The 72089-nt window shown below is 46.7% G+C and overlaps 1 long non-coding RNA gene across 1 annotated transcript; it reads right to left on the bottom strand.

The window, feature by feature from the left end:
- Positions 1–747: 747 nt before the first annotated feature.
- On the bottom strand, positions 748–54389 carry LOC135057037 (uncharacterized). The gene is made up of 4 exons (XR_010244120.1): positions 53976–54389; positions 24387–24430; positions 17881–17913; positions 748–1026 (listed from the first exon to the last, which is right to left on the bottom strand). It is a non-coding gene; the product is annotated as an uncharacterized LOC135057037 (long non-coding RNA).
- Positions 54390–72089: the final 17700 nt, after the last annotated feature.

The following is a 72089-nucleotide window of genomic DNA, read 5'->3' on the forward strand; positions in this document are numbered from 1 at the left end:
TTCTGTCACTATTTCACCCCCCCTCTGTATGCTGGTCCAGCCATTGTTTCACCCTCCTACCACTATGTGTTCTGTCACTATTTCAACCCCTCCGCATTTGTGTACTGTCCCAGCCTGTGTGTCACCCCCCGTGTTCTGCCACTATTTGCATTCACTGTACAATTGTTGCAGCCACACGCTCCTTTCAACCCCTTTCCTGATACCTTTGGTGCACGGAAGTACAAAATACGTGTGTGTGTGTGTGTGGTGGTGTTGGTTGGGGGGGGCATAGAGATATCAGTGTACCGGTCCCCAGGATTTCTGTTGCCGGCCCTGGCTATACACCAAGTAAGGACTTTGTAGCGCCCTTTGCATAAAGTTGCAGATAGGTGACCACTCTGCTAGATGGAGATACCGAACTATGAGCCATCATCAGGGAGCGGCGGCCTCCACTTAGTCTATGCGTCAGGCATGGTACTGCGCTGATATCACTCATCAGATTGGTACCATGCCCTCTCATCACCTCCAGACAACCAACCAGAAATGTCAATGATTACTTAAACCGCTTTCATTTATCAGTGCATCTGATTGGTCGAGTGCTACCTGCAGATTCCCTGTAATACAGAGGCAGCTCCGTCAGTTCTACCTCATCCACGTGTAACCCTTTATTTTGTTCCACGTTTTGTAGGTACTATTACACCATCCGTTGCTCCCACACTTGTCATTGGATTATTAGCGTGACTCCAGTTATATAGTACAGACGCCAGACAGCAATGATCCCACCTTTATTAGAATATGGAGAGAGCATACATGATATGGCAGCATGCATGTATATCTGTGTCATGGCGTGTGTGTCCTGTGCTGGGCACGCTCAGGGACATTCTCCCACACGTATGCAGAGTTTAGTTTTACTGTCACGAACAAAATCCTTCTTGCATTGACATTGTCCGGGTCCGATGCAAGCTTGAACACACATGGGGTTTTTGATCTCACAGGTAGGTTCACAGCCTGGACATGTCGTGTACTCCTCGTTTCCAGGACAAGACTCTAAATGAAAATAAGAAAAAATGAGTAAGTCACATGGCCTCTGGAGACCATGGGCCTAATTCAGACCTGGTCGCAGCAGCAAATTTGTTAGAAAATGGGCAAAACCATGTGCACTGCAGGGGGGCAGATGTAACATGTGCAGAGAGAGTTAGATTTGGGTGGGGTGTGTTCAAACTGAAATCTAAATTGCATTGTAAAAATAAAGCAGCCAGTATTTACCCTGCACAGAAACATAATAAACCCACCCAAATCTAACTTTCTCTGCACCTGTTACATCTGCCCCACCTGCAGTGCACATGGGTTTGCCCATTTGCTAATAAATTTGCTGCTCCGATCAGGTCTGAATTAGGCCTACGATTGCTTATGGTCGTAGTGCCCTCTTACTGCGCCAAGCTCCACAGACCTAACCCACAGCCGTCAGCGCTTCAGAGAGACACTTTTTACACATAAGTGTAATGATGAGGGCTGTTCTGAATCTACTTATTTTTTGAGTGATATTAGTTAAGTAAATAGAGTGCACCCCCTCCCCATCTGCTGCTTCATATGCAGGCTTGGACTGGGTACAGGGGAAACCACCGGTGGGCCCCACTGCCTGGGGGCCCACCTTCTGCTCTAAGGATCAGGTTCCAGACTGTGCACTTGAATTATACATCATACATATGTCACCTTATACTGGACTATGGTGTATTTTCTACAGTGCATTGCTGTTATTAATCTGGTACATAATCATGCATGCAGCAGCTGAATGTACTGTATATATTTATGAAGGGGTCCTGACGTTGCACTCTCTAATAGTTAGTCAAACCAATGAGGTGGCAGGCCACACCCCCTCTGTGGACAGGCCACACCCCTAAACATGGGCCCCTACCACTACATCCCCCCCTGGTGGGCCCTACATGCCCCAGTCCGACACTGTCTATATGCCCCTTTATATGCCACCAGAGCCTCCTCATGCCCCCTTGTATGGCATCAGATTACCCGACTGGCCCTTTATATGGCAGACAGAGCCCCCCTAACAGTGTTTAAATAGCAATAGCTGGATGAGAAAAGACAATGGATCACAGAGCTGATGGGACAGACAATGGATCACAGAGCTGATGGGACAGACAATGGATCACAGAGCTGATGGGACAGACAATGGATCACAGAGCTGATGGGACAGACAATGGATCACAGAGCTGATGGGACAGACAATGGATCACAGAGCTGATGGGACAGACAATGGATCACAGAGCTGATGGGACAGACAATGGATCACAGAGCTGATGGGACAGACAATTTGATAGGTTAAAAAATAAGAATTTACTTACCGATAATTCTATTTCTCATAGTCCGTAGTGGATGCTGGGACTCCGTCAGGACCATGGGGGGATAGCGGGCTCCGCAGGAGACAGGGCACATCTAAATAAAGCTTTTAGGATCACATGGTGCGTACTGGCTCCTCCCCCTATGACCCTCCTCAAAGCCTCAGTTAGGTACTGTGCCCGGACGAGCGTACACAATAAGGAAGGATCTTGAATCCCGGGTAAGACTCATACCAGCCACACCAATCACACCGTACAACTTGTGATCTGAACCCAGTTAACAGTATGATAACAAAAAACGAAGTAGCCTCTGAAAAGATGGCTCACAACAATAGTAATAACCCGATTTTTGTAACAATAACTATGTACAAGCATTGCAGACAATCCGCACTTGGGATGGGCGCCCAGCATCCACTACGGACTATGAGAAATAGAATTATCGGTAAGTAAATTCTTATTTTCTCTAACGTCCTAGTGGATGCTGGGACTCCGTCAGGACCATGGGGATTATACCAAAGCTCCCAAACGGGCGGGAGAGTGCGGATGACTCTGCAGCACCGAATGAGAGAACTCCAGGTCCTCCTTAGCCAGAGTATCAAATTTGTAAAATTTTACAAACGTGTTCTCCCCTGACCACGTAGCTGCTCGGCAAAGTTGTAATGCCGAGACCCCTCGGGCAGCCGCCCAAGATGAGCCCACTTTCCTTGTGGAGTGGGCCTTTACAGATTTAGGCTGTGGCAGGCCTGCCACAGAATGTGCAAGTTGGATTGTGCTACAGATCCAACGTGCAATCGTCTGTTCAGACGCAGGAGCACCCATCTTGTTGGGTGCATACAATATAAACAACGAGTCAGATTTTCTGACTTCAGCTGTCCTTGAAATATATATTTTTAATGCTCTGACAACGTCCAGTAACTTGGAGTCCTCCAAGTCGCTAGTAGCCGCAGGCACCACAATAGGCTGGTTCAAGTGAAAAGCCGAAACCACCTTAGGGAGAAAATGAGGACGTGTCCGCAGTTCTGCCCTGTCCGAATGGAAAATCAGATATGGGCTTTTGTACGATAAAGCCGCCAACTCTGAAACTCTCCTGGCTGAAGCCAGGGCCAATAGCATGGTTACCTTCCATGTAAGGTATTTTAAATCTACCGATTTTAGAGGCTCAAACCAATGAGATTTGAGAAAATTCAAAACTACGTTCAAATCCCACGGTGCCACTGGAGGCACCATTGGGGGTTGTATATGTAGTACACCTTTGACAAAAGTTTGTACTTCAGGCACTGACGCCAATTCCTTCTGGAAGAAGATTGATAAGGCCGAAATTTGAACTTTAATGGACCCCAATTTTAGGCCCATAGACAATCCTGCTTGCAGGAAATGTAAGAATCGACCCAATTGAAATTCTTCCGTTGGGGCCTTCTTGGCCTCACACCACGCAACATATTTTCGCCAAATGCGGTGATAATGTTGTACAGTCACTTCCTTTCTAGCCTTAATCAAGGTAGGAATAACTTCCTCTGGAATGCCCTTTTCTTTTAGAATCCGGCGTTCAACCGCCATGCCGTCAAACGCAGACGCGGTAAGTCTTGGAACATACAAGGTCCCTGCTGAAGCAGATCCCTTCTTAGAGGTAGAGGCCACGGATCCTCCGTGAGCATCTCTTGAAGTTCCGGATACCAAGTTCTTCTTGGCCAGTCCGGAGCCACTAGTATTGTTCTTACTCCCCTTTTCCGTATAATTCTCAGTACCTTTGGTATGAGAGGCAGAGGAGGGAACACATACACTGACTGGTACACCCACGGTGTTACCAGAGCGTCCACAGCTATTGCCTGAGGGTCTCTTGACCTGGCGCAATATCTGTCCAATTTTTTGTTGAGGCGAGACGCCATCATGTCCACCTTTGGTTTTTCCCAACGGTTCACAATCATGTGGAAGACTTCTGGATGAAGTCCCCACTCTCCCGGGTGAAGGTCGTGTCTGCTGAGGAAGTCTGCTTCCCAGTTGTCCACTCCCGGGATGAACACTGCTGACAGTGCTATGACATGATTTTCCGCCCAGCGCAGAATCCTTGCAGCTTCTGTCATTGCTCTTCTGCTTCTCGTGCCGCCTTGTCGGTTTACGTGGGCGACTGCCGTGATGTTGTCCAACTGGATCAACACCGGCTGACCCTGAAGCAGCGGCTTTGCCAGGCTTAGAGCATTGTAGATCGCTCTTAGCTCCAGTATATTTATGTGAAGGGACGTCTCCAGGTTTGACCACACGCCCTGGAAGTTTCTTCCCTGTGTGACTGCTCCCCAGCCTCGTAGGCTGGCATCCGTAGTCACCAGGACCCAGTCCTGTATGCAGAATCTGCGGCCCTCTAACAGATGGGCACTCTGCAACCACCACAGGAGAGACAACCTTGTTCTTGGTGACAGTGTTATCCGCTGATGCATGTGCAGATGCGATCCGGACCATTTGTCCAGCAGATCCCACTGAAATGTTCGTGCATGGAATCTGCCGAATGGAATTGCTTCGTAAGAAGCCACCATCTTTCCCAGTACTCGTGCATTGATGTACTGACACAGTTCCTGGTTTTAGGAGGTTCCTGACAAGTTCGGATAACTCCCTTGCTTTCTCCTCCGGGAGAAACACCTTTTTCTGAACCGTGTCCAGAATCATTCCCAGGAACAGCAGACGTGTTGTCGGGGTCAATTGAGATTTTGGAAGATTCAGAATCCACCCGTGTTGCTGAAGCACTACCTGGGTTAGTGCTACACCGACTTCCAGCTGTTCTCTGGACTTTGCCCTTATCAGGAGATCGTCCAAGTAAGGGATAATTAATACGCCTTTTCTTCGTAGAAGAACCATCATTTCGGTCATTACCTTGGTAAAGACCCGAGGAGCCGTGGACAAACCAAACGGCAGCGTCTGAAACTGATAATGACAGTCTTGTATCACGAACCTGAGATACCCTTGGTGTGAGGGGTAAATTGGGACATGCAGATAAGCATCTTTTATGTCCAGGGACACCATGAAGTCCCCTTCTTCCAGATTCGCTATAACTGCTCTGAGTGACTCCATCTTGAACTTGAATTTCTGCATGTACAGATTCAAGGATTTTAGGTTTAGAATAGGTCTTACCGAACCGTCCGGCTTCGGTACCACCAATAGTGTGGAATAATACCCCTTTCCCTGTTGTAGGAGGGGTACCTTGACTATCACCTGCTGAGAATACAGCTTGTGAATGGCTTCCAATACCGACGTCCTTTCTGAGGGAGACGTTGGTAAAGCAGACTTTAGGAACCGGCGAGGGGGAGACCTTTCGAACTCCAACATGTAACCCTGAGATACTATCTGCAGGATCCACGGGTCCACCTGTGAGCGAGCCCACTGATTGCTGAAAATCTTCAGTCGACCCCCCACCGCTCCTGAGTCCGCTTGTAAAGCCCCAGCGTCATGCTGATGGCTTTGTAGAAACCGGGGCGGGCTTCTGGTCCTGGGCAGGGGCTGCTTGCTGCCCTCTCTTACCCTTTTCTCTGCCTCGCGGCAGATAAGACTGTCCTTTTGCTCGCTTGTTTTTATAGGAGCGAAAGGACTGCGGCTGAAAAGACGGTGTCTTTTTCTGTTGGGAGGGGGTCTGAGGTAAAAAAGTGGATTTGCCGGCAGTTGCCGTGGCCACCAGGTCCGAAAGACCTACCCCAAATAATTCCTCTCCTTTATATGGCAATACTTCCATATGCCTTTTGGAATCCGCATCACCTGACCACTGTCGCGTCCATAAACTTCTTCTGGCAGATATGGACATCGCACTTACTCTTGATGCTAGAGTACAAACATCCCTCTGAGCATCTCGCATATAAAGAAACGCATCCTTTAATTGCTCTAGAGTCAATAAAATACTGTCCCTATCCAGGGTATCAATATTTTCAGTCAGGGAATCCAACCACACTACCCCAGCACTGCACATCCAGGCTGAGGCTATTGCCGGTCGCAGTATAACACCAGTATGTGTGTATATACTCTTCAGTGTAGTTTCCAGCCTCCTATCTGCTGGATCCTTGAGGGCGGCCGTATCAGGAGACGGCAACGCCACTTGCTTTGATAAACGTGTGAGCGCCTTATCCACCCTAGGGGGTGTTTCCCAGCGCGCCCTAACCTCTGGTGGGAAAGGGTATAATGCCAATAACTTCTTGGAAATTAGCAGTTTTCTATCGGGGTTAACCCACGCTTCATCACACACGTCATTCAATTCCTCTGATTCTGGAAAAGCTACAGGTAGTTTTTTCACCCCCCACATAATACCCCTTTTTGAGGTACCAGCAGTATCAGAGATCTGCAAAGCCTCCTTCATTGCCGTGATCATATAACGTGTGGCCCTATTGGAAAATACGTTTGTTTCTTCACCGTCGACACTAGATTCATCTGTGTCGGTACCCGTGTCGACTGACTGAGGTAAGGGACGTTTTACAGCCCCTGACGGTGTCTGAGACGCCTGAGCCGGTACTAACTGGTTTTCCGGCCGTCTCATTTCGTCAACTGACTTTTGTAATGTGCTAACATTATCACGTAATTCCATCACTAAAGCCATCCATTCCGGTGTCGACTCCCTAGGGGGTGACATCACCATTACCGGCAATTGCTCTGCCTCCACACCAACATCGTCGTCATACATGTCGACACACACGTACCGACACACAGCAGCCACACAGGGAATGCTCTAATCGAAGACAGGACCCTCTTAGCCCTTTGAGGAGACAGAGGGAGAGTTTGCCAGCACACACCAAAAGCGCTATAAATGTATATAAACAACCCTAGAAGGTGTTGTTTTTGTTATCAGCGCTTTTAATATATAAATATCGCCAAATTATGCCCCCCTTCTCTTTGTTACCCTGTTTCTGTAGTGCAGTGCAGGGGAGAGTCCTGGGAGCCTTCCTCACCAGCGGAGCTGAGCAGGAAAATGGCGCTGAGTGCTGAGGAGAATAAGCTCCGCCCCCTTTTCGGCGGGCTTTCCTCCCGGTTTTTAAGAAAACTGGCCTGGGTTAAATACATACATATAGCCTTAATGGCTATATGTGATGTATTTTTCGCCACTAAAGGTATTTTATATTGCTGCCCAGGGCGCCCCCAGCAGCGCCCTGCACCCTCCGTGACTGATCAGTGAGAAGTGTAACAACAATGGCGCACAGCTGCAGTGCTGTGCGCTACCTTCATGAAGACTGAGGAGTCTTCTGCCGCCTGCTTTCCGGACCTCCGATCTTCAGCATCTGTAAGGGGGGTCGGCGGCGCGGCTCCGGGACGAACCCCAGGATGACCTGTGTTCCGACTCCCTCTGGAGCTAAGTGTCCAGTAGCCTAAGACTCCAATCCATCCTGCACGCAGGTGAGTTGGAAATCTCTCCCCTAAGTCCCTCAATGCAGTGTGTCAGATTTGGTTTTGACTGTCCCCGGAGGGGGCGCTAGTGGGTCAGTGGAGGTGGATGGGAGAAAACGAGGAGGCTGGATTATGTTTCTGCGCATGAGCGCAATGATATTTATTAACAGATGATTCACAGAACGGCAGCAGAAAAACAATAATAAATGCAAATGTCAATTTGTACAGCGTAACAGCTGAAAGTCTATGGAAACAGAATGAGTAATGACTGAAGAAATGATAACCGGGAATGATGATAACAGATGAATGATAACTTGTGAGAATATTCTGGTATGGGAACCAGTGCAGGTTTAAAACATGGAACTTAGCAGAGATGATGTTGTTATGGCAAACCTGGTAGCAGAAGCAGGAGTCTGACAATGTCCACAGTGCAGGTGGTGAAGCACTGACAGCAAGCAAGCTGTATCACAGGTGGAGAGCTGGAACACACCTGGAGTCAGTCTCTACTGCTAGGCTGAAGCACACAAGATGGTGATGAGTGTGAAGCCTGTAGATGAATGCAGGTATTGCTGGGACTTGAAGTTCCACGGAGCTGTGTGAAGTAACCAGGAGTACCGAGTCTCAGGTAGAAGCCAGGAACAAGGAACAGCAGGTAGGTTATCCAAGTACACGGAGGAAACAGGAACCAGATCCTTTCACATGAGTCGCAGGAGTGACACAAAGTCCAGGATGCCTGCAGACTGATCCTGCAGCTTCTTATATACCCCTGGTTATACAGTCATTGGTGGAGTGAGGGAAAAGTGGGTGCGGCCAAGCACCGGATTGGCCGCTGTATGCTGACTGTTGGAAGCTGTCATGGCGGCGCCCATGCCGCGGCCTAGCGGGAACGCGGCGTGCTACACGCCTGCTGTCACAGGAGCGCTCCCAGGCCCATGATGGCGTCCGATGGCAGGGACGTGGACGACAGGTGACCGCAGGGAGCCAGGACGGAGTCCGCAGCGGCGGACAGATGTCAGCTTGGTGAGTCGATTCCTGACAGTACCCCCCCCTTTAAGGGTGGGCACTGAACACCCACGTGGCTTGGAAGGATGAGTGTTATGGAAGACACGGACCAACCTTGGAGCATGGACATCCAACGAATTTACCCAACTTCTCTCCTCTGGGCCATAACCGGACCAATCGACAAGGTATTGAAGACGACCATACCGGCAACGGGAATCCAGAATCTTGCCAATCTCGAACTCCACGCCCCGCTGAGTTCGAATTTTGGGGCCAACTGGAAGAGCTCTTTGAAAGCGGTTCAGGACTAAAGGTCTGAGGAGAGAAACATGAAAAGCATTAGGTATTCGAAGAGAAGGTGGTAACTTCAGTTTGTAGGCCACAGGGTTGATGACTTTTTCGACAGGAAAGGGACCAATGAAACGTGGTGCAAATTTCATAGACGGGACCCTAAGACGGAGGTTACGGGTTGACAGCCAAACCTTGTCCCCAGGTTTCAGGCTAGGAACCGCGCGTCTTTTGCGGTCAGCAAAGTATTTATACCGGCTGGAGGCCTTCTTGAGAGAAATGTGAATCTTCCTCCAGATTGAAGAAAACTGAGTCAGAGCAGTAGTGGCAGCAGGAACATCCATATGAGGGAGTTCTTGGAAGTCTGGAACACGAGGATGCTGCCCATATACTGCAAAGAATGGTGTTGTCCCAGTAGCAGTGTGGTAGCGGAAGTTGTGGGCAAACTCGGCCCATGGGAGCAGATCGAACCAGTCATCCTGAGAAGATGAAACATACAATCTTAAAAACGTCTCTAGTTCTTGATTTACCCTCTCTGTCTGCCCATTCGTCTGAGGGTGGTAAGATGACGAAAACTTCAGCTTGACCTGCATGGCAGAACAGAGAGCCCTCCAAAACCTCGCTACAAACTGTACACCTCGGTCGGATATTATTTTAGAGGGTAGACCGTGTAAGCGGAAAATCTCCCGTAGGAAGATTTGGGCAAGTTTCGGGGCAGAAGGGAGACCCTGGAGAGGAACAAAATGGGCCATCTTGGTAAATCTGTCCACTACGACCCAGATGGTATTGTATCCTTGAGAAGGAGGAAGGTCGGTGATAAAGTCCATGGACAGGTGTGACCAGGGACGACTTGGAACAGACAATGGTTGTAACTGACCTGCTGGAGACTGACGAGGAGTCTTGTGCTGCACACACTTAGGACAGGATGCCACGAAATCCTTGATGTCAGCCTTCATCTTTGGCCACCAGTATGTCTCAGAGAGGAACTTGAAGGTCTTTAGGACACCGGGATGACCAGTGAACTTGGATTGATGGGCCCAAGACAGCAACTTGGGACGGAGTTCTGGGGAAACAAAAGTCTTACCAGGAGGAGGAGCTGGGGAGACTTGAGATGCAGCAAATACCACTGGACTCAGGATGGAATGTGGAACTGAGTCAGGCGTTTCCTCTTCGGATTCCATAGATCGGGATAAAGCGTCTGCTTTAACATTCTGCGAACCTGGGCGGAAATGAAGCTTAAAGTTAAAACGTGAGAAAAACATAGCCCACCTGGACTGGCGAGGATTAAGGCACTGAGCTGCCTTTAGATATAGCAGGTTTTTATGATCCGTGTAGATATTGAACGGATGTTTGGCCCCTTCCAGGAGATACCTCCATTCCTCGAGGGCCAGCTTAATCGCCAGTAGTTCTTGATCTCCAACGGAGTAGTTAGCTTCTGCAGGGAGGAATTTACGAGAATAAAATCCACAGGGGTGGATTTTCCCATCGGTTCCCTTCTGGGAGAGAACAGCTCCAACTCCAACTGTAGAGGCATCCACCTCCAACTCGAACGGTCTGTTTACATCTGGCTGGGACAGAACTGGAGCAGACATAAAGGCCAGCTTGATCTTCTGGAAAGCTGCTAAAGCTTCTTCTGACCAGTTGGAATGGTTTGCCCCTTTCCGAGTCAGGTTGGTTATAGGAGCGATGAGAGTGGAGAATCCCCGAATAAATTTCCTATAGTAGTTGGCAAATCCCAGGAACCGCTGAATAGACTTGAGAGAATTTGGAATGGACCAATTGGCAATGGCTTCCAACTTTGTCGGGTCCATCTGGAGATCCGATCCGGAAATTATATAACCCAGGAAGGGTATAGAGGGAACTTCAAAGGTACATTTGGATAGTTTACCGTAGAGCCGGTTCTCACGAAGACGTCGGAGGACTTCACGGACTTGTAGACGATGAGATGGAAGGTCTTGAGAGAAGATGAGGATATCATCCAGATAAACAACGAGGTATTTATACAGAACGTCACGGAAGATTTCGTTCACAAAGTGTTGGAACACTGCTGGGGCATTACTCAACCCGAATGGCATTACCAGGTACTCGTAATGACCATCTCGAGTGTTAAAAGCTGTCTTCCATTCGTCACCACTCCTGATTCTGATGAGATTGTAGGCACCGCGGAGATCTAACTTGGTGAAGATGCGGGCTCCTTTAACTCTGTCAAATAATTCGGTAATGAGTGGTAATGGATAACTATTTTTAATGGTAATGTCATTGAGGCCCCGGTAGTCAATGCATGGACGCAGTCCTCCATCCTTCTTTTTAACAAAGAAGAAGCCTGCACCAGCGGGTGATGATGAAGGACGGATGAATCCCTTCTGTAAATTCTCCCTGATATAATCGCTCATCGCCTCAGTTTCAGGAACAGATAGTGGGTAGGTACGCCCCCTAGGTGGCTTCTTGCCAGGAAGGAGATCGATGGGACAATCCCATTCTCTATGGGGCGGCAGGACATCCGCGGCCTTCTCACTGAAGACATCAGAGAAATCTTGATAAGCCGCAGGGAGACTTGACTGTGTCTTTACTTCAGTAGACTTTATTGGACAAACTTGGGCTAAACAGGACTGATGGCAATGTGAACCCCATGAGGTAAGCTGTAACGTTGACCAGTCAAACTGTGGATTATGTAGCTGGAGCCAGGGCATGCCCAAAACGATCTCCTGGGTGGCTTGAGGAATGACCAAGAACTTGATTAATTCAGAGTGTAGGAACCCAACTCCTAAAACCACTGGTGCAGTTTGGTGAGAAATATTCCCCTTGGAGATTCGGCTACCATCCACGGCGGTAATGTAGACTGGGTAAGAAAGTTCACATACAGGCAAGCAAAATTTATTTACCGCAGCTTGGGTGATGAAATTTCCTGCAGCTCCACAGTCCACTAATGCTGATGCGGACTGGAGCCCAACTGAAGTCTCTAACGTCACAGGAAGGATAAGGTCTTGATTAGAAGGAGCTTGTCTAGAAGATCCCAACTTGACTCCTCCTTTACAAGTCAGGATCTGGCGTTTCCCGAACGCACTGTGCAGGAGTTAATCTGATGACCTGCAGCCGCACAATACAGACAAAGTCTCTCACGAAGTCTTCTTGACCGCTCTTCAGGAGTTAGGCGGGACCTATTTATTTGCATAGGCTCGTCAGAAGAAGGAGACTGGAACTGTACGGAAGGTATCATCCTTGATCTGCGTGGCTCACTCCGAGCACGTTCATTATTGCGTTCGCGGATGCGAGAGTCCAACTTGATGCACAAGGAGATTAATTCAGACAATGGTACAGGAAGATCGCGGGTCGCCAGTTCGTCTTTGATCCGGTCAGAGAGTCCATGCCAGAAGGCTGCTACCAGGGCCTGATTGTTCCACTGAATCTCTGCAGCCAACGTCTGGAACTGAATGACATATTGTCCCATACTACGGGTACCTTGACGAAGTTGGATTAGGTCAGCAGAAGCTGATGTTGCACGACCAGGCTCGTCAAAGATCCGTCTGAAGGTTGACACGAATTCAGTGTAGTTGTTAATCAGAGGGTCAGCACGTTCCCACAGAGGAGACACCCAGCTCAGAGCAGATCCAGAAAGTAAAGAGATGATGTAGGCAACCTTGGATCTTGGCGTGGGGAAATTATGTGACAACAACTCAAACTGGATTTCACATTGGTTGAGAAACCCGCGACATAACTTTGGACTGCCATCATACTTGCTTGGCACGGGCAGGTGCAGACGTGACACTGGAGCTGATGCAGCCGGCATAGAGGAACTCCCAGTACTGGCAGGTGCTGGAGTAACAGGAACTGTAGAAGTGTGTACACTAGGCAGGGATTGCTGTAGTGTATCTATCCGGGAGGACATCCCTTGCAGGAACTGGAACATCTGCTGCTGCGCAGCCTCTTGACCATCCAGACGGGAGACCAGATTTTGCAAGGCCTCTGACCCCACACTCCGTCCACCATCCGAGTCCATCGATCCTGGACTTACTGTCAGATTTGGTTTTGACTGTGTCCCCGGAGGGGGCGCTAGTGGGTCAGTGGAGGTGGATGGGAGAAAACGAGGAGGCTGGATTATGTTTCTGCGCATGAGCGCAATGATATTTATTAACAGATGATTCACAGAACGGCAGCAGAAAAACAATAATAAATGCAAATGTCAATTTGTACAGCGTAACAGCTGAAAGTCTATGGAAACAGAATGAGTAACGACTGAAGAAATGATAACCGGGAATGATGATAACAGATGAATGATAACTTGTGAGAATATTCTGGTATGGGAACCAGTGCAGGTTTAAAACATGGAACTTAGCAGAGATGATGTTGTTATGGCAAACCTGGTAGCAGAAGCAGGAGTCTGACAATGTCCACAGTGCAGGTGATGAAGCACTGACAGCAAGCAAGCTGTATCACAGGTGGAGAGATGGAACACACCTGGAGTCAGTCTCTACTGCTAGGCTGAAGCACACAAGATGGTGATGAGTGTGAAGCCTGTAGATGAATGCAGGTATTGCTGGGACTTGAAGTTCCACGGAGCTGTGTGAAGTAACCAGGAGTACTGAGTCTCAGGTAGAAGCCAGGAACAAGGAACAGCAGGTAGGTTATCCAAGTACACGGAGGAAACAGGAACCAGATCCTTTCACATGAGTCGCAGGAGTGACACAAAGTCCAGGATGCCTGCAGACTGATCCTGCAGCTTCTTATATACCCCTGGTTATACAGTCATTGGTGGAGTGAGGGAAAAGTGGGTGCGGCCAAGCACCGGATTGGCCGCTGTATGCTGACTGTTGGAAGCTGTCATGGCGGCGCCCATGCCGCGGCCTAGCGGGAACGCGGCGTGCTACACGCCTGCTGTCACAGGAGCGCTCCCAGGCCCATGATGGCGTCCGATGGCAGGGACGTGGACGACAGGTGACCGCAGGGAGCCAGGACGGAGTCCGCAGCGGCGGACAGATGTCAGCTTGGTGAGTCGATTCCTGACACAGTGATCCTGTTGCCAGCAGGACTCACTGAGATTTAAACCTAAAAAAACTTTGTCTAAGCAGCTCTTTAGGAGAGCCACCTAGAATTGCACCCTTCTCGGACGGGCACAAAAACCTAACTGAGGCTTGGAGGAGGGTCATAGGGGGAGGAGCCAGTACGCACCATGTGATCCTAAAAGCTTTATTTAGATGTGCCCTGTCTCCTGCGGAGCCCGCTATCCCCCCATGGTCCTGACGGAGTCCCAGCATCCACTAGGACGTTAGAGAAAATATATATATAGTTATATTCAATAGCAGGTGGAAGGCGGCACTCCAAGGTCTTAGAAAACACTGGAAAAGATAAACTGCAGTTTATGGTGTTCAGCACCTATCTTTTCCAGTGTTTTCTAAGACCTAGGCGTGCCGCCTTCCACCTGCTATTTCTATACGTTGCAAGACGTATTTTAGGAGGGCAACCAGGCATTTACCATATGTTTGTGAAGGAGTGCCAGCTTTTTTTCAATTACAGTATTTGCTGGCGTATAAGACTACTTTTTTGCCCTGAAAATCATGCCTCCAAGTGGGGGGGTCGTCTTATACGCCGGGTGCACTTCAGTTGGGATAGACATAGCTGCCATAGTGGCCTTCCGATACTCGCCCGGTGCCCATAGTGGCCTCCTGATGCCCGCCCACCTCATTCTACATACCATCCAGTATCGCGCGGAATCCAGTGCGGCCGCGGCGGGTCACTAGTGCCAATTACAGGGAGATGCAGGGACTGGCCGGAGGCGCTGCGGTCGCGTTGTGGCCGTACAATGGTGACAATGACAGGTACTGTAATGGCACTAATACTAATGGCACTCATGTGAAACCGGTACCAATAAATGCACACAGGGGTATACTTTTATACATTTTACAACTTTCTCCTCGCCCCCTCCCCCCTTCTTATGCATACCTTGATAAATACTCCCTATCCAAATCTCTTATCAGGTCATAATGGGGGTCATTCCGAGTTCGCCCGGTAAATTTCTTCGCATTGCAGCGATTTTCTGCTTAGTGCGCAACGTCCGCACTGAGACTGCGCCAAGTAAATTTGCTATGCAGTTAGTAATTTTACTCACGGCTTTTTCATCGCTCCGGTGATCGTAATGTGATTGACAGGAAATGGGTGTTACTGGGCGGAAACAGGCCGTTTTATGGGCGTGTGGGAAAAAACGCTACCGTTTCCGGAAAAAACGCAGGAGTGGCTGGAGAAACGGGGGAGTGTCTGGGCGAACGCTGGGTGTGTTTGTGACGTCAAACCAGGAACGACAAGCACTGAACTGATCGCAGATGCTGAGTAAGTCTGAAGCTACTCAGAAACTGCTAAGAGGTGTGTAATCGCAATATTGCGAATACGTCATTCGCAATTTTAAGACGCTAAGATTCACTCCCAGTAGGCGGCGGCTTAGCGTGAGTAAATCTGCTAAAATCAGCTTGCGAGCGATCAACTCGGAATGAGGGCCAATATACAGTATGTCACAAATCTGATGTTCTTTTACGTTTTATTTGGTGTGTGGAAGGGGGTAGTCTTATACGGCGAGTATATAACAAACTCTATATTTTGATTGGAAATGTTGGGGGTCGTCTTATACGCCCAGTCATCTTATACGCCGGCAAATACGGTAGTTATATTCATTAATATGTACTAGACACTTCAAGAAGATTCCAGATATGTTGGTAGGTATAGAAACTGCTGTTTAAAAACAGACATTTCAGAGTAGCATAAAAAAATACAGACAATAACATTGTAAAAGTAATTCAATCTAAAACGGTATAATTACACAAATAGCAGAGCAGTTAGACACCTGTAATAGAGGATTCCTGCAGTGAGTGTGGAATAATTAGTAATCAAGAATCTCCAGCAGATTGGATTGTTAATATTTTTCAACTCAGTCTGATTAATAATTAGCAAATGACAGTCCCGGTGATATTGCTGGTTATAACGGATTATTAATGTTATATGGTAAGTGGCTGTGCGAAAATATGCAAATGTCGCAGCTGCCAGGATTTGTATTGATATGCCCACTAGTCGTGTACAGTACAAGCTCCAATTCATCAGCAGTGTGCATGTAACAGTGAGTACGACTGTACCTGCTATCTATCAATAAACCAACACCACTGGTTAAGTAACTGGGCTGTTCATAGTTTGAGCCATCTGTTGGTGTGTGCAATATCAACACCTGCACACACACACACACAGTGTCGGACTGGGGCATAAAGGGCCCACCTGGGAGGAGATGCATTTTTAGGGGCCCATATTTAGGGGCGTGGCCAAACTTCACAGTCTTGGCTAACTATTAAAGAGTGTATGGACTGCTAGTGCATGCATTATAATGTACCAGATTAATAACAGAAATGCACTGTAGAGAATACACCAGAGTCCTGTGCAATATAAGGTAATACAGGTTGAGTATCCCATATCCAAATATTCCGAAATACGGACTTTTTTGAGTGAGAGTGAGATAGTGAAACCTTTGTTTTTTGATGTCTCAATGTACACAAACTTTGTTTAATACACAAAAAGTTATTAGTAATACTGTATTAAATGACCTTCAGCCTGTGTGTATAAGGTGTATATGAAACATAAATGAATTGTGTGAATGTAGACACACTTTGTTTAATGCAAAAAGTTATAAAAAATATTGGCTAAAATGACCTTTAGGCAATGTGTATAAGGGCCCTCATTCCGAGTTGATCGGTCGCAAGGCGATTTTAGCAGAGTTACACACGCTAAGCCTACGCCTACTGGGAGTGAATCTTAGCATCTTAAAATTGCGACCGAAGTATTCGCAATATTGCGATCACAAACTACTTAGCAGTTTTAGAGTAGCTCCACACTTACTCTGCCTGTGCGATCAGTTCAGTGCTTGTCGTTCCTGGTTTGACGTCATAAACACACCCAGCGTTCGCTCAGACACTCCCCCGTTTCTCCGGCCACTCCTGCGTTTTTTCCGGAAACTGTAGCGTTTTCATCCACACGCCCATAAAACGCCGTGTTTCCGCCCAGTAACACCCATTTCCTGTCAATCACACTACGATCGCCGGAGCGAAGAAAAAGCCGTGAGTAAAAATCCTATCTTCTTAGCAAAATTACTTGGCGCAGTCGCAGTGCGAACATTGCGCATGCGCACTAAGCGGAATTTCACTGCGATGCGATGAAAAAGAACGAGCGAACGACTCGGAATGAGGGCCAAGGTGTATATGCAACATAAATGCATCCTGAGCTTAGACTTGGGTTCTATCACCATGATATCTCATTATGGTATGCAATTATTCCAAAATACGGAAAAATCCCATATCCAAAATACCTCTGGTCCCAAGCATTTTGGATAAGGGATACTCAACCTGTATATGTATAATCTGTGCAATTATTACTGTAAGGCTATCTCTAGTGATTCACACAATTCTGTGAAAGGAGCAGGTAGGCTGCAGTTTTTTTTATAACCCACGGGATGCCATTCCGATCACCAGCGCCTCCTTCAATCCCTACATTCTACGTCAGAAATGGTAGCATGCCCTTTCTGATGGTTGTAGTATAACTTATTGACACTATTCAGGTCAACATGAGAATGTCAACAGCATCGGACTGCCCAAGTACAGCATGTCGGCTTGCACAGCATGTGACCATGTCGATAATCATTAGACCCACCCAGATGACACGTCAACATGATGAACTTGTTAAATAGAAACATGTTTTTCTTGTTTGTTTGGGAATTATAAATTAATTATCTGCTTACTTTCAGAATATTATACAAAGGCACATTGAACATTAGCAACATCTGGAAAAAATTGCGGGTAAATGAAAAGAGACGCAGGGGACAGTCATTACATTTTTAGTGTAAAATATAATACATTATTTATATTATAATAGAAAAGACAATATTACAGACCTGATTTCCCTTCCACCAAAGCCAAGCACAGAACTAAAGGGTAAAATAATAATAATAATATGTTAATATTCTATAAACAGAATAAAACAATATAAATGGAAATGTAATAATTCACATCTGCAGGAACTAAGACAACGTATGGGTCTCAATCCTACTGAAATAATATTATGTGTTGGCTTTATCCTGGAAAATGTGGGTTACATTTACACAGGCTCAAGGAGAAAAATAAGAATTTACTTACCGATAATTCTATTTCTCGTAGTCCGTAGTGGATGCTGGGAACTCCGTAAGGACCATGGGGAATAGCGGCTCCGCAGGAGACTGGGCACAAAAGTAAAGCTTTAGGACTACCTGGTGTGCACTGGCTCCTCCCCCTATGACCCTCCTCCAAGCCTCAGTTAGGATACTGTGCCCGGACGAGCGTACACAATAAGGAAGGATTTATGAATCCCGGGTAAGACTCATACCAGCCACACCAATCACACCGTACAACTTGTGATCTGAACCCAGTTAACAGCATGATAACAGAGGAGCCTCTGGATAGATGGCTCAAAACAACAATAACCCGATTTAGTTAACAATAACTATGTACAAGTATTGCAGACAAACCGCACTTGGGATGGGCGCCCAGCATCCACTACGGACTACGAATAATAGAATTATCGGTAAGTAAATTCTTATTTTCTCTGACGTCCTAGTGGATGCTGGGAACTCCGTAAGGACCATGGGGATTATACCAAAGCTCCCAAACGGGCGGGAGAGTGCGGATGACTCTGCAGCACCGAATGAGAGAACTCCAGGTCCTCCTCAGCCAGGGTATCAAATTTGTAGAATTTAGCAAACGTGTTTGCCCCTGACCAAGTAGCTGCTCGGCAAAGTTGTAAAGCCGAGACCCCTCGGGCAGCCGCCCAAGATGAGCCCACCTTCCTTGTGGAATGGGCTTTTACAGATTTTGGCTGTGGCAGGCCTGCCACAGAATGTGCAAGCTGAATTGTATTACAAATCCAACGAGCAATAGTCAGCTTAGAAGCAGCAGCACCCAGCTTGTTGGGTGCATACATGATAAACAGCGAGTCAGATTTTCTGACTCCAGCCGTCCTGGAAACATATATTTTCAGGGCCCTGACTACGTCCAACAACTTGGAGTCCTCCAAGTCACTAGTAGCCGCAGGTACCACAATAGGTTGGTTCAGATGAAACGCTGAAACCACCTTAGGGAGAAAATGAGGACGAGTCCTCAATTCCGCCCTGACTGAATGGAAGTTCAGATAAGGGCTTTTACAGGATAAAGCCGCCAATTCTGACACGCGCCTGGCCGAGGCCAGGGCCAACAGCATGACCACTTTCCATGTGAGATATTTTAACTCCACAGATTCAAGTGGTTCAAACCAATGTGACTTTAGGAACCCCAAAACTACATTGAGATCCCAAGGTGCCACTGGAGGCACAAAAGGAGGCTGTATATGCAGTACCCCTTTTACAAACGTCTGAACTTCAGGAACTGAAGCTAGTTCTTTCTGGAAGAAAATTAACAGGGCCGAAATTTGAACCTTAATGGACCCCAATTTTAGGCCCATAGACACTCCTGTTTGCAGGAAATGCAGGAATCGACCTAGTTAAAATTCCTCCATCGGGGCCTTACTGGCCTCGCACTGCGCAACATATTTTCGCCAAATGCGGTGATAATGCTTTGCGGTTACATCCTTCCTGGCTTTGATCAGGGTAGGGATGAATTCATCCGGAATGCCTTTTTCCTTCAGGATCCGGCGTTCAACCGTCCTGCCGTCAAACGCAGCCGCGGTAAGTCTTGGAATAGACAGGGTCCTTGCTGGAGCAGGTCCCTTCTTAGAGGTAGAGGCCACGGGTCCTCCGTGAGCATCTCTTGAAATTCCGGGTACCAAGACCTTCTTGGCCAATCCGGAACCACGAGTATAGTTCTTACTCCCCTCCGTCTTATAATTCTCAGTACTTTTGGTATGAGAGGAAGAGGAGGGAACACCTACACTGACTGGTACACCCACGGTGTTACCAGAGCGTCCACAGCTATTGCCTGAGGGTCCCTTGACCTTGCGCAATACCTGTCCAATTTTTTGTTTAGGCGGGACGCCATCATGTCCACCTTTGGTTTTTCCCAACGGTTTACAATCATGTGAAAGACTTCTGGGTGAAGTCCCCACTCTCCCGGGTGGAGGTCGTGCCTGCTGAGGAAGTCTGCTTCCCAGTTGTCCACTCCCGGAATGAACACTGCTGACAATGCTATCACATAATTTTCCGCCCAGCGAAAAATCCTTGCAGCTTCTGCCATTGCCCTCCTGCTTCTTGTGCCGCCCTGTCTGTTTACGTGGGCGACTGCCGTGATGTTGTCCGACTGGATCAGCACCGGCTGACCTTGAAACAGAGGTCTTGCTTGGCTTAGGGCATTGTAAATGGCCCTTAGCTCCAAGATATTTATGTGAAGTGATGTCTCCAGGCTTGACCACAAGCCCTGGAAATTTCTTTCCTGTGTGACTGCTCCCCAGCCTCGCAGGCTGGCATCCGTGGTCACCAGGACCCAGTCCTGAATGCCGAATCTGCGACCCTCTAGAAGATGAGCACTCTGCAACCACCACAGGAGAGACACCCTTGTCTTTGGTGACAGGGTTATCTGCTGATGCATCTGAAGATGCAATCCGGACCATTTGTCCAGCAGGTCCCACTGGAAAGTTCTTGCGTGGAATCTGCCAAATGGAATTGCTTCGTAGGAAGCCACCATTTTTCCCAGGACCCTTGTGCACTGATGCACTGACACTTGGCCTGGTTTTAGGAGGTTTCTGACTAGTTCGGATAACTCCCTGGCTTTCTCCTCCGGGAGAAACACCTTTTTCTGGACTGTGTCCAGGATCATCCCTAGGAATAGAAGACGTGTCGTCGGGATCAGCTGCGATTTTGGAATATTGAGAATCCAACCGTGCTGCCGCAACACTACTTGAGATAGTGCTACCCCGACTACCAACTGTTCCCTGGATCTTGCCCTTATCAGGAGATCGTCCAAGTAAGGGATAACTAAAATTCCCTTCCTTCGAAGGAGTATCATCATTTCGGCCATTACTTTGGTAAAGACCCGGGGTGCCGTGGACAAACCAAACGGCAGCGTGGAATAATACCCCTTTCCCTGTTGTAGGAGGGGTACCTTGATTATCACCTGCTGGGAATACAGCTTGTGAATGGCTTCCAATACCGCCTCCCTGTCGGAGGGAGACGTCGGTAAAGCAGACTTTAGGAAACGGCGAAGGGGAGACGTCTCGAATTCCAATTTGTACCCCTGAGATACCACCTGAAGGATCCAGGGGTCCACCTGTGAGTGAGCCCACTGCACGCTGAAATTTTTGAGACGGGCCCCCACCGTGCCTGAGTCCGCTTGTAAAGCCCCAGCATCATGCTGAGGACTTGGCAGAAATGAGAGAGGGCTTCTGTTCCTGGGAACTGGCTGTTTGCTGCAGCCTTTTTCCTCTCCCTCTGCCACGGGGCAGAAATGAGGAGCCTTTTGCCCGCTTGCCCTTATGGGGCCGAAAGGACTGCGCCTGATAATACGGCGTCTTCTTATGTTGAGAGGCTACCTGGGGTAAAAATGTGGATTTCCCAGCCGTTGCCGTGGCCACCAGGTCTGTTAGACCTACCCCAAATAACTCCTCCCTTTTATAAGGCGATACTTCCATATGCCTTTTGGAATCAGCATCACCTGACCACTGTCTTGTCCATAACCCTCTTCTGGCAGAAATGGACAGAGCACTTACTCTTGATGCCAGTCGGCAAATATACCTCTGTGCATCACGCATATATAGAAATGCATCTTTTAAATGCTCTATAGTCAGTAATATACTGTCCCTATCTAGGGTATCAATATTGTCAGTCAGGGAATCCGACCAAGCCACCCCAGCACTGCACATCCAGGCTTAGGCGATTGCTGGTCGCAGTATCACACCCGTGTGAGTATATATACATTTTAGGATATTTTCCTGCTTTCTGTCAGCAGGTTCCTTAAGGGCGGCTGTATCCGGGGACGGTAGTGCCACCTGTTTAGACAAACGTGTGAGCACTTTATTCACCCTAAGGGGTGTTTCCCAACATGCCCCATCCTCTGGCGGGAAGGGGTATGATGCTAATAACTTTTTAGGAATTAACAGTTTTTATCGGGGGAAACCCACGCATCATCACACACTTCATTTAATTCCTCAGATGCAGGAAAAACTACAGGCAGTTTTTTCTCACCCAACATAATACCTTTTTAGTGGTACTGGTATTATCAGAAATATGAAAAACATTTTCCATAGCCTCAATCATGTAACTTGTGGCCCTACTGGAAGTCACATTCGTCTCTTAATCGTCAACACTGGAGTCAGTATCCGTGTCGGCGTCTGTATCTGCCATCTGAGGTAATGGGCGTTTTAGAGCCCCTGATGGCTTTTGAGACACCTGGACAGGCACAGGCTGAGTAGCCGGCTGTCTCATGTCATCAATCTTTTGTAAAGAGCTGACACTGTCACGTAATTCCTTCCATAAGCTCAGCCACTCAGGTGTCGACTCCCTAGGGGGTGACATCTCCATTACAGGCAATTGCTCCGCCTCCACACCATTTTCCTCCTCATACATGTCGACACAATCGTACCGACACACAGCACACACACAGGGAATGCTCTGATAGAGGACAGGACCCCACTAGCCCTTTGGGGAGACAGAGGGAGAGTATGCCAGCACACACCAGAGCGCTATATATATATATACAGGGATAACCTTATAGAAGTGTTTTTCCCCTTATAGCTGCTGTTTTATTAATACTGCGCCTAATTAGTGCCCCCTCTCTTTTTTAACCCCTTTCTGTAGTGTAGTAACTGCAGGGGAGAGCCAGGGAGCTTCCCTCCAACGGAGCTGTGAGAGAAAATGGCGCCAGTGTGCTGAGGAGATAGGCTCCGCCTCTTTTTCGTGGACTTCTCTCCTGCATTTTTATGGATTCTGGCAGGGGTTAAAATACATCCATATAGCCCTGGGGGTTATATGTGATGTATGTTTGCCAGCCAAGGTGTTTTTATTGCTGCTCAGGGCGCCCAGCGCCCTGCACCCATCAGTGACCGGAGTGTGAGGTGTGTATGAGGAGCAATGGCGCACAGCTGCAGTGCTGTGCGCTACCTTGGTGAAGACTGATGTCTTCTGCCGCCGATTTTCCAGACCTCTTCTTGCTTCTGGCTTTGTAAGGGGGCCAGCGGCGCGGCTCTGGGACCGGACTCCGAGGCTGGGCCTGTGTTCGGTCCCTCTGGAGCTAATGGTGTCCAGTAGCCAAGAATCCCAAGCTGGCTGCAAGCAGGCAGGTTCGCTTCTTCTCCCCTTAGTCCCTCGATGCAGTGAGCCTGTTGCCAGCAGGTCTCACTGAAAATAAAAAACCTAAAACTAAACTTTCACTAAGAAGCTCAGGAGAGCCCCTAGTGTGCACCCTTCTCGGCCGGGCACAAAAATCTAACTGAGGCTTGGAGGAGGGTCATAGGGGGAGGAGCCAGTGCACACCATGTAGTCCTAAAGCTTTACTTTTGTGCCCAGTCTCCTGCGGAGCCGCTATTCCCCATGGTCCTTACGGAGTTCCCAGCATCCACTAGGACGTCAGAGAAATGTATTATTTCCATATCGTCCGCCCTAAATGTGGTTTGTAAAAATATTTAGGCACAAAATAAACTGATTAACGTAAAATCCAGTGTATTGGCTACTTAGAAAATATCATGAAAAAATCTTTAATAGAATATATTGCTGGCAATATCATAACTCAGCATTGATCAACTGCGTTCGGCCTGGGGTCTCCCAGCCCGAATGACTCAGTTCTAGTAGGCAAATTTTGTCCGATCACTCAACATGTTTAGTCAAAATCGTAACCAAATACTGATGGACATGGCATACTTTTTAAGCCAATACATGCGCAGATTTTCCGCCAGGAAAAGAAAACTACGTGATTGGTTTGCAAAATTGCAGTGTATGGAGACCTTGCTGGTTCCTTGAGTAAACTGACCAGTGGTAACACCTAGAGCAGGCACGTCAAAACTGCGGCCCTACAGCTGGTGTGAAACTACATATCCCAGCATGCCCTGACACAGTTTTCCTGTCAGAGAAAGCTAAAGCTGTGTCAGGGCATGCTGGGATGTATAGTTTCTCAACAGCTGGAGAACCGTGCCTGACCTAGAGAAAGCTTTGTAATTCAGAAAGGCCTTATGTGGATAATTCTTTCTGCCTGCAGATATTTTCATGTGTGGATAGCCTGAAATGTGCAACTGCTGCATTGTCCATTGTGTGCATTATAAGTCATTTCCACCTTACATTATTGTACTTGTCACCCGTTGCAGTATAACATATGGAATGCACCATATTAACATTCCTTTATGTGAGAGGATGCAATGTTGCTTTCTTACAGAATTCAATAAGACCACATCAGTGGGTCACACACTGTGGAGCCTTACAATATACTACTGATTACTGTAACAAGAACTCACCTACGCCCACCAACACAAACAGCGTCTTCATTTTCTCCTCGTCGCTGAAAGTAAATTAGGCTGTGAGTGTTATTTGGTAATCAGTGAAAAAGAGAAATATACAGATAAAAGGACAATTGAAGAGACAGTGACAGAGGGACCGGGGTAAGAGGAAAGTAGAGTGATAGAGAGAGTGACGGAGGGACCAGGGTAAGAGGAAAGTAGAGTGATAGAGAGAGTGACAGAGGGACCGGGGTAAGAGGAAAGTAGCGTGATAGAGAGAGTGACAGAGGGACCGGAGTAAGAGGAAAGTAGAGTGATAGAGAGAGTGACAGAGGGACCGGGGTAAGAGGAAAGTAGAGTGATAGAGAGAGTGACAGAGGGACCGGGGTAAGAGGAAAGTAGCGTGATAGAGAGAGTGACAGAGGGACCGGAGTAAGAGGAAAGTAGAGTGATAGAGAGAGTGACAGAGGAACCAGGGTAAGAGGAAAGTAGAGTGATAGAGACAGTGACAGAGGGACCGGGGTAAGAGGAAAGTAGAGTGATAGAGAGAGTGACGGAGGGACCAGGGTAAGAGGAAAGTAGAGTGATAGAGAGAGTGACAGAGGGACCGGGGTAAGAGGAAAGTAGCGTGATAGAGAGAGTGACAGAGGGACCGGAGTAAGAGGAAAGTAGAGTGATAGAGAGAGTGACAGAGGGACCGGGGTAAGAGGAAAGTAGAGTGATAGAGAGAGTGACAGAGGGACCGGGGTAAGAGGAAAGTAGCGTGATAGAGAGAGTGACCGAGGGACCGGAGTAAGAGGAAAGTAGAGTGATAGAGAGAGTGACAGAGGGACCGGGGTAAGAGGAAAGTAGAGTGATAGAGAGAGTGACAGAGGGACCGGGGTAAGAGGAAAGTAGAGTGGTAGAGAGAGTGACAGAGGGACCGGAGTAAGAGGAAAGTAGAGTGACAGAGAGAGTGACAGAGGGACCAGGGTAAGAGGAAAGTAGAGTGATAGAGAGAGTGACAGAGGGACCAGGGTAAGTGGAAAGTAGAGTGATAGAGAGAGTGACAGAGGGACCGGAGTAAGAGGAAAGTAGAGTGATAGAGAGAGTGACGGAGGGACCAGGGTAAGAGGAAAGTAGAGTGACAGAGAGAGTGACAGAGGGACCAGGGTAAGAGGAAAGTAGAGTGATAGAGAGTGACAGAAGGACCAGGGTAAGAGGAAAGTAGAGTGACAGAGAGAGTGACAGAGGGACCAGGGTAAGAGGAAAGTAGAGTGATAGAGAGAGTGACAGAGGGACCGGGGTAAGAGGAAAGTAGAGTGATAGAGAGAGTGACAGAGGGACCGGGGTAAGAGGAAAGTAGAGTGATAGAGAGAGTGACAGAGGGACCGGGGTAAGAGGAAAGTAGAGTGATAGAGAGAGTGACAGAAGGACCAGGGTAAGAGGAAAGTAGAGTGATAGAGAGAGTGACAGAGGGACCGGAGTAAGAGGAAAGTAGAGTGATAGAGAGAGTGACAGAAGAACCAGGGTAAGAGGAAAGTAGAGTGATAGAGTGACAGAGGGACCAGGGTAAGAGGAAAGTAGAGTGATAGAGAGAGTGACAGAGGGACCAGGGTAAGAGGAAAGTAGAGTGCTAGAGAGAGTGACAGCGGGACCGGGGTAAGAGGAAAGTAGAGTGATAGAGAGAGTGACAGAAGGACCAGGGTAAGAGGAAAGTAGAGTGCTAGAGAGAGTGACAGAGGGACCAGGGTAAGTGGAAAGTAGAGTGATAGAGAGAGTGACAGAGGGACCGGAGTAAGAGGAAAGTAGAGTGATAGAGAGAGTGACGGAGGGACCAGGGTAAGAGGAAAGTAGAGTGACAGAGAGAGTGACAGAGGGACCAGGGTAAGAGGAAAGTAGAGTGATAGAGAGTGACAGAAGGACCAGGGTAAGAGGAAAGTAGAGTGACAGAGAGAGTGACAGAGGGACCAGGGTAAGAGGAAAGTAGAGTGATAGAGAGAGTGACAGAGGGACCGGGGTAAGAGGAAAGTAGAGTGATAGAGAGAGTGACAGAGGGACCGGGGTAAGAGGAAAGTAGAGTGATAGAGAGAGTGACAGAGGGACCGGGGTAAGAGGAAAGTAGAGTGATAGAGAGAGTGACAGAAGGACCAGGGTAAGAGGAAAGTAGAGTGATAGAGAGAGTGACAGAGGGACCGGAGTAAGAGGAAAGTAGAGTGATAGAGAGAGTGACAGAAGAACCAGGGTAAGAGGAAAGTAGAGTGATAGAGTGACAGAGGGACCAGGGTAAGAGGAAAGTAGAGTGATAGAGAGAGTGACAGAGGGACCAGGGTAAGAGGAAAGTAGAGTGCTAGAGAGAGTGACAGCGGGACCGGGGTAAGAGGAAAGTAGAGTGATAGAGAGAGTGACAGAAGGACCAGGGTAAGAGGAAAGTAGAGTGCTAGAGAGAGTGACAGAGGGACCGGGGTAAGAGAAAAGTAGAGTGATAGAGAGAGTGACAGAAGGACCAGGGTAAGAGGAAAGTAGAGTGATAGAGTGACAGAGGGACCGGAGTAAGAGGAAAGTAGAGTGATAGAGAGAGTGACAGAGGGACCGGGGTAAGAGGAAAGTAGAGTGGTAGAGAGAGTGACAGAGGGACCGGGGTAAGAGGAAAGTAGAGTGATAGAGAGAGTGACAGAGGGACCGGGATAAGAGGAAAGTAGAGTGATAAAGAGAGTGACAGAGGGACCGGAGTAAGAGGAAAGTAGAGTGATAGAGAGAGTGACAGAGGGACCGGGGTAAGAGGAAAGTAGAGTGATAGAGAGAGTGACAGAGGGACCGGGGTAAGAGGAAAGTAGAGTGGTAGAGTGACAGAGGGACCGGAGTAAGAGGAAAGTAGAGTGACAGAGAGAGTGACAGAGGGACCGGGGTAAGAGGAAAGTAGAGTGATAGAGAGAGTGACAGAGGGACCAGGGTAAGTGGAAAGTAGAGTGATAGAGAGAGTGACAGAGGGACCGGAGTAAGAGGAAAGTAGAGTGACAGAGAGAGTGACAGAGGGACCAGGGTAAGAGGAAAGTAGAGTGATAGAGAGAGTGACAGAGGGACCGGAGTAAGAGGAAAGTAGAGTGATAGAGAGAGTGACGGAGGGACCAGGGTAAGAGGAAAGTAGAGTGATAGAGAGAGTGACAGACGGACCAGGGTAAGAGGAAAGTAGAGTGATAAAGAGAGTGACAGAGGGACCGGGGTAAGAGGAAAGTAGAGTGGTAGAGAGAGTGACAGAGGGACCGGGGTAAGAGGAAAGTAGAGTGATAGAGAGAGTGACAGAAGGACCAGGGTAAGAGGAAAGTAGAGTGATAGAGAGAGTGACAGAGGGACCGGAGTAAGAGGAAAGTAGAGTGATAGAGAGAGTGACAGAAGAACCAGGGTAAGAGGAAAGTAGAGTGACAGAGGGACCAGGGTAAGAGGAAAGTAGAGTGATAGAGAGAGTGACAGAGGGACCAGGGTAAGAGGAAAGTAGAGTGATAGAGTGACAGAGGGACCAGGGTAAGAGGAAAGTAGAGTGATAGAGAGAGTGACAGAGGGACCAGGGTAAGAGGAAAGTAGAGTGCTAGAGAGAGTGACAGCGGGACCGGGGTAAGAGGAAAGTAGAGTGATAGAGAGAGTGACAGAAGGACCAGGGTAAGAGGAAAGTAGAGTGCTAGAGAGAGTGACAGAGGGACCAGGGTAAGTGGAAAGTAGAGTGATAGAGAGAGTGACAGAGGGACCGGAGTAAGAGGAAAGTAGAGTGATAGAGAGAGTGACGGAGGGACCAGGGTAAGAGGAAAGTAGAGTGACAGAGAGAGTGACAGAGGGACCAGGGTAAGAGGAAAGTAGAGTGATAGAGAGTGACAGAAGGACCAGGGTAAGAGGAAAGTAGAGTGACAGAGAGAGTGACAGAGGGACCAGGGTAAGAGGAAAGTAGAGTGATAGAGAGAGTGACAGAGGGACCGGGGTAAGAGGAAAGTAGAGTGATAGAGAGAGTGACAGAGGGACCGGGGTAAGAGGAAAGTAGAGTGATAGAGAGAGTGACAGAGGGACCGGGGTAAGAGGAAAGTAGAGTGATAGAGAGAGTGACAGAAGGACCAGGGTAAGAGGAAAGTAGAGTGATAGAGAGAGTGACAGAGGGACCGGAGTAAGAGGAAAGTAGAGTGATAGAGAGAGTGACAGAAGAACCAGGGTAAGAGGAAAGTAGAGTGACAGAGGGACCAGGGTAAGAGGAAAGTAGAGTGATAGAGAGAGTGACAGAGGGACCAGGGTAAGAGGAAAGTAGAGTGCTAGAGAGAGTGACAGCGGGACCGGGGTAAGAGGAAAGTAGAGTGATAGAGAGAGTGACAGAAGGACCAGGGTAAGAGGAAAGTAGAGTGCTAGAGAGAGTGACAGAGGGACCGGGGTAAGAGGAAAGTAGAGTGATAGAGAGAGTGACAGAAGGACCAGGGTAAGAGGAAAGTAGAGTGATAGAGTGACAGAGGGACCGGAGTAAGAGGAAAGTAGAGTGATAGAGAGAGTGACAGAGGGACCGGGGTAAGAGGAAAGTAGAGTGGTAGAGAGAGTGACAGAGGGACCGGGGTAAGAGGAAAGTAGAGTGATAGAGAGAGTGACAGAGGGACCGGGATAAGAGGAAAGTAGAGTGATAAAGAGAGTGACAGAGGGACCGGAGTAAGAGGAAAGTAGAGTGATAGAGAGAGTGACAGAGGGACCGGGGTAAGAGGAAAGTAGAGTGATAGAGAGAGTGACAGAGGGACCGGGGTAAGAGGAAAGTAGAGTGGTAGAGTGACAGAGGGACCGGAGTAAGAGGAAAGTAGAGTGACAGAGTGACAGAGGGACCGGGGTAAGAGGAAAGTAGAGTGATAGAGAGAGTGACAGAGGGACCAGGGTAAGTGGAAAGTAGAGTGATAGAGAGAGTGACAGAGGGACCGGAGTAAGAGGAAAGTAGAGTGACAGAGAGAGTGACAGAGGGACCAGGGTAAGAGGAAAGTAGAGTGATAGAGAGAGTGACAGAGGGACCGGAGTAAGAGGAAAGTAGAGTGATAGAGAGAGTGACGGAGGGACCAGGGTAAGAGGAAAGTAGAGTGATAGAGAGAGTGACAGACGGACCAGGGTAAGAGGAAAGTAGAGTGATAAAGAGAGTGACAGAGGGACCGGGGTAAGAGGAAAGTAGAGTGGTAGAGAGAGTGACAGAGGGACCGGGGTAAGAGGAAAGTAGAGTGATAGAGAGAGTGACAGAGGAACCAGGGTAAGAGGAAAGTAGAGTGATAGAGAAAGTGACGGAGGGACCAGGGTAAGAGGAAAGTAGAGTGATAGAGAGAGTGACAGAGGAACCAGGGTAAGAGGAAAGTAGAGTGATAGAGAAAGTGACAGAAGGACCAGGGTAATAGGAAAGTAGAGTGATAGAGAGAGTGACAGAGGGACCGGGGTAAGAGGAAAGTAGAGTGATAGAGAGAGTGACAGGGGGACCGGGGTAAGAGGAAAGTAGAGTGATAGAGAGAGTGACAGAGGGACCAGGGTAAGAGGAAAGTAGAGTGATAGAGAAAGTGACGGAGGGACCAGGGTAAGAGGAAAGTAGAGTGATAGAGAGAGTGACAGGGGGACCGGGGTAAGAGGAAAGTAGAGTGATAGAGAGAGTGACAGGGGGACCGGGGTAAGAGGAAAGTAGAGTGATAGAGAGAGTGACAGAGGGACCGGGGTAAGAGGAAAGTAGAGTGATAGAGAAAGTGACAGAAGGACCAGGGTAATAGGAAAGTAGAGTGATAGAGAGAGTGACAGAGGGACCGGGGTAAGAGGAAAGTAGAGTGATAGAGAGAGTGACAGAGGAACCAGGGTAAGAGGAAAGTAGAGTGATAGAGAGAGTGACAGGGGGACCGGGGTAAGAGGAAAGTAGAGTGATAGAGAAAGTGACGGAGGAACCAGGGTAAGAGGAAAGTAGAGTGATAGAGAGAGTGACAGACGGACCAGGGTAAGAGGAAAGTAGAGTGATAAAGAGAGTGACAGAGGGACCGGGGTAAGAGGAAAGTAGAGTGGTAGAGAGAGTGACAGAGGGACCGGGGTAAGAGGAAAGTAGAGTGATAGAGGGAGTGACAGAGGGACCAGGGTAAGAGGAAAGTAGAGTGATAGAGAGAGTGACAGAGGGACCGGGGTAAGAGGAAAGTAGAGTGATAGAGAGAGTGACAGAGGGACCGGGGTAAGAGGAAAGTAGAGTGATAGAGAGAGTGACAGAGGGACCGGGGTAAGAGGAAAGTAGAGTGATAGAGAGAGTGACAGGGGGACCGGGGTAAGAGGAAAGTAGAGTGATAGAGAGAGTGACAGAGGGACCAGGGTAAGAGGAAAGTAGAGTGATAGAGAGAGTGACAGAGGGACCAGGGTAAGAGGAAAGTAGAGTGATAGAGAAAGTGACAGAAGGACCAGGGTAATAGGAAAGTAGAGTGATAGAGAGAGTGACAGAGGGACCGGGGTAAGAGGAAAGTAGAGTGATAGAGAGAGTGACAGAGGGACCGGGGTAAGAGGAAAGTAGAGTGATAGAGAGAGTGACAGAGGGACCGGGGTAAGAGGAAAGTAGAGTGATAGAGAGAGTGACAGAGGGACCGGGGTAAGAGGAAAGTAGAGTGATAGAGAGAGTGACAGAGGGACCGGGGTAAGAGGAAAGTAGAGTGATAGAGAGAGTGACAGAGGGACCGGGGTAAGAGGAAAGTAGAGTGATAGAGAGAGTGACAGAGGGACCGGGGTAAGAGGAAAGTAGAGTGATAGAGAGAGTGACAGAGGGACCGGGGTAATAGGAAAGTAGAGTGATAGAGAGAGTGACAGAGGGACCGGGGTAAGAGGAAAGTAGAGTGATTGAGAGAGTGACAGAGGGACCGGGGTAAGAGGATAGTACAGTGATAGAGAGAGTGACAGGGGGACCGGGGTAAGAGGAAAGTAGAGTGATAGAGAGAGTGACAGAGGGACCAGGGTAAGAGGAAAGTAGAGTGATAGAGAGAGTGACAGGGGGACCGGGGTAATAGGAAAGTAGAGTGATAGAGAGAGTGACAGAGGAACCAGGGTAAGAGGAAAGTAGAGTGATAGAGAAAGTGACGGAGGGACCAGGGTAAGAGGAAAGTAGAGTGATAGAGAGAGTGACAGAGGAACCAGGGTAAGAGGAAAGTAGAGTGATAGAGTGACAGGGGGACCGGGGTAAGTGGAAAGTAGAGTGATAGAGAGAGTGACAGAGGAACCAGGGTAAGAGGAAAGTAGAGTGATAGAGAGAGTGACGGAGGGACCAGGGTAAGAGGAAAGTAGAGTGATAGAGAGAGTGACAGAGGAACCAGGGTAAGAGGAAAGTAGAGTGATAGAGAGAGTGACAGAGGGACCAGGGTAAGAGGAAAGTAGAGTGACAGAGAGACCGGGGTAAGAGGAAAGTAGAGTGATAGAGAGAGTGACAGAGGGACCGGGGTAATAGGAAAGTAGAGGGACCAGGGTAAGAGGAAAGTAGAGTGACAGAGAGACCGGGGTAATAGGAAAGTAGAGTGATAGAGAGAGTGACAGAAGGACCAGGGTAAGAGGAAAGTAGAGTGATTTAGAGAGTGACAGAGGGACCGGGGTAAGAGGAAAGTAGAGTGATAGAGAGAGTGACAGAGGGACCAGGGTAATAGGAAAGTAGAGTGATAGAGAGAGTGACAGAGGGACCAGGGTAATAGGAAAGTAGAGTGATAGAGAGAGTGACAGACAGAGAGTGAGAGAGGTGGATGTAATGTACCTATAAGTCCTCAGTAAAATACGTCTGCCAGTGGCACTGACTGCAGTCGTTCTTAGCTCAGGATGTAGGGTGTTTATATATGAACGGAGAATGTAATTTTTTCTTATGTAATGTTTAATTCTAATTTGTAATTACCTTTTTAATTGTTGGTTTTATTGTAGCTATTGCCCAAGTTATATTTAAAGTTACTATACATAGGGTTTCACAATAAGTAAGTTCACAATTAGAATAATTTTCCCGGATTGCTAAACTAATAATAACCATTATTGTATGTGTCATAATATATAGGGTAAATTGCGCTGACCGAGCGTTTTTCGGCTGTCAGGAAAGAACAGTGTATTCATTATTATTATCTTTTATTTATAAAGTCACACAGGGGTCACTTAGCTGCACATAGGGGGGGCACACTTTACTCACATTCTATCATGCTCTTTTTGCCTTTTTTTTATTAAAATGCGTCTTAATTGCATTACTATGTGGGTATGCATGCACAAGCAGCTTCTGCTGATTAAAAAGATATGTAGCATGCCTATATTCTGTGTGTGACTGTATCTGCATATAAAATGCTACATTACAGTGATTTCCAGGAATACACTGTAATTAAGCATTTTGTATGCAGATACAGCCGCAGTCACACACAGAACATAGGCATGCCGCATATCTTTTTAATCAGCAGAAGCTGCTTGTGCTCTGATAATGTCAAATATTACCTTTAAACATAAGCTATATTATTGTTACGGACTAAGTACGCTATTTGCGCACTGAGTACCGTACGGGTACGCACTTAGCGTAACAGACGCTAGGCCGTGGGCGCGACACACGAGCGACACGTACTCTCACGGACTCACGCTTTGTATCGAGCACGCTATAGGCGTCCCGAGTACTGTAACGCTACGCTATTGGCGTAGCGGATGCTGCGCCGTGAGAGTGAGACGCGAGCAGCGCAGACGCTCCCAGAATGATACACAGTAAACCTTATTAACAACACACAGTAAGGATATGCTTATACTATAAACCTTAGTAATCGAATACTACAATGATGTAACGCTTATTAAGCTTGATAATGTGTAAGCTGTTTGAGCGATTGAGATGCTAAGAAAACCCTTTGTAGTAACTAGTGAATACGCAAGACCTTGTTTGGTTTTAAAAACCACTCCGGCTCTAACACCTTCGTGGATGCTTTGGAGTAAAAAGGGGAAAAACAGTACAGGTTATACACTACAAACTAACATAGAAATCTAAACAGAATAACAAAGATTAATATGAACAATAGCGAAGCGATCGCAAACACGAGCTAACAGAATGAGAACAAATGGCAAACACAATGGATAACAAAATGGCTACAGAGAATAATACATACGTGGGGATGATTCGCAAGTGCGTCCTGGATCCAGCCCTCAGCATTCAATGAGAAAGCCTTTCAGTGAGAGTGAGTGACTGGCCCAGCCATGGTGGTCTTTATATACACAGCATACAGTCACAATACAATGGTCCCTATAATCTCATTGTTCATTGGACACTGGAATGTGTCTCTGCATTATAACAAAAGGTCATAGGTGGGTTTGAACAGGTGGAATGTGTCTTTCTCCAACTGCTCAGGTGGGAGGTATCCTCAGGATTCCTGCCGCATGGATAATGAACAGCAAATACAGTAAATGTCTATAAACTACTTTTGTACATAACTATACGCAGGAGCGAGCGATCTTTTCCTAACCAACACCGAAATGTTACCATTTGTCACGATCCGGGTATCTGGACGCCATTTCTTACCTATCAGATGCCTCCTAAGGCTGGCTCAGCGCTCCAGGACCGGATCCCATCTGTTATCCTGATGTGCACATTCCCGCATCCTCTCCTGTCTCTCTGGACGCAGTCACAGTAACGCCTTATACATCTGGCATGGCGTCTCCCGCGGCCTCCGCCGCCGTCCCTGAGCTTCTGCATTCAGAGTGGCGATTACGTCAGCCGCGGCCTCCGCTGTGTCCGCGTGGTCGGATGTGCATCTGTCAGCCTGGCGTCTCCGGTGGCCGGCGCCGCCATTACTGTTTTCCAGACCACATGGATTACAATCCAAACTTCTCTCCAAGTGTCTGCATGGGCGCAGCCATCTTGGATTCTGTCAGCTGATCATTCCTACCAATCCGTTGTCAGTATTATTAATTTGCATAATTGCCTAGCCAATGCCTTCCTTGCTGCAGGTATAAATAGGTTGTGCCTGAGCAAGGAAGGCGTCAGTGCTTTGGTTGTCAAACCTAGTTCCAGTTTGTCTCTCTCCTGTGATTGTCTTCCAGGTTCCAGCTCCTGTATCCAGACTTCTGCTATAGAGACCCGCACCAGCATTCCATCTGCGGTGTAGCCTGACTCTCCGATCCATTCTGGACTCACCTGTTTCCAGCTACAACATCACCTGCTTCCAGCAGTGTACAGCTTCTCTTAAAGGGCCGGTGTCCTTTCTGCAGTTTACCACTCTCCACCGGTATTATTATTTCTCCGCTCTCAAATTCTACATTTCATCTATATTGCATCGCTCTCAAGCTTTATTTATTATTTAACTGGTTCCAGCCAGTATCCACTCCGTGCCAACACCTGTCTGGTTCTAACCAGTACCCACAGCAGCATTTTATCTACAGCAGTCCAGCTTTCCCTGGAACACCAGCTGGTACGACCCTGGGCTTTCCTCATTGCTACAGTTGAGCCTGGTAAGGACTTTCCAACTTGCAGATAATAAGAACTGTCTCATACCACCAGAGCTCTGTGGCCCCTGCCACCCTGTAGTACCCAGGAACTGTATTATTATTTCTCTGCTGATTTTTATGTTTCTTTTTACTGCTACTGTGATGCATGGAGTTTGTCATAAATAAATATCATTGACTTTTACTCAAGTTGTCGTGGTCACGCCTTCGGGCGGTTTCTCTTCATGTTACTTACATGTCCAGGGGTCTGATACAACCTCCCAGGTTTCGGTACATCTCAGCCCCTACAACTGAGGCTGCCTTCCGTCAGCTCAGGCCCTCAGTTGTGACAGTAAGCACTGACCAGATGAATCCAGCCGGAGACCAGGATCAAGCGGCCAGGCCGATGCAAGAACTGGCAGCCCGACTTGAACATCAGGAGGCTGCACAGGGCCACATCATCCGCTGTCTCCAGGATCTCTCTACTCGGCTGGATGGGATTCAGACAACTCTCCGTGGATCAGGCGCATCTGGGGCTTCAACCACAGTGACTCCAACTATAACCCCACCCACCTTACCCGTTTCTGCTCCACGTCTTCATCTTCCAACGCCAGCAAAATTTGACGGATCTCCAAGATTCTGCAGGGGATTTCTCAACCAGTGTGAGATTCAGTTTGAGCTACAACCTGGCAATTTTCCCAGTGACCGTACAAAAATTGCCTACATCATCTCTCTTCTCAGTGGCTCAGCCCTTGACTGGGCATCACCGTTATGGGAGAGGTCCGACACCCTGCTATCTTCTTACACTGCATTCGTGTCAACATTCAGGCGCATCTTCGACGAGCCAGGCCGGGTAACTTCAGCTTCGTCTGAGATTCTCCGTTTACGCCAGGGATCACGTACTGTAGGACAATATCTTATACAGTTCCAGATCCTGGCATCTGAACTGGCATGGAACGACGAGGCCCTGTATGCTGCATTCTGGCATGGTTTATCCGAGCGTATTAAAGATGAGTTAGCTACCAGAGACTTACCCTCCAAGTTAGATGAGCTAATCTCACTTTGTACGAAAGTTGACTTACGTTTCAGAGAGAGAGCAACTGAGCGTGGAAGATCATCTGCTCCAAAATCTTCTGCTCCTCCTCCTCGCCAACTGTCACCAACTAAAGATGAACCCATGCAAATTGGCCGTTCCCGTTTAACTCCTGCTGAGCGCCGAAGACGTCTCTCTGAGTCTCTCTGTCTGTATTGTGAAGCTCCGTCTCACACTATTAATGCCTGTCCCAAACGTCCGGGAAACTCCAAATCCTAGCTCGCCAAGGAGAGGGCCGGCTAGGAGTAATGATCTCCTCTCCATCTCCTCAAGATTGTAATCTCCCAGTCTCGCTTCAAGTTGCTCAACGTTATCAGAACGTCATTGCCCTCCTGGATTCCGGAGCAGCTGGGAACTTTATTACCGAAGCCTATGTTAAACGGTGGTCCCTACTCACCGAGAGACTTCCTTCCTCCTTTTCCTTAACTGCCGTGGATGGCAGTAAAATTTTTGATACAGTTATTGCTCTAAGGACTCTACCAGTTCGTCTGAGAGTGGGAGTTCTTCATTCCGAACTTATTTCACTTTTAGTGATTCCAAGAGCCACACATCCTGTGGTCCTGGGCCTTCCATGGCTCCGTCTTCACAATCCTACAATTGATTGGACGACTACGCAAATCCTGGCATGGGGTTCCTCCTGTGCTGAGACATGTTTGTTTAAAGTGTTGCCTGTCTGTTCTTCCTCCCCCAGGTCGTCTGATGTTCCACCTCCTCCATATCAAGATTTCACGGATGTGTTCAGTAAGGCTTCTGCTGATATCCTTCCTCCTCATAGAGAATGGGACTGCCCGATTGATCTCGTTCCAGGGAAGGTTCCACCTCGAGGCCGAACTTATCCGTTGTCTCTGCCCGAGACGCATTCTATGGAGGAATACATTAAAGAGAACCTAGCAAAGGGGTTCATTCGACCTTCTTCTTTTCCAGCCGGCGCAGGCTTCTTTTTTGTAAAAAAGAAAGATGGTGGTCTGCGGCCGTGCATCGACTACAGAGGTTTGAACGACATTACCATCAAGAACCGCTATCCTTTACCCCTGATTACTGAGCTCTTTGACAGAGTTAGCGGAGCTACCATCTTTACAAAGCTGGACTTGAGAGGTGCATACAATCTCATCCGGATCCGTGAGGGTGACGAGTGGAAGACCGCATTTAATACCTGTGACGGACATTATGAGTACCTCGTCATGCCCTTCGGATTGAGCAATGCTCCAGCTGTCTTCCAGCATTTCGTCAATGAGATCTTCAGAGACATTCTATACCGTCATGTCGTGGTCTATCTAGATGATATCCTCATTTTTGCCAACAATTTAGAGGAACATCGTTTTTGGGTAAAGGAGGTTCTGTCCCGTCTCCGTGTCAACCATCTCTATTGCAAATTAGAGAAATGCGTCTTTGAAGTCAAGTCCATTCCGTTTCTAGGGTACATTGTGTCCGGTTCCGGACTAGAGATGGATCCTGAGAAACTACAAGCAATCCAGAATTGGCCGGTACCCTTAACCCTCAAAGGGGTCCAGAGGTTCTTAGGGTTCGCCAATTATTACCGAAAGTTTATACGAGACTTTTCCACCATTGTGGCGCCTATTACTGCTTTCACCAAGAAGGGTGCTAACCCGTCCAAGTGGTCTGAAGAAGCCATGCAAGCTTTTAATCTTTTAAAACAGAGGTTCATCTCTGCACCTGTCCTGAAACAGCCTGACATCGACTCTCCTTTCATCTTAGAGGTGGATGCCTCCTCCGTTGGAGTAGGAGCGGTGTTATCTCAGAGGGCTAAAGATGGCCATTTACATCCTTGCAGTTTCTTCTCACGGAAGTTCTCCCCAGCGGAACGCAACTATGCCATTGGCGACCAGGAGTTGCTAGCCATCAAGCTCGCTCTAGAGGAGTGGAGATATCTGTTGGAGGGAGCTTCTCATTCAATCACCATCCTTACAGACCACAAGAACCTTCTATATCTGAAAGGCGCACAATGTCTCAACCCTCGTCAGGCCAGATGGGCTCTTTTCTTTTCCAGGTTCGACTTTAAACTCCAGTTCTGTCCGGGCTCTCAGAATCGCAAGGCCGATGCCCTTTCCCGCTCATGGGAGCAAGAAAATGAGTCAGAGTCTTCAGACAAGCATCCTATTATTAATCCGTTGGCATTCTCCACGGTAGGGATGGACTCTACGCCCCTATCAGGGAAAAGTTTTGTGAAGCCGACACTAAGGAAGAAGCTCATGCATTGGGCCCATGCTTCCCGCTTTGCCGGACATACAGGTATCCAAAAAACCCTGGAGTTTATCTCTAGGTCCTATTGGTGGCCAACTCTGAAAAAGGACGTTTTGGAGTTTATTGCATCTTGCCCAAAGTGTGCTCAACATAAAGTATCCCGCCAGTCGCCTGCGGGGCAACTGGTTCCACTATCTGTTCCCCGTCGACCATGGACCCATTTGTCGATGGATTTTATTACAGATTTGCCCATGTGCAACAAGTTTAATACCATCTGGGTGGTAGTTGACCGGTTCACCAAGATGGCACACTTCATTCCTCTCACCGGTCTTCCGTCAGCTTCCAAGTTGGCTCAAGTATTCATACAAGAGATCTTTCGACTCCACGGTCTTCCAGAAGAAATTATCTCAGATCGAGGAGTTCAATTCACAGCCAAATTCTGGCGAAGTTTATGTCAAGTCCTCCAAGTCAAGCTAAAGTTTTCCACGGCTTACCATCCTCAGACCAATGGTCAAACTGAGAGGGTGAATCAGGACTTGGAGTCCTTCCTCCGCATCTATGTGTCCTCCTCTCAAGATGACTGGGTTCAATTACTTCCCTGGGCCGAGTTCTGTCATAACAACCAGTATCATTCTTCATCTTCTTCAACACCATTCTTCACCAACTTTGGATTCCACCCTAAAGTCCCTGAGTTCCAATCGCTTCCAGCAACTTCTGTTCCCGCAGTGGATATCACCTTGCATCAGTTTGCCAATATCTGGAAGAGCGTACGATCAGCTCTGCTCAAGGCATCGTTCAGGTACAAGAAGTTTGCTGATAAGAAGCGTCGAGCAGTTCCTGCTCTCAAGGTGGGTGATCGGGTATGGTTATCCACGAAGAATTTGAGGTTAAGAGTTCCCAGTATGAAGTTTGCACCTCGCTACATCGGTCCTTTTAAAATTGATCAAGTCATCAATCCTGTTGCTTACAGACTCCAGTTGCCTCCCTTCTTAAAAATACCCAGGACATTCCATGTTTCCCTGTTGAAACCGCTAATTTTGAATCGGTTTCATTCCTCACTTCCTCCAACTCCGAAAGTCCAAACTCAACGAGGCGTTGAGTATGAAGTAGCCAAGATCCTGGACTCACGTCACCGTTACGGTCAACTTCAGTATCTTATTGACTGGAAGGGTTATGGCCCTGAGGAACGTTCATGGACCAATGCTTCTGATGTCCATGCTCCTGCCTTGGTCCGGAGATTCCATTCCAAGTTTCCTCAAAAGCCAAAGAAGTGTCCTGGGGCCACTCCTAAAGGGGGGGGGGGGGGTGCTGTCACGATCCGGGTATCTGGACGCCATTTCTTACCTATCAGATGCCTCCTAAGGCTGGCTCAGCGCTCCAGGACCGGATCCCATCTGTTATCCTGATGTGCACATTCCCGCATCCTCTCCTGTCTCTCTGGACGCAGTCACAGTAACGCCTTATACATCTGGCATGGCGTCTCCCGCGGCCTCCGCCGCCGTCCCTGAGCTTCTGCATTCAGAGTGGCGATTACGTCAGCCGCGGCCTCCGCTGTGTCCGCGTGGTCGGATGTGCATCTGTCAGCCTGGCGTCTCCTGTCTCCGGTGGCCGGCGCCGCCATTACTGTTTTCCAGACCACATGGATTACAATCCAAACTTCCCTCCAAGTGTCTGCATGGGCGCAGCCATCTTGGATTCTGTCAGCTGATCATTCCTACCAATCCGTTGTCAGTATTATTAATTTGCATAATTGCCTAGCCAATGCCTTCCTTGCTGCAGGTATAAATAGGTTGTGCCTGAGCAAGGAAGGCGTCAGTGCTTTGGTTGTCAAACCTAGTTCCAGTTTGTCTCTCTCCTGTGATTGTCTTCCAGGTTCCAGCTCCTGTCTCCAGACTTCTGCTATAGAGACCCGCACCAGCATTCCATCTGCGGTGTAGCCTGACTCTCCGATCCATTCTGGACTCACCTGTTTCCAGCTACAACATCACCTGCTTCCAGCTCAGCTTCCAGCAGTGTACAGCTTCTCTTAAAGGGCCGGTGTCCTTTCTGCAGTTTACCACTCTCCACCGGTATTATTATTTCTCCGCTCTCAAATTCTACATTTCATCTATATTGCATCGCTCTCAAGCTTTATTTATTATTTAACTGGTTCCAGCCAGTATCCACTCCGTGCCAACACCTGTCTGGTTCTAACCAGTACCCACAGCAGCATTTTATCTACAGCAGTCCAGCTTTCCCTGGAACACCAGCTGGTACGACCCTGGGCTTTCCTCATTGCTACAGTTGAGCCTGGTAAGGACTTTCCAACTTGCAGATAATAAGAACTGTCTCATACCACCAGAGCTCTGTGGCCCCTGCCACCCTGTAGTACCCAGGAACTGTATTATTATTTCTCTGCTGATTTTTAGGTTTCTTTTTACTGCTACTGTGATGCATGGAGTTTGTCATAAATAAATATCATTGACTTTTACTCAAGTTGTCGTGGTCACGCCTTCGGGCGGTTTCTCTTCATGTTACTTACATGTCCAGGGGTCTGATACAACCTCCCAGGTTTCGGTACATCTCAGCCCCTACAACTGAGGCTGCCTTCCGTCAGCTCAGGCCCTCAGTTGTGACACCATTAAAATACTCTACAGCTGGATACTAGATACCATCTTTCAACCTTTATCTGACCCTTCCTATCATGCAAAGAGCAATCTCTCTGTCCAGGAACCGTTTAAACTAAACATACTTGCTGACATTGTTTAGTGGAATATTAACTATAAAACACACTATTTGGGTTAAATATGTTGCGATCGAGTCACTCGCTAGACGCTCACAAACTCCGCCGTAAATACACATCTCCATGCGCACGAGACGTTGGAGCGTCCCTTACGCAACCTGCGGGGGATGCGTATGCACGGGGGAGTGGGTGCACGAGCAGCGGGCATGTGCATTGGGGTTAGTACAAGGCATGTGAATCATGATATATTTCGACTTTGACAGCTCCTAGGCATACCAAATGCCCTAGGCCTTTGCCTAGGACCGGCTCTGTGGCTCCTTCTCCGTCACCCCCGGGGGACACATGCCGGATGGCTGCGCAGGGAACCCGAACCAGGAAGCAGTGTGATAGCATTATGATAAAACTCATTGTGTATGATAAATGGTGCTCCAGCCAATCAGGTCACAACTGTCATTTTTCAAACACATGACAGCAGAAGCTGATTGGCTGGAGCCCCATTTATCATATGCAAGGAGTTTTATCAGTCACAGCGAGTTATAACACTCATTGGTAAATGGGCCCCTTCATTACATAGAGAATGGAGAGGGGAGACGGCACTGATCACAAAAGCTTCTTGTGTAATGTTTAATTCTAGAATATAATGTTCTCATAAATGTGGGTGTAACCCTAGATATCGCCCAAGATGTATTTACAAGTGTCATACCTATTGTTTCACAATGTGCAAACTCACTCCCGTAACACAATTCACAGACTATTACACGTAATCCACATCATTGTCTTAACTCATGATATTGTGGGAGAGATGTACTAATCCTTGGAGAGTGATAAAGTGAAGAGAGATAAAGTCCTAGCCAGTTAGCTCCGAACTGCCATGTTACAGGCTGTGGGCAGGATGTACTGAAGGGAAAATGCATTTCTCATATGTACTAAGATCAGCATTGTCAGGCTTCATTGCGGAGAGTAACACCAGCTTTTGGTTAAAGTTACCCTGTAGAAACCTACAATCAGATTCCTCCTAGCACAGAGGGACTTCTGGGGCCGAAACCCTGGCACGCTACCCCCCTTGTCCACCACCAACTGTCTCCCAGCCCGGAGGGGGAAGCAATCACACTGATCACATATCCCCCGCCCCCTTGCAGCGCTGAAAATGGTTTGTCATTTTTTTCTAAGGGGGAGTAACCATAGCTCCCATGATTTGGCCACGCCCCCTGTAATACCCAGGCCAAGCACAGCTCTCTACAGCCAGTGTCGGACCGGGGTATGAAGGGCCCACTGGGGGAATGCAGTGACAGGGCCCCATGGGGGTGTGGCCAATCTACAAAGGGGGTGTGGCCAGCCTCCACAATGGCTTGAAATGCACAATAGTCGTGTGCAGTGTAATGCAACATATCTACTATGTATAATACAAGTGCACAGTCTGGAACCTGATCCCTAGAGAAAGAAGTGGGCCCTCAGGCAGTGGGGCCCATCGGTGGTTTCTCCTGTACCCCTGTGGGCCAGTACGACCCTGTCTACAGCCCTGTGAATCACAACTGCATCCCCCAGGGCAGAGCAATCAGCACCTCCCTCCTGTATCGGGCCACCCGCCAGGCTCCCATTGGTTAGTAACACAGCAGTCTGGGCGGGCAGGCATATGCAGGAGGGAGGAGCTGATTGCTCTGTTCCGATGAGTGCAGCTGTGATACTGATCCCTGGGGAACATGTTCATGCAGGCACCCGGCAGTATTTAAAAAACATTTACAGGGGAAGTTAGGGTTATGTTTTATTTGGCTTTCCTTTGCTTATTTTGGTTTGCTCTGCAGTCCTGGGGGGCAACTGCCACTAGTGCTGGCTACATGCCAGAAAATAGGTGAGGACGGACATTGGGCATGCTCAGTGGCGGAACTAGAGTCGTGGCGGCAGATACAACAATATGCATGTGACTCCCCCCATTCCAAATAGGAGCAGCTCAAAATAAATTCTTATTACACAGACATTAGGACTCCTTATACATGTTACGCCACACAGTAGTGCTCCTTAAACATGTTACGCCAGACAATAGTGCTCCACATATACACCTTATGCCACACAGTAGTGCTCCATACTGTATATATACCTTATGTCACACAGTAGTGCTCCATATATACACCTTATGCCACACAGTAGTGCTCCATATATACTCCTTATGCCTCACAGTAGTGCTCCATATATGCTCCTTATGCCTCACAGTAGTGCTACATATATACAACTTACACTATACAGTAGTGCTCCTTACACATGTTACGCCACACAGAAGTGGTCCATATATACACCTTACACCACACAGTAGTGCTCCATTTATAGGCCTCACACCACACAGTAGTGCTCATTATACACGTTACACCACACAGTAGTGTTCCATATACACCTTATGCCACACAGTAGTGCTTCATATACACCTTACAGTATGTCACACAGTAGTGCTCCATAAACACCCTATGCCACACAGTAGTGCTCCTTATACACATAACACCACACAGTAGTGCTCCTTATACACGTTACACCACACAGTAGTGTTCCATATACACCTTATGCCACACAGTAGTGCTTCATATACACCTTACAGTATGTCACACAGTAGTGCTCCATAAACACCCTATGCCACACAGTAGTGCTCCTTATACACATAACACCACACAGTAGTGCTCCTTATACACATTACACCACACAGTAGTGCTCCATATATACACATTATGCCACGCAGTAGTGACCTTATACACATTACGCCACGCAGTAGTGCTCCATATATACACATTATGCCATGCAGTAGTGACCTTATTGTTAGGGTCTCCTGCCCTGTGCTGCCACGTCGTCATGGCAACCGGGAGACAAGTGCTAGCGGAGTAACCTGAGCGCAGCTGATACTCCGGTTCGGGTCTTTTGCTGTGCAGTGGTTACAGGCTCTGTGCACGGCAGGGGATCCGGTGCTGGTTTTTGTGCTCACAGTCTGTGAGGTCTCAGTGGGGCGTGGACAGCATCTGCTTTATAAACCCTCTTCTCAGGTTAAGCAGATGCTGCTGAATCTTTGTTGGTTAGTTAGTTCCTGAAAGTTAGCCATTACTGTGTAGCTTTGTATTTGTTGTTGCTTACTGCAAATAGGCCTGGGGATTTGGTACTACACTCTGCCAATCCAGACCTAGCAGTAAGACTGGAGTCAGTCGTTTAACTTGCTGGGGTTCTTTTGCTACTCTGTGAACTTAGCAAGTTTGCGGCTGTATTCTCAGACTTGCCTGCCAAAATCCTTTCTCACTGTGCAAGGTGTGCAGGTGTTAGTTTAGTGGCAGTAAGCTGAACCTGTGCACTGCAAGTGAGGATTAGGATTGTGGAGACTCTCCTTGTGTCTATCATTCCATCTCTGACCAAGGAGTTTACTGCCACACCCGTTGGTAACCCTTTAGGGTTTTGCTGTTGCCCTTAGCAAAAGCATTTCGGGTTCTCTACGTATTAAAACACAACTCCTGTTGAAATTTTGTGGGAATATGGAGCATACCCCTCAAAATACGTTGCAACAGGTGGTCAATCAGGTGCAGGTCCTGACTCGACAATTTAATGATTTATCCATTAAAATGCACACCTCCCAGGCCGCTGGCGGAGCTCCCGCAGCAGCAGCACCTTCAGGGGTTAAGGAGCCGAAAGTAAATCTCCCGGATCGTTTTTCTGGAGATCGCTCGCAGTTCTTTTGTTTCAAGGAGAGCTGCAAGCTATACTTCCGGCTTAGGCCTCAGTCTTCTGGGTCGGAGATTCAGCGGGTGGACATAGTGATTTCCTTGCTACAAGGAGACCCACAGGTCTGGGCATATGGGTTGCAGCCTGACTGTCCATCGCTTAAAAGTATTGATGCTTTTTTTACGGCACTGGGCATGTTGTATGATGACCCTGACAAGACGGCCTCAGCCGAGGCTCAGATTTCGATCCTTAAGCAAGGGCGAAGGCCAGTTGAGGTTTACTGTACGGAGTTTCGGAGGTTGGCCCATGATACCCAGTGGAATGACCCAGCCCTGAGACACCAGTACCGAAGAGGTCTTTCTAACCAGATAAAGGACCAACTGGTACAATATCCCTTGCCTGATAGCTTGGATCAGCTCATGCAGTTATCCATCCGGGTGGATAGACGGCTGAGAGAGCGTAGGCATGAAAGGGAGATCAAGGTTTCCTTCTTTCCCAAGGGAACCTCAGACTCTGAGGAGTTTTCCGAGGATCCTATGCAGATTGGGGCTACCCGCCTCTCCTCGCGTGAGAAGACGCGGAGGAGACAGCAGGGGTTGTGTTTGTACTGTGGGAATAAAGGTCATGTGGTAGTATCATGCCCAGAAAAGCCGGAAAACTTCAGGGCCTGAGGGTGATGGGAAATATCCTATCAGGCCAGAAGTCAGAATTTCCAAAGAAGACTTTTATCATTCCGGTGACCTTGAAGATCCTCGGTCAAACTGTCAAGACTGAGGCCTTTATGGACAGTGGGGCCGACAGGGTTTTTATGGACCGCCAATTCGCCCTGAAACACTCTGTTCCCTTAGTACCCTTGGCATTGGAAATTGAGATTTGTGGGTTAAACGGGGAACCATTATCCCCAGGTAAAATTACCTCTTGCACTAGCCAGATTTCTTTGTTTATTGGAGCCACACACTCTGAAAAAGTGTCCTTTTATGTGACTGTCTGTACTTTTGCCCCATTGGTGTTGGGGTTACCCTGGTTAAGGGCCCACAATCCTCAATTTGACTGGGTCTCTGGGGAGATTCTTAGTTGGGGTACTGATTGTTTCAGGAGTTGCTTGAGCCTTCCAGTCAGGCTCTCGCAGCTAAGTTTGCCAGGATTGCCAGGGTGTTATGCAGATTTTGCGGATGTGTTCTCCAAAAAAGTTGCAGAGGTACTACCTCCCCATCGCCCCTATGACTGTGCCATTGATTTGTTGCCGAATGCTAAGCTTCCCAAGAGCAGGTTGTACTCCCTGTCACGTCCTGAGACTCAGGCTATGGCAGAGTACATTCAGGAGAACTTGGCTAAGGGATTTATCAGACCTTCACAGTCTCTAGTTGCGTCGGGGTTCTTCTTCGTGGGTAAAAAGGACGGTTCGTTGCGACCCTGCATCGACTTCAGGGAATTGAACCGTATCACGATTAAAAACTCATACCCACTGCCTCTCATTTCGGTCTTGTTTGACCAGCTTCGTACTGCCACCATTTTTTCTAAGATTGACCTACGCGGGGCGTACAATCTAATCCGAATAAGAGAGGGGGATGAATAGAAGACTGCCTTTAATACCCACTCAGGGCATTATGAATATTTGGTGATGCCTTTTGGGCTCTGTAATGCCCCGGCAGTCTTCCAGGATTTCATGAATGATGTACTCAGGAATATTTGGATAGATTCTTAGTTGTATACTTAGATGACATCCTAATCTTCTCCCATTCCCTGGAGGAACATCGGAAGCATGTACGCTTAGTCCTCCAGAAACTCAGAGACCACCGGCTTGGGGCGAAGCTGGAGGAGAAGTGCGAATTTGAAGTTCAGCAAATCGCATTTCTAGGATATATTATCTCCCCAGAAGGTTTCCAAATGGAGGGTTCCAAGGTACAGGCAGTCCTGGATTGGGTGCAGCCCACTAGATTGAAGGCGCTTCAGCGTTTCCTGGGCTTTGCGAATTTTTATAGACTATTTATCGCTGGATTTTTGTCTATAGTGGCGCCCTTGGTGACACTCACTAAGAAAGGCGCGGATGTTGCTCACTGGTCTTGTGAGGCTAAAGCGGCTTTTGCCCGTCTCAAAAGGGCATTTGTCTCGGCCAAGGTGCTGCGACACCCAGATCCAGAGCGTCCTTTTGTGGTGGAGGTGGATGCCTCTGAGATGGGTATTGGGGCAGTGCTCTCTCAGATGGGAGTGTCTGATAATCGCCTTCATCCCTGTGCTTACTTTTCCCGTAAATTTTCGCCTGCCGAGATGAATTATGACGTGGGTAACTGGGAATTGTTGGCTATTAAGGATGCACTCGAGGAGTGGAGACACTGGCTTGAGGGGGCTAAGTTTGTGGTCTCAATTCTCACCGACCATAAGAATCTGGCATATTTAGAGTCAGCGAAGCGTCTCAATGCCAGGCAGGCACGATGGGCTTTGTTTTTTGCTCGCTTTAATTTTTTGATAACATATCGCCCTGGGTCAAAAAACATCAAGGCTGATGCGCTCTCGCTGAGTTTTGCTCCAATCCAGGAGACCACCGAGGAGCCGTTGCCCATTGTGTCCCCATCATGTATTAAAGTGGGCATTACCCAGGACCTCTTGTCATTAGTCCTTAGAGCACAGGAGCAGGCTCCTCCAGACCTTCCGGTAGGTCTTTTGTTTGTGCCTCCTAGGTTAAGACAGCGAGTGTTCCTGGAATTCCATGCCAAGAAGTCGGCAGGTCACCCGGGTATTGCCAGAACTCGGGAGTCGCTATCTAGGGTGGTGTGGTGGCCCTCGGTGGCTAAGGATGTGGATCAGTGGGTTCGGGCATGTGACATCTGTGCCCGAAATAAGACTCCTAGAGGGGTTCCTGTTGGCCCATTACATCCACTCTCTATTCCATCTAAGCCATGGACCCACATTTCAATGGATTTTGTGGTGGACTTTCCCAAATCCTCGGGGATGACAGCCATCTGGGTTGTCGTTGACAGGTTTTCGAAGATGGCGCACTTCGTTCCACTGGTTGGGCTGCCATCAGCCAGACGCCTGTCTGAATTATTTATGCTGCATGTTGTGTGTCTCCACGGGTTGCCACTTGATGTGGTCTCTGACCGCGGATCCCAGTTTGTGGCCAAATTCTGGAGGGCATTTTGTTCCGATCTCCAGATTTCTGTCAGCTTGTCGTCAGGCTACCATCCGCAGTCTAATGGGCAGACTGAAAGGGTGAACCAGTCCTTGGCGCAGTTCCTCAGGTGTTATGTCTCCAAGTGTCAGACTGACTGGGTTGCTCATCTGTCCATGGCGGAGTTTGCCTATAACAACGCGGCTCACTCTGCTACAGGGATCTCTCCCTTCCTTTGTGTGTATGGGCATCATCCTAAGGCCAATTCTTTTGACCCCCTGGACTCCACGCCTGGTGGTTCCTCTGTGGTTTCGGTCCTTAGAGGTATTTGGAGGAAAGTGAAGAAAGCCCTTGTGTCTGTGTCATTAGTGACCAAAAGGGTTTTTGATAAGCGGAAAAGACCCTGCAGCTTCAAATTGGGAGACTTCGTCTGGTTGTCTACCAAGAATTTGAAGTTGAGACAGCCATCTCATAAGTTAGGCCCCCGGTTCATCGGCCCTTATAAGATCACACTGTCACAACTGAGGGCCTGAGCTGATGGGAAGCAGCCTCAGTTGTAGGGGTTGAGATGTAACGGAACCTGGGAGGTTGTATCAGACCCCTAGACATGTAAGTAACATGTAGAAGAACTGCCCGAAGGCGTGACCACGACAACCAGGGTAAAATTCAATGATGTGTATTTATGACAAACTCCGTAACACAGCAGCAGTAAAAGAAAACATAAAGATCATCAGAGGATAAATACAGTTCCTGGGTACTACAGGGTGGCAAGGGCCACAGGGCTCTGGTAGTGTGAGATAGTTCTTATAATCTTCTAGATGGAAAGTCCTTAACAGGCCCGACTGTAGCAATGGAGATAGCCCAGGATCGTACCAGCTGGTGTTCCAGGAAAAGCTGGGCTGCTGTGGATAAAACGGCTGCTGTGGATACTGGCTGGAACCAGGCTAATGTTGGCACGGAGTGAATACTGGCTGGAACCAGTTAAATAATAAATGTAGTTTGAGAGCAATGGAATATGAAGTGATGTTTGGAGCTTGAGAGCGGTGAAATTATAATGCCGGTGATAAATGATACTCTGCAGAAAAGGGTACCGGCACTTTAAGAAGAGCTGATCTCTGCTGGAAGCTGGATGCTGAAAGCAGGTGGATCTGTAGCTGGAAGCAGATGAATCCAAATGGATAGGAGAGTCAGGCTACACCGCAGGTGGAATGCTGGTGCGGGTCTCTTTAGTGGAAGTGTGGAGATAGGAGCTGGAACCTGGAAAACAACCACAGGAGAGACACAAACTGGAACTAGGTTTGACAACCAAAGCACTGATGCCTTCCTTGCTCAGGCACAGCATATTTATACCTGCAGCAAGGAAGGGATTGGCTAGGCAATTATGCAGATTAACAATGCAGACAGCAGATTGATGGAAATGAACAGATGACAGAATCCAAGATGGCTGCGCCCATGCAGACACTTGGAGGGAAGTTTGGTTTGTAATCCATGTGGGAATTAAAACAGTAATGGCGGCGCCGGCCACAGGAGACAGGAGACGCCAGACTGATAAGTGCACATTTAACCACGCGGGCACAGCGGAGGCCGCGGCTGACGTAATCACCACTCTGACATTCTGCATGTAGAAATTCAGGAACAGCGGCGGAGGCCGCGGGAGACGCCATTCCGGATGTAACAGGCGTTGCGGTGACCGCGTCTCAGAGTGACAGGAGAGGAGGCAGGAATGTGGACATCAGCATAACAGATGGGATCCGGTCCTGGAACGCTGAGCCAGCCTTAGGAGGCATCTGAAGGGTAAGTAATGGCGTCCAGATACCCGGATCGTGACACACCAGGGTTATCAATCCGGTGGCATTTCAGTTAGATCTGCCCCGTTCTTTGGGTATCAATAAAACATTTCATTGTTCCCTTTTAAAACGGGCGATTAGTAATCCTTCTTCCAGTGGAAGACCTTCCCCTCTTCTGATACGTGGCCAGAGGGAGTTTGTTGTTGAAAGGATTCTTGACTCCAAGATGGTTCGGGGTCGGCTGTCATTTTTGGTGCACTGGAAGGGGTATGGCCCGGAGTAGCGGTCGTGGGTGCGCAGTTGTGATCTTCATGCCCCCAGACTGATACGCTCTTTCTTCTCGCAGTTCCCCGATAAACCCGGTGGTAGGGGTTCTTTGACCCCTCATCAGAGGGGGGGTACTGTTAGGGTCTCCTGCGCTGTGCTGCCACGTCATCATGGCAACCGGGAGACAAGTGCTAGCGGAGTAACCTGAGCGCAGCTTATACTCCGGTTCGGGTCTTTTGCTGTGCAGTGGTTACAGGCTCTGTGCACGGCAGGGGATCCGGTGCTGGTTTTTGTGCTCACAGTCTGTGAGGTCTCAGTGGGGTGTGGACAGCACCTGCTTTATAAACCCTCTTCTCAGGTTAAGCAGATGCTGCTGAATCTTTGTTGGTTAGTTAGTTCCTGAAAGTTAGCCAGTACTGTGTAGCTTTGTATTTGTTGTTGCTTACTGCAAATAGGCCTGGGGATTTGGTACTACACTCTGCCAATCCAGACCTAGCAGTAAGACTGGAGTCAGTCGTTTAACTTGCTGGGGTTCTTTTGCTACTCTGTGAACTTAGCAAGTTTGCGGCTGTATTCTCAGACTTGCCTGCCTAAATCCTTTCTCACTGTGCAAGGTGTGCAGGTGTCAGTTTAGTGGCAGTAAGCTGAACCTGTGCACTGCAAGTGAGGATTAGGATTGTGGAGACTCTCCTTGTGTCTATCATTCCATCTTTGACCAAGGAGTTTACTGCCACACCCGTTGGTAACCCTTTAGGGTTTTGCTGTTGCCCTTAGCAACAGCATTTCGGGTTCTCTACGTATTAAAACACAACATCTTGCTTTTTCCATCTGAGCATTCCTAATTCTAGGGAGACACCCAGTTTCTTAGCCCCTGGGCTTCTCTGTTCACTTTGTGTTTATTTTGTTACCCTATCACCTTCTGTGTACGTAATGTCATATTCCCCAGTCTGTCTGTGAGTTCATTTGTTTTGCATCCCTATCCGTTCAGACACCAGTACATTCCTGCAGGCACTGGTGTGCATAACAGTTCAGACACCAGTACATTCCTGCAGGCACTGGTGTGCATAACACTTATACACATTATGCCACACAGTAGTGCTCCATATATACTCCTTTTGCCACACAGTAGTGCTCCATATATATATATATATATATATATATATATACATACACACATGTTACACCAAACAGTAATGCTCCATATGTACATGTTACACCACACAGTAGTGCTCTATATACACATTACACCAGACAGTAGTGCTTCATATATACACATTATGCCACAGAGTAGTGCTCCATGTATACACATTGCGCCATACAGTATTGCTCTATATATACACATTACACCACACAGTAGTGCTCCATATATACATGTTACACCACACATTAGTGCTCCTTATACACATTACACCAAACAGTAGTGCTTCATATATACACGTTACACTACACTGTAGTACTCCATATATATATACATTACGCCACAGTAGTGCTCCATATATACATTATGCCACACAGTAGTGCTCCATATATACACCTTACGCCACACAGCAATGCTCCATATATACACAATAAGCCACACAGTAGTGCTCCATATATACACCTTACGCCACACAGTAGTGCTCCATATATACACCTTACGCCACACAGCAATGCTCCATATCTACACCTTACGCTACACAGTAGTACTCCATATATACACAATAAGCCACACAGTAGTGCTCCATATATACACATTACGCCACACAGTAGTGCTCCATATATACGCATTACGCCACACAGTAGTGCTCTATATATACACCTTACACCACACAGTAGTGCTCCATATATACACCTTACGCCACACAGCAATGCTCCATATCTACACCTTACGCTACACAGCAGTGCTCCATATATACACAATAAGCCACACAGTAGTGCTCCATATATACACCTTACGCCACACAGTAGTGCTCCATATATACACCTTACGCCACACAGCAATGCTCCATATCTACACCTTACGCTACACAGCAGTGCTCCATATATACACAATAAGCCACACAGTAGTGCTCAATATATACACATTACGCCACACAGTAGTGCTCCATATATACGCATTACGCCACACAGTAGTGCTCTATATATACACCTTACACCACACAGTAGTGCTCCATATATACATTACACCAGACAGTAGTGCTCCATATATACACAATAAGCGACACAGATTACGCAACCAAGATCTCCGTATTACCTGACTATTATGTAGTAATATTTTTCACTCTGTGTGCATTAGGGAACCATTGTTTTTCCTACACAGAATTACCCCTCCCTTTTAGCACCTGAGTGACATTTCAATCTGATTGAGCAGCTTTCCATTTTGTGTATTGTATTTAGAGAGGCATCGATGGGTCAGCATTAGGAGGGATTGCTGACTCCAGAGTGCCATAGGGGAAGCCAGGGGTATCCCCAGGTAAGCTGGCTCTCAGATGCTGTAGGTGCCATTACCATGTGGCCTTACACTGGGAATTTAACCCAGACATATTTGTAATTATTTATGGGGTGGGTGTGGGGTGCGGTGGCCCCTGTGTCGATATGGCTGGGCTGCTTCAGGTCGGCACACCCTAACACTTTATTAACACTTATGATTTTCCCTATCACTTTGTATATATTATTTTAATCACACCACTTACATAGCACTTCTGTGCTTCTTATTAACCCTTATTAATTCTCACCTGTGTGCTGACCTGGGGTGGCCGACCTGTGCCGACATCGTGGGGTCCTGCACCCCCGGCCCATACCTAGTATTAGGGACCCCCAGTGACGGAGAAGCCTTGTCGATCGGCCTGGGGGCTTAACCCTATATCTGCAGATATACGCAACCAAGATCTCCGTATTATCTGACTATTATGTAGTAATATTTTTCACTCGGTGTGCATTAGGGAACACATAGTTTTTTCCTACACAGAATTACCCCTCCCTTTTAGCACCTGAGTGACATTACAATCTGATTGAGCAGCTTTCCATTTTGTGTATTGTATTTAGAGAGGCATCGATGGGTCAGCATTAGGAGGGATTGCTGACTCCAGAGTGCCATAGGGGAAGCCAGGGGTATCCCCAGGTAAGCTGGCTCTCAGATGCTGTAGGTGCCATTACCATGTGGCCTTACACTGGGAATTTAACCCAGACATATTTGTAATTATTTATGGGGTGGGTGTGGGGTGCGGTGGCCCCTGTGTCGATATGGCTGGGCTGCTTCAGGTCGGCACACCCTAACACTTTATTAACACTTATGATTTTCCCTATCACTTTGTATATATTATTTTAATCACACCACTTACATAGCACTTCTGTGCTTCTTATTAACCCTTATTAATTCTCACCTGTGTGCTGACCTGGGGTGGCCGACCTGTGCCGACATCGTGGGGTCCTGCACCCCCGGCCCATACCTAGTATTAGGGACCCCCAGTGACGGAGAAGCCTTGTCGATCGGCCTGGGGGCTTAACCCTATATCTGCAGATATACGCAACCAAGATCTCCGTATTATCTGACTATTATGTAGTAATATTTTTCACTCGGTGTGCATTAGGGAACACATAGTTTTTTCCTACACAGAATTACCCCTCCCTTTTAGCACCTGAGTGACATCACTATCTGATTGAGCAGCTCACCATTTTTTTGCATTGTATACAGTACTAACCAGATATTCTTAATAAGAGAGATCGGGTGGTTGCGTGTCTTCTGATCTGAAGCTATGGAGCATCTTAAGAGCTGAGACAATGTGATTGATGAGAGCGTCCTTGTGCATTTAGTGATATCTGTAATATAAATACAGGACTGTGCCCAGAGTAAGCTCTGCTTTTCTCACCACCCCTGATAACCAATTATAATCTGATCAATAAATTTAGCTGTGACCTCTCTATATAGCAATTAGGTTGTCTGAGTCTTTATTTTACGTAGACTGTGGTAGATAAGCTAGGTTGCAGGTTCTCAAACTCAGTCCTCAGGACCCCACACAGTGCATGTTTTGCAGGTAACCCAGCAGATGCACAGGTGTATTAATTACTCACTGACACATTATAAAAGGTCCACAGGTGGAACTAATTATGTCACTTGTGATTCTGTGAGTAGACCTGGAAAACATGCACTGAGTAGGGTCCTGAGAACCGAGTTTGAGAACCTGTGAGTTATGCGATGAAAAGAATAAAACCAATGGACGACTTAGTGACCCTGCTGCAATAGTCACTGTATAACCCCCACTAACCTGTTACATCTGCGTCCTGCACTGCACTCCCCATATACACTTTACTGGAGTCCGTACAGTGCACTGTACTGATGTGCAGTGTGGTTCACATCAGTGGTACTTACCTCCTGGCTCCTACATGTATCTGTCACCCACTGTCAGTCTGTAGGTTATGACAACTGCAGAAGATTCCAGTGTCTCTGGGGCGCAGATGGTGAACCACTCCATGGACAATGGAGGAGATATGGTCCAGCAGGAGTCCACCGCCTCCACTATCTCCCACACTATCGCTGCCGTGGTTGCCCGCCACTGATACAATGAGCTTCTACTAACATTGCCCAATTGGAGCTGAGCTCTGATCGCGGCAGCCGGCCTGGCGAGAGATGAATGAAGAAAACTAGAAGAAAAAAAGATATTCCCTATTACGGGCACACACGGACTAATATATACTCTTATAGTCAGATACCCTAAGGTAAATGGGCAGAAATGTTAAAATATAACTTTTATTATTGTCATTTAAAACATACGCGAAATATAGTGCAAGTGTGACTGTGAAAAAATATAATAAAGTGAATTAAAAAAGCTTAGTCAGTGTATTGTGTTATCAATTCACTGTCTCTAATCCTTCATCAATGTTTCAATATTTGTTGCAATGTCAGCTGCTCAATGTCTTTCACTGATACATTTCTATTACAAATGAACGTCTACTATACGTGGTTTGTCAGTACCACCATTATCCTTTATTAATTGTCTGCTTCCAGTGTGCGCATCACTGGCTAATATTGCACCCTTATTTGTAGAGGATTAAATGGTGGGCCATAGGGCTAAGTGCGCTGAAAGTATATCCTAGTATCCAGTGTCAATTCAGGGAGTATTCTCAATACACTTCTATTCCTATGTCAATATTATGCCACTGTGTAATAGAATATATTTATTATTTCCAGGTGTATAATCCACATATGATAAAGTAACTTCAAAGTTTCCTCTCTATGTAACTGATATGTCTGTTCCAAATCTTATAATATATCAGTAAACCATAGTGCTTTATTTACCAGCCCTGCGGTGAATTTTATTGATGGTATGCAGAGCCGGCCTTAGGCATAGGCAAACTAGACAAATGCCTAGGGGCACCAGCAGCTTCTTCTGATTAAAATGATATGCGGCATGCCTATATTCTCTGTGTGACTGCGGCTGTATCTGCATATGAAATGCTACGTTTTAGTGAATTCCTGGAAATCACTGTAATGTAGCATTTCATATGCAGTCGCACACAGAATATAGGCATGCTGCATATCATTTTAATTAGCAGAAGCTGCCTGTGCGTCCTAGCCACATAGTAATGAAAATAAGATGCATTTTCATAAACAAAAGGTACCCGACGTTGGCAGAGCTGCCAGCTGACTCATGCCAGGCATCCTGCAGTACTGCTAGGGGGCACCAGCCAAAATCTTGCCTAGGGCATCATATTGGTTATGGCCAGCTCTGATGGTATGTCATCATATGTACGTTCAATGGTGTACTGATTTTGTTTTTTATTTTGTATTTCTTAGTATAATGTTTATTCCGTCAATATACTTATACAGGTTGAGTATCCCTTATCCAAAATGCTTGGGACCAGAGGTACTTTGGATAAGGGATTTTTCCGTATTTTGGAATAATTGCATACCATAATGAGATACCATGGTTATGGGACCTAAATCTAAGCACAGAATGCATTTATGTTACATATACACCTTATACACACAGCCTGAAGGTCATTTAATACAATATTTTTAATAACTTGTGTATTAAACAAAGTTTGTGTACATTAAGCCATCAAAAAACAAAGGTTTCACTATCTCACTCTCACTCAAAAAAGTCCGTATTTCGGAATATTTGGATATGGGATACTCAACCTGTAATGCAGAATAATGACTTCACATATGACAGTCACATGAGGTACTGATGATACAGAATGATTTCTTCTCACAATCAGTCACATACAGAAAGATTTCAACCTGGAGTATTTACACAGTGGAGCAGTCATATAGCCTCTATACACAGTGTTGCCTACCCACTGTGGTTAAATCCCCACAGTATCGTAAAATGCGAAACGATTGTTAGGAGATCGGACGCAGATACTATATGTCCAATTTTATTAGCTTAGCCACTGTTCATATATATGTAGAAGTGTGATGCATGTCTAGTAAAGTGCTAAAAGTAAACATAGCTCCAGTTATAGTTGCAGCCGCTGTGGGCGCCACTGATCTCATACCACGCCGGAGACGGCTGTAATAACATTAAGATCAGTCACGCGAGTGTGCTGCCAGACAGGAGCCACGGCTAGCGGCTTCACGCTAGAACAAACGGCGTCAAGGGGGATACAGGCTAAGACACAGGACGGCAGCCACGATACTGTGGGGATTTAGCACAGCTACGATCATGAACTCAGACATGCGGGGGGACGTCCAGCACAGGGCTAGTCCGCCCCGCATGTCAGTGCCGCCCCCCGTCCCCCGCAGCAGCGATTCCTTTGCACTTCAAGAGTAGCTCCCGGCCAGCGCAGCTTTAGCGTGCTGGCCGGTAGCTACTCATCGCTCCGCAACCTGCAGCGGCTGCGTGTGGCGTCACGCAGCCACTGCGGGCCACTCCCGGCACGGTCTGGTCATGCCTGCGTTGGCCGGACCGCGCCCACATAATGGCGGGGGCCGTTTCACCCCCTTCTGCCCTTCGACCACCTCTGTCTGTCAATCAGGTTCTGACCCGATCACTACGCTGCGAAAAACTGCAGCGTGCGATGGGGTCAGAATGACCCCCCTTGTTTCCATATAAATCAGGTTTGTACTTTGTGTGTCCCTTATTCATTCAGCATCCAAACCGCAGTCACCTGCACCTGTCGCCCAAAGTCTCATCTCGTGATGTGATAACAAGACAACATTTCCCTATTGTGCAATTATTTTCTTTTAGTACAGATTTCATAAGGTTCTATTTTTACTGCTTACATAATTATAACCATTATAAATGGCCGGGACTTTATCATGGTATGAACTCATTTGCAATGCAAATTGTGACCTATTTTATTGCGCAGACTGGGTGATGAAACAAATGATAATTATTGTGCTTTGTGTCACCTTAATGTCATGTTTATGTCATGTGAAGACATTCATCAACTAGTATAAACTGACAAATTATTTTGTACAATGTAAATTTACAGCCGCAGGGAGGAAGTACAGAAGCTGAAAGAAAATGCAAACTACTACTGTATTAGTCTATGGTATTAATCTTATTACAAAACACTAAACTGTAAATACAAGCACTGCTGGGCAATATTATAATGTACTAAGTCAGGAAGGAAAGTATGATTGATGTGTGTATGTATTAGAGATGAGTGGGTTCGGAACATCGAAATCCCCCCCACCCCCCCCCGAGCTTCACGTGGTTTACACAGGTCTGAGGCAGCCCCGGTTCTTCCCGCCTTGCTCGGTTAACCTGAACGAGGCAAAACGTCTTCATCCCGCTGCCGGATTCTCGCGAGATTCGTATCCCATATAAAGAGCCGCGCGTCGCCGCCATTTTCACTCGTGCATTGTAGATTGAGTGGAGAGGACGTGGCTACGTTCTCTGCCTGTAAAGCTCAATATCTGTGCTCAGTGTCAGTGCTGCATTGTGGTGACCAGTATATAGTAGTACAGTATACAGTAGCCCATTGCTGTATCTTGCTGCTCCGTGTCAGTTCCAGTATCCTCATCAGTGCTCAATATCTGTGCACAGTGTCAGTGCTGCATTGTGGTGACCAGTATATAGTAGTATAGTACAGTAGCCCATTGCTGTATCTTGCTGCTCCGTGTCACTTCTAGTATCCTGAACAGTGCTCAGTATCACTGGTCAGTGTCAGTGCTGCACTGTGGTGACCAGTATATAGTAGTAAAGTACAGTAGTCCATTGCTGTATCTTGCTGCTCCGTGTCACTTCTAGTATCCTGAACAGTGCTCAGTATCAGTGGTCAGTGTCAGTGCTGCACTGTGGTGACCAGTATATAGTAGTATAGTACAATAGTCCATTGCTGTATCTTGCTGCTCTGTGTCACTTCTAGTATCCTGAACAGTGCTCAGTATCAGTGGTCAGTGTCAGTGCTGCACTGTGGTGACCAGTATATAGTAGTATAGTACAATAGTCCATTGCTGTATCTTGCTGCTACGTGTCACTTCTAGTATCCTGAACAGTGCTCAGTATCACTGGTCAGTGTCAGTGCTGCACTGTGGTGACCAGTATATAGTAGTACAGTACAGTAGTCCATTGCTGTATCTTGCTGCTCCGTGTCACTTTTAGTATCCTGAACAGTGCTCAGTATCACTGGTCAGTGTCAGTGCTGCACTGTGGTGACCAGTATATAGTAGTACAGTACAGTAACCCATTGCTGTATCTTGCTGCTCCGTGTCACTTCTAGTATCCTGAACAGTGCTCAGTGTCAGTGGTCATTGCCAGTGCTGCATTGTGGTGACCAGTATATAGTAGTACAGTACAGTACAGTAGCCCATTGCTGTATCTTGCTGCTCCGTGTCACTTCTAGTATCCTGAACAGTGGTCAGTATCAGTGGTCAGCATCAGTGCTGCATTGTGGTGACCAGTATATAGTAGTATAGTACAGTAGTCCATTGCTGTATCTTGCTGCTCCGTCTCACTTCTAGTATCCTGAACAGTGCTCAGTATCAGTGGTCAGTGTCAGTGCTGCACTGTGGTGACCAGTATATAGTAGTATAGTACAATAGTCCATTGCTGTATCTTGCTGCTACGTGTCACTTCTAGTATCCTGAACAGTGCTCAGTATCAGTGGTCAGTGTCGGTGCTGCACTGTGGTGACCAGTATATAGTAGTACAGTACAGTAGTCCAGTGCTGTATCTTGCTGCTCCGTGTCACTTCTAGTATCCTGAACAGTGCTCAGTATCACTGGTCAGTGTCAGTGCTGCACTGTGGTGACCAGTATATAGTAGTACAGTACAGTAACCCATTGCTGTATCTTGCTGCTCCGTGTCACTTCTAGTATCCTGAACAGTGCTCAGTATCAGTGGTCATTGCCAGTGCTGCATTGTGGTGACCAGTATATAGTAGTATAGTACAGTAGTCCATTGCTGTATCTTGCTGCTCCGTCTCACTTCTAGTATACTGAACAGTGCTCAGTATCACTGGTCAGTGTCAGTGCTGCATTGTGGTGACCAGTATATAGTAGTATAGTACAGTAGTTCATTGTTGTATCTTGCTGATCCGTGTCACTTCTAGTATCCTGAACAGTGCTCAATATCACTGGTCAGTGTCAGTGCTGCACTGTGGTTACCAGTATATAGTAGTATAGTACAGTAACCCATTGCTGTATCTTGCTGCTCCGTGTCACTTCTAGTATCCTGAACAGTGCTCAGTATCACTGGTCAATGTCAGTGCTGCACTGTGGTGACCAGTATATAGTAGTACAGTACAGTAACCCATTGCTGTATCTTGCTGCTCCGTGTCACTTCTAGTATCCTGAACAGTGCTCAGTATCAGTGCAGCATTGTGGTGACCAGTATATAGTAGTATAGTACAGTAGTCCATTGCTGTATCTTGCTGCTCCGTCTCACTTCTAGTATACTGAACAGTGCTTAGTATCAGTGGTCAGTGTCAGTGCTGCATTGTGGTGATCAGTATATAGTAGTACAGTACAGTAGCCCATTGCTGTATCTTGCTGCTCCGTGTCACTTCTAGTATCCTGAACAGTGCTCAGTATCAGTGGTCAGTATCAGTGCAGCATTGTGGTGACCAGTATATAGTAGTATAGTACAGTAGTCCATTGCTGTATCTTGCTGCTCCGTCTCACTTCTAGTATACTGAACAGTGCTCAGTATCAGTGGTCAGTGTCAGTGCTGCACTGTGGTGACCAGTATATAGTAGTATAGTACAATAGTCCATTGCTGTATCTTGCTGCTACGTGTCACTTCTAGTATCCTGAACAGTGCTCAGTATCAGTGGTCAGTATCAGTGCTGCATTGTGGTGACCAGTATATAGTAGTACAGTACAGTAGTCCATTGCTGTATCTTGCTGATCCGTGTCACTTCTAGTATCCTGAACAGTGCTCAGTATCAGTGGTCAGTGTCAGTGCTGCACTGTGGTTACCAGTATATAGTAGTATAGTACAGTAACCCATTGCTGTATCTTGCTGCTCCGTGTCACTTCTAGTATCCTGAACAGTGCTCAGTATCACTGGTCAGTGTCAGTGCTGCACTGTGGTGACCAGTATATAGTAGTACAGTACAGTAACCCATTGCTGTATCTTGCTGCTCCGTGTCACTTCTAGTATCCTGAACAGTGCTCAGTATCAGTGCAGCATTGTGGTGACCAGTATATAGTAGTATAGTACAGTAGTCCATTGCTGTATCTTGCTGCTCCGTCTCACTTCTAGTATACTGAACAGTGCTTAGTATCAGTGGTCAGTGTCAGTGCTGCATTGTGGTGACCAGTATATAGTAGTACAGTACAGTAGCCCATTACTGTATCTTGCTGCTCCGTGTCACTTCTAGTATCCTGAACAGTGCTCAGTATCAGTGGTCAGTATCAGTGCAGCATTGTGGTGACCAGTATATAGTAGTATAGTACAGTAGTCCATTGCTGTATCTTGCTGCTCCGTCTCACTTCTAGTATACTGAACAGTGCTCAGTATCAGTGGTCAGTGTCAGTGCTGCACTGTGGTGACCAGTATATAGTAGTATAGTACAATAGTCCATTGCTGTATCTTGCTGCTACGTGTCACTTCTAGTATCCTGAACAGTGCTCAGTATCAGTGGTCAGTATCAGTGCTGCATTGTGGTGACCAGTATATAGTAGTATAGTACAGTAGTTCATTGCTGTATCTTGCTGATCCGTGTCACTTCTAGTATCCTGAACAGTGCTCAGTATCAGTGGTCAGTGTCAGTGCTGCACTGTGGTGACCAGTATATAGTAGTATAGTACAGTAGTCCAGTGCTGTATCTTGCTGCTCCGTGTCACTTCTAGTATCCTGAACAGTGCTCAGTATCAGTGGTCAGTGTCAGTGCTGCATTGTAGTGACCAGTATATAGTAGTACAGTACAGTAGTCCATTGCTGTATCTTGCTGCTCCGTGTCACTTCTAGTATCCTGAACAGTGCTCAGTATCACTGGTCAGTGTCAGTGCTGCACTGTGGTGACCAGTATATAGTAGTACAGTACAGTAGTCCATTGCTATATATTGCTGCTCCGTGTCACTTCTAGTATCCTGAACAGTGGTCAGTATCAGTGCTGCATTGTGGTGACAAGTACACAGTAGTATAGTACAGTAGTCCATTGCTGTATCTTGCTGCTCTGTGTCACTTCTAGTATCCTGAACAGTGGTCAGTATCAGTGGTCAGTGTCAGTGCTGCATTGTGTTGACCAGTATATAGTAGTATAGTACAGTAGTCCATTGCCATATCTTGCTGCTCCGTGTCACTTCTAGTATCCTGAACAGTGCTCAGTATCAGTGGTCAGTGTCAGTGCTGCATTGTAGTGACCAGTATATAGTAGTACAGTACAGTAGTCCATTGCCGTATCTTGCTGCTCCGTGTCACTTCTAGTATCCTGAACAGTGCTTAGTGTCAGTGCTGCACTGTGGTGACCAGTATATAGTAGTATAGTACAGTAGTCCATTGCTGTATCTTGCTGCTCCGTCTCACTTCTAGTATACTGAACAGTGCTCAGTATCAGTGGTCAGTGTCAGTGCTGCACTGTGGTGACCAGTATATAGTAGTATAGTACAATAGTCCATTGCTGTATCTTGCTGCTACGTGTCACTTCTAGTATCCTGAACAGTGCTCAGTATCAGTGGTCAGTATCAGTGCTGCACTGTGGTGACCAGTATATAGTAGTATAGTACAGTAGTTCATTGCTGTATCTTGCTGATCCGTGTCACTTCTAGTATCCTGAACAGTGCTCAGTATCAGTGGTCAGTGTCAGTGCTGCACTGTGGTGACCAGTATATAGTAGTATAGTACAGTAGTCCAGTGCTGTATCTTGCTGCTCCGTGTCACTTCTAGTATCCTGAACAGTGCTCAGTATCAGTGGTCAGTGTCAGTGCTGCATTGTAGTGACCAGTATATAGTAGTACAGTACAGTAGTCCATTGCTGTATCTTGCTGCTCCGTGTCACTTCTAGTATCCTGAACAGTGCTCAGTATCACTGGTCAGTGTCAGTGCTGCACTGTGGTGACCAGTATATAGTATGTCAAAGTCAGAAAAATATCTCTATGCACACTACCATATTTGCACCTCACACAGGTCCGTGCTGCGCATGCGTACGCTCTCCCGTACGTGCGCATACTCACAGTCGCGGGCACCCGCAGGCGCACGGTATGCGTATTTACGGTAGAGTTTATGTGATCGTAGCATGCGACTCAATCGTTACATATTTTCACTATATAATGTATTTTGTAGATCATGGTCCCTTTGATAGATTCTGAAAGTTTAGTTAACATAGCATGTTCCTGAACAGAGAGATCCCTCTTTGTATTGTACGAAGGGTCTAACAGGGGTCATACAGTGGTGTTTGGTACCCATCGGAAGAGTATTTAAATAGCAATATTCCGGTGTTGGTTTGGAGCGGATTAATCGCTCGTGCGAATAGTTATGGACAAAAGAAGTTTATGTCCATTTACTATTATTTGTTCTTACTTAATCATGCGGCGGGAAACCCAGTATCCCACCCACCTGAACAGTTGGAAGCAGTCACAGCCCACCTGTATGAATCAACCTATGACCTTTTGTTATAATGCGAAGCCGAATTCCTGTGTCCAATGAACAATGGGATTGTAGGGACCATTGAATTGTATTGTGTGTGTGGGGCATAAATAGACAGGCCGACCATATCCAGTTCACTCTCTTCAACGGTTCTCATTGCTGATAATCGGGAGCTGGATATCGAGGCGCATGCGATCGTTTCCCCTTGTGCGTAAGTGTTTCTCCGCAATCATATTGATCTTCTTGTTATTGTGAGCCATTTCTCTCTCTCTCTTCTCCTCTTTCTCTCTCATTTTCCCTTAAAACGTGATTGTATTGTATTATATTTCCTGTGTAGTTATCTGGTTAGGTAGTCTATGTTATATTGTAGTGTATGACTTGTATTGTGTTCAATTCTTTTGCAAGTATATCATTCATAATATATATATATATATTAGGCGTTGGACCCTGAGCACGGTATCTGTGTATTTCTTATAGTGTTAAGTATTCTCAGAGCGTCGGTGACGCTCGAACAGCTTTTGAGTTAATAAGGTTTTACTGTGTTGCATTTACACTCTATCATTACACTAAGGTTTTACTGCACAATACACTGTTTAAGGTTTAGATACAAAGGTTTAACATTGTGAGCGTCAGCACCGCTGGTGATCTCCTCGTGGTCCCGAGCGTCCGCTACGCTATAGCGAATCATTACGTTAGTCGGCAGCCAATAGCGTGCCTGTCTGTGATCTCTTGGCCGTGCGCGAACGTGACGCTTGAGCGCCTCGACTACGGCTAAGCGATTGTTACGCAACGTGCGTACCCTTACGGTACTTCATACGTAGATAGCGTACAGTGTTCTTAGACCTCATAAAGGGTATTATAGACGATAAATATTTAGCTTTATCAATTGCGGGCTCGTCCAGTCCTTCACACATCTCTGCTAGGTAATTTCAGCAGACATTATCCATCAGCAAAGGGCGGGAGGTTATATTCCTCGTAGTGCTGTCGGGATAAGCGTCTGCTTCTCTTAGTAAAGGGTGCTGAAGGAATCCGGGAACCGAAGGTAAGAACAAAACGATAGTGTCCTTTTAAAACTGTTTATTTCTCTCTTGCGTACACACGCACGCATATCTGCATTTCTTTTTCATTTGTGTATTTTCGTATATCACTCTCCTGTTTGCCAGTTTTATAGTTGATAAACGTGCTAAGAGAGATTTGCCGCTATTTCATAGTTTAAGAGTAAAGGTAATATAGTTAAAGTATAGACAAACACACAGCTCTGCCTGAAAGAAACAAGGCGAAGTCAGTGTGGTGCGCGGTAGATGATAAAGGATCATCTACATTGATAAACGTATAAATTGTGTTACGGTGGATCTTTGCTTTGCGTACACGTGTCTCTAACAAAGGACTGGGACTTGCGTACGCAACCCAACGGCCGACGCACGCAGCGTATATTACGCAACGGAGCGTACGGGTACGCCCACGTAACTCAAATCACAAGTGTTAATTTTTTTCAACGCGATAAATAGCGCAACGCGGTAAATAACGCAAGGCGATAAATCGCGCAAATCTATTTTAACATTCGAAATTTAAATTAATAGATCCTTCTCCTAATTTGTAACACATCTGGTCTAAAGAGAAATTTCTGCGCAGAAATAGAAATAGAAACAAAAGTATACATGTGGTGAGTGAGTGTTTTTTTTTATACAATTTTAAGGTTGAACCAAAAGAAATCACCGAGTTCTCGTGAGGTACATACGTGTAAGTGACATGCACGGTGGCTAGGGAGGCATCCTTGGTTAAACATAAAAATTGAGCATTAGAGTATAGCAGACCAGGAGGTCATACTGTAACAGACCAGGAGGTCATAGCAGACCAGCAGGTTCAGATACAGCAGACAAGGAAGTCCGCTATACAGTCCACAGGCACAACACCTAAAAGGGTTGGTGCAACACCCATATAGGCCATACAAGCTCGCTGAAAGAATTCGCAGCCGCAATTTTCGATTCCGTTGGTCGCTCCGTACATAAGATTAGTTGCTTATGTACTGAACGATTGTACCGCATGTAATTGTGTGCATTAGTAAACCTGACCAGTACCATTTACGTACCAAGGGTCATAAACGCTATTTGTACATTCTGACGTGATTTGTGTAATTTTTTATTTTTCAAAAGGGAAGTTCGCTGGTCACTCAGGAATTATCCAACAACCTCACCTTTACTGGAAAGAGTAAGTGTTCTGCGGATATCCCTCGCATGTTCCAGTAAACAAAGGTTAATAGGTGCCCTGGGTCGAGTACGCCAGCACCATTTCGGTGTGATCAGGTCGTATTGGTCGGCGTGGGCAGAGTGAGTGAGGTGCTCGGTAAACTTCACCGCCAACCTATCGTGAATATCTTGGTTTTTTTGTAAGGTTTCGTAACACCTGCAAATTATGGGGGCTAGTTGTTCATGAAGGAGGCGATCAACCTCGGTTCGGGTTGATTATAGAAACCGACCAATAGGGTCGGCAAGGTACGTAATGTGTGAAAAGTACGGGTCACACACACAAGCCTTATGTGATGAATGGGAAAGAATGACTGTACATGATGGGGAGAAGTTCCCAAATATAGGCAGCTTTAGCCCAAAAGTGTTACTGAATTTAAGGAGGAGGATAGGTCTCATTGAACCAACAAAGAGACGAATCAAACATTATGATTATTTGCAGTTATGGCAACAGGAAAGTGAATTACAAAGAGATTTAATTGACTTATCTAACTCTTATCTTGAGAGGAGAGACATGGCAATGGAGAGGATTGTGGTTGCGGAGAAAAGCACAAGGTTGAACAATAAAACGCTCTTAGCAACTGTAGTATAGATGATAAGAATAAGTGTAATAAATGTAACAATGATAATTGTAATACTGTTGAATGTACAACTATTAACCTATGCAAGTTGCACCCCATGTCAAACTTCCCTCAGGAATACAAACAAGAAAGTGAGCCCAGAACAATGTCGGCACCTCTTCCAGAAGCCATCCTACAAGACATCCAGGTGGACACGACCAAATCGGTAAAGGCAATAATCAAACCCCCTAACGGAGGGTCAGGTGAGGTCGTGTCCACAGGTACGTACAATGTTTCATATCACGCACAAACAGATGTACCACATATTGTAAGACCAACACAAGATGATGTAGCTGAGTTTGATCCAGTCAGGGTGATTGCAGTCCCCAATGGGAAGACTGACGATCAGGGAATCATTCCCGTCAAGGACAGTGCAATGCGCTGTCTCTGGTCCCGGACCGAATTAAGATCAATTATGTCTGAATTTCCTGATCCTAGGAAAAATCTAGTAGCCTGTCAAAGATTTGTTAAAGAACTAGGAAACTCCACAGAACCCACCAACAAAGAGTGGCGAGCAGTGCTGAGGACATGTTTGCCCTCCAGTGTTGACCCTGAAAAATTCATTACTGATTGTAAATTAGACACGGAGGCACCTTGTACGGAGGAACACAATCAGGAATGTATTAAGCAGATCAACCAACAGTTAGAAGTATATTTCCCAGCCATTGTCGAGTGGAACAAAATCTTCTCCATAAGACAAAACGAAGGGGAAAGTATTTCTAATTATTTCAATCGAGCACTGCAAATAATGGCTAGAAACACTGGGATCACAGACATCAAGACAAATGCACAACATAAAAGGAATAGCGGTTAGAGTATTAATGAATGGTTTAAAGGATGAATTAAGTACAAGAGTACAGACCACCAACCCAGACTGGAGAGATATCTCGGTGGCCGCATTAAGAGAGGCCGTCATTAATCATGATCAGAATATCACCAGATACAGAGAGTCACTAAGTAACAAGTTAATGGCAACAAGTATACAGGCCCTAACTACAAGACCACTCCAACAAAAGCCCCACACCACCGCGAAAAATTCAAATATGGAAGTCTGTTATAATTGCCTGAAGGAAGGTCATTATGCAAGAGATTGCAGGCCTAGAAGCACACACAAGGTATATACACCCCCTAGACAACAACATAACCATGATATCCAAGGAAGCAGGGAGGTACAGGGAAAGCGGTTGATGGTGATGAACATCCAAGCATTTGAGGAGGCATCAAATCAGCCAAGACCCCATTTCATTGACACTTGGAGGAAGCCCAGGGTTTGTTATCATTGTAGAAGAGAAGGGCATTATGCCAGCAACTGTAATAACCCACATAAAGTCAGACCCCCTAGACATGAAAATGAGCATGAACATGACACACCAAATTACAATCAGGGATCACATAGGAAGAATTTTGAGCCACACCCATGATATGTAGTCAAGAAAGGTGATCATACGACTGATGGTAAGCCTGAGGTAACGGTTAATAAATTGGGAGGTCATTCCCTGAAGACACAGGAATGACCAGGTGAAACGTTGTAAATTTATTTATGAAAGATGTTTTTTTTCTCTCTCTCTATCCCCATCTCTGACGATCATTGGTAAGGACTCAAACATTGCATATCTGTTTGGTCTTTGCGGAAGTCTACCAAACCCCAGCATGACCTACCCACATCAATGTATCCTGGCCAGATACAGAGGGTATGGAGGTGCTGGTGGGAGGGACTGCGCAAGGAAATCCATTGGACATGTAGATATGACAGCCTGATGATCTGACAATGTTTTAAAATGTTTGAAAAATGTTTTTTCTCTTTTCCTATTGGTGGTTATTGTTGATTTAAGTAATATACACATGCATATAAATTGCTCTCTCTCTCGTTTGTTTTTTTTTTGTTTCCTCTCTCTTCTCACTCATGTTTTCATGTTTTAAAGATGGTATGTCACACATCAGTTAGACAAATGGTAATGCAAGATTTTTGCTCCTTACAGAGAGATCGCTGATTTGGAAGGAAAGATTGCATCATCGGAATGTTCGTTTGGAAGACTGAAAGACAGCACCTTTGAGATGACAGCAGAACAAGAAGAACAACAAGACTAGAGAACTTATTATCGTAACAAGTTTCTCTCCCCCCTCAAACTGTTTTTTTTTTTTTTTTGTACCCCATTACAAATTTCTTCTTTTCTCCTCCTGTAAGATGGACTTGCCCCAAGAGACTGTGATATGGATTTTCCTGTTGACCATGATGTTGACCAGAGCAGTCTGTTTCGGTGAGAGTATCAGTGAGGTCGAGAAAGGATCCAGAAAGGTCCTGATGATAAAGATGGAGGTGTAAATTTCCAATAACAACCCAATCACCAAGCAAAGGCGAGTACCGGAAACGATCTAGTAGCCATGTTATCTGTAAACATTTTTTCTAAGGATTGTTAGCTGAAGAAAACTGTATCTGTAGGCTCGGTAACAAGGTCATTGAGGATGGGTGCATTAAGAAATGCCAATCCAGTTTTAATATCCATATGGACCGGCATCCCTCGAGTGACTATCACTCTTTAGTGGGTAGTGTGTTAAATAAAACAGATTGTTGGGTATGCTCTCAAGTACCTCAAGGTCATAGCAAATCAGGGCTAGTACCATTTCCTTTAACGGTAGGGGAGGTACTTGAGCTAAAGGGTGGGAGACCGGTGGACAGGAGGTTTAACATCTCCAGTCCTCCTAGTTTGAAGCTCCACCAATACCATGTGGATAGGTCCCTATTATGTTTCAACATCTCCAATCCCCGAAAGCCGGGAAATTGGGAAGTGTCATGGAGTAATCAAACCATGACCTTTTCGCATAGAGCAGATAGAATGCCTACAGATACAGAGCTTATACGCCACATAGCCAGTAGAGGAAAATCTTTCCGGTATAGGTACACCTTAGGAAATAGGATTACGAGAGTTGGAGAGGTATCACCAGGATACTGTGCACATATCGTACAACCTGATACGTGTACTAAGCAGATGGAAGAATTAGGGTTAGGAGATTTCACATGGAAGGTGTGTAATATGGTTATGTCCTACTCCGTCCCATATGTTCTCCCCGATGATGCATATTTCATATGCGGGAGAAAGGCGTATAAGTGGCTTGCCCCAAACTCTGAAGGATTGTGTTATATTGGAAAAGTACTGCCTGAAGTAATGACTGTATCACATGACAAAATGAAAGACATACACCGTGGTGCCCAAGCTCCTTACACTCACACCCATTACGAGCACGTTGTTAAAAGGCAACTGACAGAGAGAACAGAGCATTTGGCCTCTGACATGATCCATGAATCCACCGGGATTCAGGTTCTACTCGCACTAGATTTCACTCGCACCGCTCGAGGAGTGATGAACTATAGATACATCTCTGCGCTTGCAAATTTGTTAGATAATATCACTGAAATGTATGATGACACGTTTAGGTATACTGGAAGAGAACTTCAAGCTTACAAAACAGAACTGGTACAGCATAGAATGGTTCTCAATTACCTCACAGCAGTGACAGGCGGATATTGTGTCACACTGGCAACACAATACGGCGTGAAATGTTGCACATATATTACGAATAGCACCGAGGATCCGGTCGAGGTCATAGACCAAAAGATGGACGATATTCTCCAATTAAAGTGGGAATTTCGCAAGAGACACAATCTCACTCTTGCTGCTGTAGGTAATGAGCTGACTGTTTGGGTGTCATGGTTGAACCCGCGTAATTGGTTCTCTGGTTTAGGAAAATGGGCTCAAGGAGTCATAATGGATGTTGGGAAGTTTCTCCTATGTATCTTAGGTGTTGTCATATCAATTGGCTTGATATTTAGATGCGGTCAGGCTTTAATGAAGTGCAAACATCGTACAAGGGTAATGAGTTTGAGGAGTGAGGAAACTGTAATTCCAATGGACTTGATTTATGACCCAACGGTAGAAACAATGATGTAATGAAAATGCGATTATACGGTCCGTTTCTTTCACCTGTTTTTCCGTTTTTCTCCAAGGTAAAAAGACCCACTTGGACGAGGAATTTGATGAGCCGATATACAGACAACAGATGGATTAAAGAAGAAGTTCTGACAACCTTATACACAGATTTTTTGATGAACTATGCCATGGATCCCCAGTTTCCCTAGAAATTTTAAAATTACGCTAGCCCAACACTTTTGTAAATCTATGGACATTGACAGCTTTTGCTCGCACCTTATGGGCAAAAGCACAAAGAAGACTGCAACCAACAGACACCGGACAAGACTTCAACCGACGAATGTACATTAACCTGACATAGAATACCACTGCATTTACCATAAGTGTTCTTTATCTTCATTTCTACAACCCTCAGGTAATGACACACATAGTCAATAGGGAATTCAGGCACAGATATCAGCAACCACATATCTCCCCCATTCATGTATCATCAACTAAAATGTGCTCCCCCATTTTGTTACAACCACAGCCGAAAAGAGCTCGGTAGAGTTTGACAGCCCATCCACAGACCCTTAATACGGGATAAGAAGGAATTCAAATGTATACTTCGCGATACCTCGAAGCTTGATGTACCACACGTACGGCACGATGATACATGACCCCCCAAACATGGACTCATACACACATGCTTCTGCTGTCTCACTAGGTCATACCCTCTTCACACCTTCTCCTCTCTCCTCCCTTACCCAACCATGGAAATGTATTAACCCCTGACATATATTTTTCTCTTTTTGAAATGTTTTAGAAGGTGGCAGTTATTATTGACTGCCAAAGGGTGGACTGTCAAAGTCAGAAAAATATCTCTATGCACACTACCATATTTGCACCTCACACAGGTCCGTGCTGCGCATGCGTACGCTCTCCCGTACGTGCGCATACTCACAGTCGCGGGCACCCGCAGGCGCACGGTATGCGTATTTACGGTAGAGTTTATGTGATCGTAGCATGCAACTCAATCGTTACATATTTTCACTATATAATGTATTTTGTAGATCATGGTCCCTTTGATAGATTCTGAAAGTTTAGTTAACATAGCATGTTCCTGAACAGAGAGATCCCTCTTTGTATTGTACGAAGGGTCTAACAGGGGTCATACAGTGGTGTTTGGTACCCATCGGAAGAGTATTTAAATAGCAATATTCCGGTGTTGGTTTGGAGCGGATTAATCGCTCGTGCGAATAGTTATGGACATAAGTTTATGTCCATTTACTATTATTTGTTCTTACTTAATCATGCGGCGGGAAACCCAGTATCCCACCCACCTGAACAGTTGGAAGCAGTCACAGCCCACCTGTATGAATCAACCTATGATCTTTTGTTATAATGCGAAGCCGAATTCCTGTGTCCAATGAACAATGGGATTGTAGGGACCATTGAATTGTATTGTGTGTGGGGCATAAATAGACAGGCCGACCATATCCAGTTCACTCTCTTCAACGGTTCTCATTGCTGATAATCGGGAGCTGGATATCGAGGCGCATGCGATCGTTTCCCCTTGTGCGTAAGTGTTTCTCCGCAATCATATTGATCTTCTTGTTATTGTGAGCCATTTCTCTCTCTCTCTTCTCCTCTTTCTCTCTCATTTTCCCTTAAAACGTGATTGTATTGTATTATATTTCCTGTGTAGTTATCTGGTTAGGTAGTCTATGTTATATTGTAGTGTATGACTTGTATTGTGTTCAATTCTTTTGCAAGTATATCATTCATAATATATATATATTAGGCGTTGGACCCTGAGCACGGTATCTGTGTATTTCTTATAGTGTTAAGTATTCTCAGAGCGTCGGTGACGCTCGAACAGCTTTTGAGTTAATAAGGTTTTACTGTGTTGCATTTACACTCTATCATTACACTAAGGTTTTACTGCACAATACACTGTTTAAGGTTTAGATACAAAGGTTTAACATTGTGAGCGTCAGCACCGCTGGTGATCTCCTCGTGGTCCCGAGCGTCCGCTACGCTATAGCGAATCATTACGTTAGTCGGCAGCCAATAGCGTGCCTGTCTGTGATCTCTTGGCCGTGCGCGAACGTGACGCTTGAGCGTCTCGACTACGGCTAAGCGATTGTTACGCAACGTGCGTACCCTTACGGTACTTCATACGTAGATAGCGTACAGTGTTCTTAGACCTCATAAAGGGTATTATAGACGATAAATATTTAGCTTTATCAAGTAGTACAGTACAGTAGTCCATTGCTATATATTACTGCTCCGTGTCACTTCTAGTATCCTGAACAGTGGTCAGTATCAGTGCTGCATTGTGGTGACAAGTACACAGTAGTATAGTACAGTAGTCCATTGCTGTATCTTGCTGCTCTGTGTCACTTCTAGTATCCTGAACAGTGCTCAGTATCAGTGGTCAGTGTCAGTGCTGCATTGTAGTGACCAGTATATAGTAGTACAGTACAGTAGTCCATTGCTATATATTGCTGCTCCGTGTCACTTCTAGTATCCTGAACAGTGGTCAGTATCAGTAGTCAGTGTCAGTGCTGCATTGTAGTGACCAGTATATAGTAGTACAGTACAGTAGTCCATTGCCGTATCTTGCTGCTCCGTGTCACTTCTAGTATCCTGAACAGTGCTTAGTGTCAGTGCTGCACTGTGGTGACCAGTATATAGTAGTATAGTACAGTAGTCCATTGCTGTATCTTGCT

The sequence above is a fragment of the Pseudophryne corroboree genome, chromosome 3 (assembly GCF_028390025.1).
Source record: "Pseudophryne corroboree isolate aPseCor3 chromosome 3, aPseCor3.hap2, whole genome shotgun sequence".
Taxonomy (NCBI): domain Eukaryota; kingdom Metazoa; phylum Chordata; class Amphibia; order Anura; family Myobatrachidae; genus Pseudophryne; species Pseudophryne corroboree.